This window comes from Sus scrofa, chromosome 1, assembly GCF_000003025.6.
Source record: "Sus scrofa isolate TJ Tabasco breed Duroc chromosome 1, Sscrofa11.1, whole genome shotgun sequence".
NCBI classification, from domain to species: Eukaryota; Metazoa; Chordata; class Mammalia; order Artiodactyla; family Suidae; genus Sus; species Sus scrofa.
The window spans coordinates 31,059,696-31,131,784 of record NC_010443.5 but is presented as its reverse complement, the minus strand read 5'-3'; the positions used below and the strand labels follow the sequence as shown (position 1 = coordinate 31,131,784).

At 39.5% G+C, this 72,089-nt stretch overlaps 6 protein-coding genes and 1 pseudogene across 6 annotated transcripts; 1 reads left to right on the top strand and 6 right to left on the bottom strand.

Moving 5' to 3' along the window:
- On the bottom strand, positions 6,092 to 7,124 carry LOC100154422 (trace amine-associated receptor 6). The gene is given in 3 exon segments (XM_021074856.1): positions 6,092 to 6,444; positions 6,447 to 6,563; positions 6,566 to 7,124. Coding segments are annotated over 3 exon segments (1,029 nt in total).
- LOC100156866 (trace amine-associated receptor 8a-like) lies at positions 15,215 to 16,249 on the bottom strand. The gene is given in 2 exon segments (XM_001926037.2): positions 15,215 to 15,580; positions 15,583 to 16,249. Coding segments are annotated over 2 exon segments (1,026 nt in total). The 3' UTR covers positions 15,215 to 15,221.
- On the top strand, positions 17,933 to 23,643 carry LOC100158044 (annotated as a pseudogene).
- On the bottom strand, positions 26,632 to 27,643 carry TAAR5 (trace amine associated receptor 5). Its single transcript, XM_001924918.3, is given in 3 exon segments — positions 26,632 to 26,918; positions 26,921 to 27,526; positions 27,529 to 27,643. Coding segments are annotated over 3 exon segments (1,008 nt in total).
- TAAR4 (trace amine-associated receptor 4) lies at positions 34,811 to 35,713 on the bottom strand. Its single transcript, XM_001924894.4, has one exon. It carries the CDS (start codon positions 35,711 to 35,713, stop codon positions 34,811 to 34,813), a length of 903 nt encoding a protein of 300 aa, XP_001924929.4.
- Positions 47,444 to 48,471, bottom strand: TAAR3 (trace amine-associated receptor 3). The gene is given in 2 exon segments (XM_001926102.2): positions 47,444 to 47,499; positions 47,502 to 48,471. Coding segments are annotated over 2 exon segments (1,026 nt in total).
- TAAR2 (trace amine-associated receptor 2) lies at positions 57,211 to 64,072 on the bottom strand. Its single transcript, XM_005652676.2, has 2 exons — positions 64,034 to 64,072; positions 57,211 to 58,206 (listed from the first exon to the last, which is right to left on the bottom strand). Exon 2 carries the CDS (start codon positions 58,129 to 58,131, stop codon positions 57,211 to 57,213), a length of 921 nt encoding a protein of 306 aa, XP_005652733.2. The 5' UTR covers positions 58,132 to 58,206; positions 64,034 to 64,072.

The following is a 72,089-nucleotide window of genomic DNA, read 5'->3' as shown; positions in this document are numbered from 1 at the left end:
TTGTAGGTGCAGACCACAGCTTAAGTATCCTGAGCAAGGTCAGATAGCCAGTCTCATGAATTCATGTGGGGGGTGGTCACAAGTTCCAAGTCCATTTCAAGGAGATTAAACCCAAAAGCTCTGGCCATGTCTCATTGTAATGCTCCTTCCCCCATCTTGACCAGCTTGGGCTGCTCACTCCCAGCTAGAGAGGGAATGTCACCCACTCCTCACCTGCCATTCTATAATCTGTTCCCCACGCAAATAAGGGATCCTTGCCCAGAACCAATCAGAGGATCAAAAGGTGCCCCCATACAGAGATCAAAACAACACTCAGCCCTTACTCACATGCACGGCACAGGGGGGTTGGGACAGTAAATTAGCAGGCATGGGGACAAGAGAATGGGGGTCCTCAAACATGTCTGCAATGTAGAGATATAAGGAAGGACCCAGTTGCAGCCAGCACCAGTCACTACCCCAGAGCAGCTTGCTCTCTCTGAGGGTGTAAATAAAACTTGTTGTACACTGCTACCTGACTCTTGATTGCCTCTTTAGATCTGCTTATTCAGTTGTGCTGCTGATCTGCCCTGTGCTCATGTTGAGCAAGGAAACTAGAGAGAGATGGATGGGAGGAGAAAAGAACCAGCAGGGAGACATGCCCATACTGTCACTGATTAAGGTGTCAGTGATGCATGGGTTTCCTGAGGACTGGAGGCCACGTGAGAGCCCATCAGATTTGGCCCTTCCACAGGTGTCCCATTTCCCTGTGGATCAAGCATCTGACACACACCCCACAGGACTTGAGGAGGAGTTGGAAAAGGTCAAAGGAGCACTGACCGAAGGCATGAGGGACCTGGAGAAGAAAATGCCTCCTGCAGGGATGCTTGAGGACCCCAGATAGGCACTGCATGAGAGGGACAGTGTTAGAAGGCTCACCACACAGAGGTCAGGACCACCAGCAAAGTTAAAGCAGACCAAACTTGGTACAAAACAACTGTTCTCTCTTCCTTCTACTCTCTCTTTCACCTCTCTCTATGGAATAGGGCAGCAAAGGAGCATGGAAAAATAAAAGATCAGAAATGCTCCTTGCCTAAAAATCATACCTTTCGAGTGTCAGCCTGGCCATCAATGGACCTGGGAAGGAGAGGGATCCTTGATTAGACATAGATCATGGCAGTAAACCAGAATAGATCAAAATGGAAATTTGTAACACTCAGAGTGACTGGACAGCTCTGGGGACTGCCTGAAATCTAATGACAGGATGAAGAGGCGAAGATAGGCTAGAGCCCATTGGGGTTGTGATGGGAAGAATATAGTTTTGCATGGTTTCTCCCCCGAAAGTATTCCATCAGCAGTTACACATTTCTAAGAAATACTTGTGAAATGCAAATGAATTGTATGATGAATCAAGATAAGAACTGATTCTGTTACACAATAACTTGAAGAATGGCTTAGACTGTTAATTAGATATATCAATTGCATGTAACGAAGCCAAGTGCTGTTCATTAACTGCGTAACACTTTGATCCTGTTTTGTGTTTGGTTACCTCTAGCCTCTAATCCAAAGAGACAAGAATACAAAACATTTCTGTCCCCTTCTTCTCATTAACAAACTTCCAAGTGTGGGCACTTGAAAGACCACAGGGCATCATTAACGCATTTTCTCCCACTTTCATCATAATAAGGAATGCCTCACACTCTTTCTCATTTGGGGAATTTATTGATTTCACAGACTTTAATGTTAAGAATGCCTTAGAGAAGTTAAAAGCTTGAAAACTAAAGATCCAGTGTAGATCTGGGACTGAAAACTTGAGATGATGCAAGGCAACCAAAGTTGACTCCATATCCTGCCCTAGGTGTTAGTATTATAACCCCGAGAGAAATGTGACTGCTGCCTAATTTTGATCTTTATCTGATGCAAATATGTTTACTCAAGATGATCTCATGAGTAAGATAGGAAGAGTCACATATTTACAAACATTTTAGAGGCCTTGGGAAGGGTCTCCAATTTACCTTTCATCTTAACATGAGACTAGTTCCTATTTAGAGACTAACCCCAAATGTGGACACAGTATAAAATACCTAGCTTCTCCTCTAATACACTTCAGAAGTGTAGTCCCCCCAAAAAATAAAATAAAATAAAAAGGTGGGAAAATGCAGGACAATTCTTCTCTTTTGATAGGAGACATTCCATGTTGCTTTTTCTATGTGGTTGATTTCTTTCTTTTTTTTTTTTAAGCTTTTTATTAATTTATTTTTTTCCCACTGTATAGCAAGGGGATCAAGTTATCCTTACATGTATACATTTTCTTTTCCCCCACCTTTGTTCTGTTGCAATATGAGTATCTAGACATAGTTCTCAATGCTACTCAGTAGGATCTCCTTGTAAATCTATTCTAAGTTGTGTCTGATAACTCCAAGCTCCTGATCCCTCCCACTCCTCCCTCTCCCATCCTGGCAGCCACAGTCTATTTTCCAAGTCCATGATTTTCTTTTCTGAGGAGATGTTCATTTGTGCTGGATATTAGATTCCAGTTATAAGTGATATCATATGGTATTTGTCTTTGTCTTTCTGGCTCATTTCACTCAGTATGAGATTCTCTAGTTCCATCCATGTTGCTGCAAATGGCATTATGTCATTTTTTATGGCTGAGTAGTATTCCATTGTGTATATATACCACATCTTCCTAATCCAATCATCTGTTGATGGACATTTGGGTTGTTTCCATGTCCTGGCTATTGTGAATAGTGCTGCAATGAACATGCGGGTGCATGTGTCTCTTAAGTAGAATTTTGTCCGGATATATGCCCAAGAGTGGGATTGTGGGGTCATATGGAGTTCTATGTATAGATTTCTAAGGTATCTCCAAACTGTTCTCCATAGTGGCTGTACCAGTTTACATTCTATGTGGTTGATTTCTTGATCTTCTCTTTCCATTGTGCATGTCAGTTTTATTATCACTCATTTTTATTTCAACTGTTCTAAGGTTTGGAGTTGAACGGTGTTGCCCTGGATTATCTGGGGGACATTATGGAAACCTTATCTGCTGAAAATACCAGGTTTCCTATTTAAAATATTAATTGCTCAGGAAAGTGGTTCCTAGAAATTTGGGTTTTAGAAATTTTAAAATCGATGAAATTTTGAGAACCAACAGATAACAATTGCCAAATTTTAACTTGCCAACTAAGGACATGCTAAACAGCACCAATAAGAGCAGCAAAAATTTCCATGTACCTTGTCATAATTTTATAAAATAAAAGTGTTTTAATGACAAAATCAGGAAAAACACAGTCTAAGAAAAAATAAATCTTATAAATTAAACTTTCCAATGTGTCCTCTGGATTGAACTTTAAGGCCAACTGGCTCAGGAGTCTGTGTTTTGACCATGGGCTAAGTTGCCTTTCAGTTCCTAGAAATCTCTCTTTCAAGAATACCTCAGTGGTAACTTAGGACTTGTCATTTTCAGGTTATAGTCTTGTATCTGAAACAGTTGGGACTTCTAGAAATCAGATTTTATAGAACTCCTTAATGCTTTTCATTGACTTCATAACATTCTATTGCATGGCTGACCATGTTTATTTAATTTGTCCCATATTGATCAAAGTTTTTTCCAGTTAGTAGTTGAGATATACAAAGAATGCCTTTGTTATATTTGCTCCCTTACCTGGCTCTTTCCTTAAGAATATTTGCCAGAAATAGAATTACAAGAGTCAAATGACATGCATGATTAAAAACTTTACATAAATTTAACTCTCCTCAAAAAGAAGATACTAATTGCTATTTTTCCTAGGGGTATATGAGCATATTCTAGTCTCACAAGAGCACTTAATTTCCCACATGCTAATTAATATCAACTATTATCGATCCTCCTAAAATTTTCCAATTTGAGATATGAAACACTGTTATATTTTTATTAATGCTTTTGATTATTTGTGCATTTGACATTTTAATGAATTTATTAGCCATATCTCTGTAAAATTGCCTATTTATTTGTTAGTGGGATATTTGTCTCCATTTCAGTTTTGTAAAATGCTTTTACATTTTTAAATCTACTAGCCCTTTCTTCTCCATGTATGCTGCCAATAATTTCCAAGTGTGCCTTTTGTTCCTTAACATGGCTTTGTTTTCCCTTGAAGTGTAAAAATCTAAATTTAGTGCAAGAATCTCTTCCAATTATACCAATAAAAACTATAAAAGCTATGTTAACTTCTACTTGTTTACATCTGGAAGAAATCAGATTTGATATTGTGAAATACATGAAACAAGATGCTGAAGAATTTTTCAAAAAGTTATATACCATCTCAACATTTCTAAATTATCCACTTTTTTCTAATAACTTAAATAATGGTATCATTTTATCCTGGACAATGCATAAATTCAAAATAGTGTTTATGGGAGAAAATAACAAAAAAAAAATGGCCTTTATCTAGACTGGTAGGTAAAGCAAAAAAACCTTGTGGACTGAGAAACTATAACTACTATTGCAGAAATTGTACCATTTGCTCATGGTTATTCCCACATTTAAAAAATATCCCTCAAAATGTAAAATATGAGTCTCACCTTGAGTTTCAAATGGCTAATGTGTATGGTTAGAGACCTTTAGGAGCTCCAGAAATGCCAGAACCCAAGAAACAATCTGCTCAAAATGAAAGTATACTGAGTCCAAAGAAAAACCTTTTTTTTTTTTTTTTTTTTTTTTTTTGTCTTTTCTAGGGCCGCACCTGCGGCTTATGGAGGTTCCCAGGCTAGGGGTCTAACGGAGCTGCAGCTGCCAGCCTAGCCAAACCACAGCAACGCAGGATCCGAGCCGCGTCTGCAAACTACAGCAGAGCTCATGCAATGCCGGATCCTTAACCCACTGAGCAAGGCTAGGGATCGAACCCGCAACCTCATGGTTCTTAGTTGGATTGTTAACCACTGAGCCACGACGGGAACTCCCCAAGAAAGACTTTAACACACATTAACACATTAATATACATTAGCAGGCAACATGATGCAAAGAAACATTTGAAAGTGGAGTTCCCGTCGTGGCTCAGCAGAAACGAACCCCACTAGGAACCATGAGGTTGCGGGTTCCTTCCCTGGCCTCGTGGGTTAAGGATCCGGCATTGCCATGAGCTGTGGTGTAGACTGCAGATTCAGCTCGGATCCACGTTGCTTAGCTGTGGCATAGGCCGGTGGCTACGCTCCGGTTCAACCCCTAGCCTGGGAACTTCCATAAGCTGTGGTGCAGACCTAAAAACAAATCCCCAAAACCTCCCCCAAAACAAAAAACCCTTTGAAAGTGAAAAAAGCATTAAGTTTGGTAGGAAAGCTGAGACAGGTATGGTATGAGAGGTCTGACAGAAACAATTGACAGAGCAGGAAAGTGTGCAGATTTGAGGAAACTAGAAAATAGGACCACTTTCTCAACTGTTAGTAAATAAGTTCTATCAAATGCTCAAGGATGTTCACCTCACCAAAAAAGGTAAGAATATAAAGGTGAGATTGAGGTACCATTTCTCCTCCCCAGTTTTATGGATCATCTTCAAGTGCTGTATTTCTGCCATAATTACTGGAAAATTTCCAATATATCACCATGCCAATGTCAAAATTTTCAAATCATCAATGTGAAATTTAGGCTTATTTATAAACTGATTTTATGGCTGATGAACCTTTCTTCACTCTTGACCAGTTTGGTAAGTTTTATTGAAAAAAAAAAAAGCAACAGCCTGGTGAAAGCAAATCATAGAAAAACTTGGATAAATTGAAAGTAAGGAGAACAATTTGTAAGGAAAAAGGAAAGAAATCCAGACAACAAAGATATTTTCAGGTTACAAATGGAAGAGACCACGGATTGAAAGAGGAAAGAGAAGGAGGATAGTGTCAGCAGGGAGTGGGGAATGACGATGACACCTGCAGCAGTTAACAAACAGGCATCTAACAGTTATTAGTCAAATATTTCTGGAGATACAACAGGGACATGCATATCCTAACAAGACGGGCAAACATTGATTTACTCTAGAAATCAAATTTGAAAAGTGATTTTTTTCTATTTGTTAGTCATTTTACTTGATTTTTAAAATTTGTTTCATTTGAAATTGTAAAGCTATCTTCAACTTAATCCAATGGCTTACATTTGTCCAGAGAATAAATTCATGCTTGCAGAATCATTCTTAAAAATTTGACCACTCAGAACAATTTTTATGGCTTTCCTAAACCATGGGTAAAATAAAGCATAAATCAAGGGATTTATGGCTGAGTTATAATAAGCACACCAACAGCAAATCTCATAAATATAGGCAGGGGTTATGAAGCCCATAAAGGCATCGATTAATGAGTCAATACTATAGGGTATCCATGAAATCATAAATGTTATGACTGTGATACTCAGGGTTTTAGCTGCTTTTCTCTCTCGCTTGGCCACTCTGGATTTGTAACTGTCTGAAGATGATTCTGTTTTGCCACCAGTATTTTCAATCTTTTAGCCTGTTGTCTAGCCACAAGAAAAATATTACTATAGAGAATGATCATAACAAGAGTAGGTATAAAGAAGGATAGAAAATCTATCAACACCCAGTTTTGATTTACAACTGTCTGACACCTCCTAGACAGTTAACAGCACTAGATAATTCTTCCAGCCCATCATCATAGGCACCTGTGAAGAACACAGCACCGCTGTACACAAGGGGCAGGACCCAGGAGATGCTGATGCATAGCCCTGACACAGACACCGTGAACTTGGTGGGATAGACCAGAGGGTCGGTGACAGCCATGTACCTGTCGATGGAGATGAAGCACAGGTGGAAGAGAGACGAGTAACAAAAGGCCACATCACAGCACGTGTGGAAAGTACAGAAGCTTCGCCCAAAGTACCAGCAGCTCTCCACGGACCTGACCATGCTGAAGGGCATCACAGTCACTCCCACCAGAAAGTCAGCGCAGGCCAGAGAGGCGATGAGGAAGTTGGTGGGCGAGTGCAGCTGCTTGAAGTGAAGGATGGCAATCATCACCAGGAGGTTGCCCAGCATGGCCAGCAGAGCCCCACAGCCAAACACTGTGTACAGAACCAGCCGGGAGCCAGGCGAGTAGGGGGCTTTCACGCAGGATCCGTTCACGTTCTCGTAGCAGAGCTGCACAGCTGCAGAAGGTGAGAGGCTGTTCATGCTGCTGCTGTAAAGAGGGCGTAAACCCGTGGACAACACCTGCCCCTTTGTCAATCACACCAGATAGAGCAGTTTGCTATTGCCTGAAGGGAGAGAAAAGATTTCTTTGAACTCATTACCTTTGTCAGAGTTCCCAAATATTATCTCCATGACCTGTTACAAACCATATTCGTTTTAATTTCTGAACGTGTGAAATAACAATAGCTTCAGTTTAAATACCCAGGAGATCTTAGCTATGATTACCGTTATTTTTCTTACACTTTGGAATATAATTGCACATGGTTTTTGAAGTCAGCTAAGAACTTCACTTCAAATAAATCGCTTGCACATTTGCTTTAGCCACAAAATACGTCTTGCCTTACAATTTATCCATACTCTGTTGTTTCTTGGCTTATATATGGATATGGGGGAGAGTCCTCTTTGTCCAAGTTAGTGAGACGTGTGTTATTTGCTATTCATTGGTTACCTTTACTACCCACCCTCGCATACTCCCCACCCCCAAGACTGTCTGAAAAGGTCAGGATACAACTATCCCCAGGAGGCACAGCCAAATCCCATGTCCAAAATCATCTACAGCGGAGTCCCTATAGGACAGGGTGTGAACAGGGAGAAGACAATCTCTAGTTAAAAGTTCTTCTTTGAGGGAGAATAGCATGGAACGCAAGGAAAATGAAAGAACACTCTCACTCATAAACAAAGATGCAAAAACAGTAAACTTTTGCAAAGGAACACCCACAGCATATACAAACACATACATTTTGATTAGAGTCTATGCCAGAAAGACATTTTCTTTAACCATGGACAGCGTATTACTATAATGCACCATTTTAACAGATTAAACTTCTATGACCGTCTGATGAAATGCCAAAATGTATTTGACAAATTTCAAATTTGAATCATTACTGAAAGCAAAAGCTCTTAACTAACTAAAAAGGTAAGTGATTGTTTATACCTCTACTCACAAAGGGCCTACCTCATATGATATCCTCAACAGTGAAAGTGGAGAGAATTCTCCTTAAGACGAGGAAAAAGGCAGAGATGCTTCAAAGCATTAGAAGATTTATGGGGTGTAAGTCATCTTAAGACATCCGTAAATTCAGCTGTATACCAGTCAATCATGTATACAATACTGATATTCGCTTATTCATTAAGCATCTATTTCTGTCAGGGTCTTTAAGATATGGGTAAACAAGAAACATTGCCTGCCCCTAAGGGGGTCTTCATGTTATATGAGAGACAGACATAAGACAGCAATAGCAACAATGGGCTTCAAGCTAAAATTAACACACATGAAAAGTATAAAGTAATAAGAATAAAGAAAAATTATGCTCCCTGGCTTTAAACCATACTACAAAGCTATAGTGATCAAAACAGTACAGTATGACCCAAAAACAGAGAGCCCAGAAATAAACCCCCACACTTATGGTCAATCCATCTGTGACAAAAGCAGCAATCTATGACCCAAATGTGGGAGAAACAGTCTCTGCAATAAGTGGTGTTGGGAACACTGCTTCTCAGCTGTGCTGGTGCCACACAGGACCTTGGAAGGTTGGGTGGACCTATCATGACTCAATGCTGCCCTCAGAGACTCAGGAATCTTTTCCTGTCCCTGCACTGTGGCAGAGCTGTGAGATGCGCTGTGAGGCTGTCCCAGGCTACATGCTGAGACATCCTATGTGTCCATTTCTGCACTGTGGCCTTCATATCAGTGCGATGTGCGTTCTGCCCAGGAAAGGGAGAATGACTTCCCTCTACACCTGGGCCTTCTCCCTTCAAACATACTTGACTAAATTCATTTTGTCACTGCTACCACAAATGGCCATGAGCTTGGTGGCTTGAAATAACTGAAGGGTATTATTCCCTTATAGTTCTGGAGGCCAAAGTATGGAATCCAAAATCAAAGTCTTACTAGGGTCTTTGGAGGGTGTAGGGGGAACCCCAGCCTCTTTGACCTTCTCCTGGCTGTCGGTGTTCTTTGGCTTGTGGTCGCATCACTCCAATCTCTGCTTCTGGGGCCACATTGCCTTTTTTCTCTGTGTGTAGTTGCCTTGTGCCTCTTTCTTGTAAGAACATGCACAGTGCTGGCATTTAGTACCCACCTGGATAATCCAGGATAGTTTCTTCATTTTAAGAGTCTTAATCACATCCGCCAATATTTTCGTTTTTCAACTAAGATTAGCATTTATAGGTTCTAGGGTTTAGGATGTAGATCTCTTTGGAGAGCCCCTGTCCAACCCATACCATATGCAGGGAGAGATGGATACCTTTCCTAGAGACCTTCGCTATTTTCTCACTTATTTTCTCACTTATTTTTATTCTCCAATTATTTGTCCTACTCTTACTCTGGGATGCAGGGAAGTTTTCCTATTGCCCAGAACTCCCCCAAAGCTATTGAATATCAGCTCTTCCTGTCCTAACAAGGCCTGGCCTTTTGAGTCTCAAGCATTAGAAAAATAATCCTAATTCTTCCTCATTTCAACTTAAGTAATTAGAATAGATGTTCTAAAGTGTTTTTTCAAGTTCATCTGATCTGCAACTTCATTTTTGTTATGTAGAAATTTTAAATTTGTAGTTAATCTGTCGATCTTTCCATGAGAATCTATGAAAATAGTCTCCAGTATTTTCTTCTAAATTGTTATGGTTTTGTATTTTACAACCTACCCTGAAGCAATGTGTGTCTGTGTGTGTGTGTGTGTATGCGTAGAGAAAGAGGAGGGAGCAGGAATCTAACAATTTCTTTTTCCAAATAGACAGCTAAATATCCAAATACAATTTCTTGAACATATCATCTTCTGCTATAAGCTCGTGACATCATAAGTTGCATTATGATCAGCAGTGTCTGCGACATATCATGACAGTCAAGTAACTATTTCCCCATTGTGTGTTTGAGTGGTGAAGTGACATGCCCCATGGAAGTAATCATGCTGGAAAGAAAATTATTGTGGTTAATATACTATTTTGTCATGGTCATTACTACACCAGGAGAATGTCCCCTAAATGCCAATTTTCGGCTTATGCAAGATCTGAAAATAAGGCCTGATTCCTTATTGTTGAAGGACTATTGGTGACCAAGAAGGACTAAACTCCTTGCTATGGAATAGAAGCAGTGGAAGCCGAGGAGATTTAAGAAAACAGAGCCCCAGCCAAAGACACGGAAATGAAAGTTGAGAAAACAAGAGTCTAGGGAACGACCCAAAGCACATGACATTAACAGAAAGTGGGAAGAAGAAACGGTGCATCGAAAATAACAGGGAGGTGAGTGTGAACCTTGAAAATACCAAAAAAAAAAAAAAAAAAAAATTACCCACAGAAGGCTGGGAAATAGAAAACTGAAAAATCCTAACAGTAAGGACATAGAACCTTGTTTCACTGCTTTTGTAAACATGTTTGTAGCTGATGCTTGAGGAAGCTCACTGTAAACAATGTTTGTACTATTGAACCTGGGGAACACCTGTCTCCAAATTGGATATCATACTCCATGCTGTATTCCACGCCATAAGAAACAGAAACTGCCCCACACAGCACAATTTCTTCATTTAAATGTAGGTCTTGTCCTGAAAACAAATTTCTGCTGAGAAACTGTCCTTTAATTCTTGGCCAGTTATATGAAGTTATAATTCTGTCCTAACCAAGGGTAAACTAAAACAGAGAATTTAGAGCTGAGTTTTTAAACCCAGTCCAACAAGTTTGTTGTCAATTTGAATAATTAGTGTGTTTATATTTAATATGATTGTTGATCTACTTAGGTTTAAATTGACCGTATTACTGTTTTTTCTATTTATCATGTTTTTTCTTTGTTCGTTTTAGCCTTCTTGACTGATTGTAATTAGATTTTTTAAATGATTCAATTATTCCCTTCTATACAATTACAAATTGATCACTTTTAGTATTCTGTTGGCAGGTCCCCTAGAATTTTACTTTGTATCCCTGATTAATTAAATTCTTCAATAAATTAATGATTTTACCAATTCTATGCAATGCAAAAAATTGCTAGGGGTCACAATTAAATGCTTAAATTCCCTTATCTCTCTCTTTTTTTTTTTTTATTTTCCCACTGTACAGCAAGGGGGTCAGGTTATCTTTACATGTATACATTACAATTACATTTTTCCCCCACCCTTTCTTCTGTTGCAACATGAGTATCTAGACAAAATTCTCAATGCTATTCAGCAGGATCTCCTTATCTCTCTTTTGATACTGTTGTCATTTTTTTAAATCTTGCATTTATAAGCTTCAAGAGACATTTATTTTTATTTTGGCATTCATTTATTTTTTTCTCGTATTTATACTTTGTGATATCCTTCCTTACCTCCTACATTACAGTGTTCAGTCTGGAAGTGGTTTGCTTCTCCACAGAGTACTCGCTTTCCTTCCTTTGTATGCTCATGTGCTGGCAGTGAAGACTCTCAAAAATATTTTTAGTTTATTTTGCCTTTAATTTTGAGTGGTATATTTGCTGACTCCAGAAGGTTGTCAGTTATTTTATATGAACACATTAGCGGTATTCTTCCAATGTATTTAAGCTCCCCTCATGTCTGTTGAAAATTCGGATCAGCATCTTATTTTTGCTCCTTTGCAGATCATGTGTTTTCTTTCTATGACTGCTTTTAAATGTTTTACTTGTCTTTTGTTTTCCGCATGTACGCTGAGTGTGTGTTTCTTTGTGCACTTGAAAGGAACTCTCCTTTGTTTTAGTAGAATTTCTTAAAACCGACTTGATATCTTAAATAAATTTTGGAAAATTGTCAGCCGAAGTATCTTTAAATATTGTTGCTGATTTTATTCACTCTACCCTATATTTTTGGAATTTACATTGTACTAATTTTAGATCTTTACATCCCATATGACTCATGCTCTTTATGTATTTTCCAAACTATGTATTCTTAGATCGTTACTCTGTATATGTTCTACTTACCTACTTTTTACTTACCTGCTTTTTTCAAGAATCCTTTCTTTTGCAGCCTTTAGCAACTGTTAATATGCTGTTAGATGTAATTAAGTGCTTGATTATTTTAATATTATATATTTCAATCCCAGAATTTTCATTTTATTTAAATAATTCCAGTTTCTGATGAGATTTTTAACTTCATCTTATTTTGTTTAAAATAGTAGAAATAAATTTTTTAAAAAAAAATCCACATGCATTATTTCCAGTATCTATATTACCTGTGCATTATTTGGGGAAATTTTTATTGAGTTATTTTGATCCTATCACATGAAATGCATGGTAAGTTTTATGTTTTATTGGATATTAGTACTCAGTTCTATGTCATAGGACATAAAATTATAGATGATGTTTTCTTCCAAACAGGATTTAGTTTTCTTCTGCCAAGCAGAGTAAAAGCAGATCAGGAAATGTGATAGGTCCAGTTCAGATTTCAGACTTGGGAAGCCTGGTCCCATTTCTGATTTTCCTTCCTCTATGGGGTTTCAACCGTAATCCTGAGCTGTATATCTCAATCTTTCCTCCTTGGAAAACCACGACCTCTAATATTTGCCTTGCCAGGTCTGCCAGGCTGTCAAAGCTCTGGTTAGTTTCTTAGCAATTACTTTCTTCTTTGCTTCTCACACTCTAGCCACAGAGAAGTCTAGAACTCAGAAAAAAATCTCGAGTACAAACACAACACGGTGTGCTGGGCCCACTTTCCTGCTAGTCTCATTTCTTCTGGCTCTTGACCCCTCACACACTGGCTTCCTTGGTCCCTAAATTGCCGTTTTTCCCCAACATCAACCTGAGGCTATTGATGCCTTTAGGCCACCACTTTCTGCTAGCTTCTATGTCTCACAGCAGAACTGATGTTGCAAATACAAAGATCTCTGGAAAGGACCCATCTCACCTCAATGTCTTTTCCTCTTAACCTCATATCTGGTCATCAATGTCTCCTTCTCTCTGTAACTCATTCTAGCCATTCCAAAGTGTCTTGCCTGCTCTCCAATGCTGCAGTTGTTCTATGTGTTCCTCTGAGGTTTTGTAATTGTTCTGGTTGGGAGAAATGGTTTGATGTAAGCTGTTTCATCATGGTCAACATCCAAAGATGTCCCCCTTGCCTCTCACAATATTTTAAAATTTGTTTTAATTGTATTGTTTTGTCATGTTTTGACATTATTTAGTTCATAATATTCTCTGTTTTTCACTTTAATTCCTTTCTTGTCCATGGGATGTTGTGTTGAGGCATATTGTGTGCAGCCTCAGATTCAGTCTCACCCTTGACCACTTATTCTGCCTAAGCCACCACTAAGGCCACCAGATGCCTTAGTGCCCTGGGGTCCTACTGCCTGAGGTCGATGCCAAGCGTCTCTAGCATCTCCCATCATTTCCAAACTCAAGGTGGGAACTCACTCTCTCAAAGCCTACTGAAGTGGACAAATGAAGATAATTTGAGGGTTTTAGGAGTAGACATTCTGTGGCTTGGATTTTGACCTGGGGAGACAGTAGCCAAGGGCAGCCAGCCCATAGGTCCTATTTTTGTGTAGCTCAGTAGACTCCCATGTAACCAAGGTCTGGATTCCTTGTGACTTGGGAACCAGAGACCAGTATTTTGGGGATCTAGAACGTCCTTTTTTAGGGCCTGATCTGCAGCATGTGGAAGTTCCCAGGCTTGGGTCTAATCCGAGCTATAGCTGCTGGCCTACATCACAGCCTCAGCAACACCAGATCCAAGCCATGTCTGTGACCTACACCACAGCTCATGGCAATGCTGGATCCTTAACCCACTGAGTGAGGCCAAGGACCAGACCCACATCCTCATGGGCACTAGTCAGGTACGTACCCTGATGAGCCACAACGGGAACTCCAATCTACACTTTTTAATACGAGGATTTTTGCAGTAAAAGCATCGCATTTTTTTTTACCGTAAAACATGCTGGGGAAGTAAACACACCCTACAGTTGGGTTTATTTAAGTCAGAAAACTTCTGAGAAAAAATGGGGATGTGAGTTACACATTCTTTTCAAGTGAGAAAAACTGGTGCAGAAATGACCACTGCTAGTGATAACTGATCATTCTTTCCTATGCAGGTTTCCTGCCAACTAACGGGGCATTATGCCAGTCTTTTTATGGTAAAATTTCTCCACAATTTTCTACCTCTGTGTAATGTCTGTAGCAAATTCTTGATCCAAGGCACACTTACTGGTCCCACAATATTACCTGTGAACATTTAAAGATCCTGCCCAGCCACTAAGCAGGAGAGGCTTACCTGCTAATCCAGAAGCTCCAGGAAGGTACAGGGAGATATAGTCCCAGGAGAACAGCAAATAAACAGACTTTTAGGTAATGTCATCAAGCCTGGACTGTCTGTTAGGGACTGAATCATGCCCCCCCCAAAAAAAATTCATATTTTAAAATTCTATCTCCTAGCAGTTGGTAGTACAGCTGTATTTGGACACAAGATCTTAAAAAAAAAAAAAGCTACCTAAGTTAAAGTGAACTTTGAAGGGTGAGCCCTAATGCAATATGACTGCTCTTCCTAGAAGAGGCGATTAGGACATAGATTCCCATATAGCAAAGACCATGTAGTGACACAGAGAGGAGACAGCCATCTGGAATCCAAGGAGAAAGGTCCTCAGAAGAAACCAACCCTGCTGATGCCTTGACCTTGCAATTCTAACCTCTAAAATTAGGAGAAAATAATTTCTGTTGATTAAGCCACCCACTCTGTGACACTTTGTTATGACAGTCCTAGTGAAATACTGTAGGGTCACAAAAGGCTGAGAAAGAACAGCCATTCAAAGACAAATGAGAGTCGAGTGTAAATAAGAAAATGATTACAGATTTCACAGCCAAAAGCAAGATTCGGAATTCAATGAAACTGGAGGAAACAAGGGCATGTGGTCAGGATGTGTACAGAGCATTGAGACAGGTGACAAAGGTAAACCACTTTATTATTTGTTTATTTAGTGCAGTAAATGTCTTTACAATGTATATGTCTTTCCACTATCTTATGATGAAAGGACTTTTACGTGACATTGTTCCTGGATAATTTGAAAAAATAATATGTTCCCCCAATTTGAAAGGCTTTCTTCATTTCTTATATCTCATTTCATTATAAATTTATAATGTTGAACATATCCTCGAATCTCTCAACTTAGTGCTCATATTTATTCTGAAAATAAACTCATGGTTGATGAACTATTCTGAAAAAGACCCCCACTGAAAATAACTTTTATGGCTTTCCTAAACCATGGGTAAAATGAAGCATAGATCAAGGGGTTTATGGCTGAGTTATAATACGCACACCAACAGCAAATCTCATAAATATAGGCAGGCGTTATGAAGCCCATGTAAGCATCAATTAATGTATCAATTGTATACGGCAACCATGAAATCATAAATGCCATGACTGTAAAACCCAGGGTTTTGGCTGCTTTTCTCTCTCGCTTGGCCACTCTGTCTTTGTAACTCTCAGATTCTGCTCTGCGGCCAGTATGTTCAATTTTTATAGCTTGTTGTTTAGCTACAAGAAGATCTTACTGTAAAGAGTTATCATGACGAGGGTAGGTATGAAGAATAACAGAAAATCTATCAAAACCCAGTCTTGATTTACAACAATCTGACAACCACCTACACAGTTGAGAGCACTTACGAATTCCTCCACCCCATCGTCACTGACTCCTGTGTAGAACACAGCACCGCTGTAGACAAGCGGCAGGACCCAGGAGATGCTGATGCATAGCCCTGACACAGACGCCGTGAACTTGGTGGGATAGACCAGAGGGTCGGTGACAGCCACGTACCTGTCGATGGAGATGAAGCACAGGTGGAAGAGGGAAGAGTAGCAAAACGCTGCATCACAGCAGCTGTGAAGGGCACAAAAAGTGGCTCCAAAGTACCAGCAGCTCTCCACGGACCTGACCATGCTGAAGGGCATCACAGTCACTCCCACCAGAAAGTCAGTGCAGGCCAGAGAGGCGATGAGGAAATTGGCTGGAGAATGCAGCTGCTTGAAGTGAAGAACTGAAGTCATGACCAAGACGTTTCCAAATACGGCCAATAAAGACCCAAAGCCAAGCACTAGGTACAGGATCACGCGCGATCCAGATGAGTAGGGAGTTTTAAGACAAGATCTAGTCACATTCTCGAAGCAAAGCTGCACAACATCAGCTTGGGAAAGATTGCTGCTGGTCATGGTGCTGCACTTTGATGCTTGCTGTGTTGCTGCCCTTCAGAAAAATGGGTTTCCATTCTGAAACTTCAAAAAGTCAAGCAAAATGGCATACTTGAGTCCTACTTTTAAAAATTGCCTCCCAGTACATCCATTTCCCCTTTTATCATGAGGAGAGATGAAAAGAGTTTTTAAAACTCAGAAATGTATTCTTTCTGGGTTTATACAATTATTTCCATAGCCATGACTGAATTTGATAGATCGTTAACTCTAAGCAAATCTGCTATGACTTTGCATCAGCCCAGAAATCACCTTATCTGATAATTCAAGAAATTTAATTTAAATACCTGGCCCCTTACACCTCTGGATTTCTTCTTTCCAAAGGATAATCACAAATCATAATTATGAACTTGAGAAGGCACTTCTTCAAAGACTTCTACCTTCACTTTATCTCAGAAGCTAACACCTAGATGCTTTAGGAAGCCAGCCAATAAATGGTGCCCATTATAAATTCCTCACAAGCATTCCCTATAGTGTAAGGTGTGACTCCTGAAAGGGACTTACTTCTGATAATGATAATTCAGAAGTTCTTCTACAAAATATATTTCTCTGAGCTCTGCTACTTTGTAGAAACACTTAGAATTTTCACAACCAAGAGATTGCTTAAGTTCCACTGTCCTGAACTAGTCTCATTCAGTATTTGACGGTAATATTACCTCTTCCCCACTTACAAGACTGGCTGCCTAATTTTCAGGGTCCAGGGAAAAATAAAGTTGTGGAGATCTTGGTTCAAAAATGGAAAAAATGGCCCTTGAGTATCAAGCTTTGTCCTTTCTCTGTAGTCTCTCTCCATCTGCAGTGGTGTTTGTGTTTGCTATGCGATGCCTCACTCTCTTGGGCATTGAGTTATTACAGGAGATATTAGCAGGACACATGCAGACCCTCACAGGTCACTGGAGACCTTGCCCTGTGACTCAGTGGCCCACGCACTGCCAGCCTCTCCCTCCCTCCAATCACTGAAACAATATTCCATGTTGAGATGGGCTGAGGAAGCTAAGCCACGCTCTGCCCATCTCCTCGGCCTCCCCCTCACACAAAGGCAGATAGGCAATCCCCTGGGATCACAGCCTCCACATTGGGACCCACTCAGACCTGAACTGGAGGTGAGTGAGAGGCTTGGACCTGCTGAGTCCATGGCTTATGCTGTAGCCCTACAGCTGTGGGATGATGGCTGCCAGGCTTGTGCCAAGACTGCTGAGTGTGCACCTGACTTCAACCCTCCCTGACTCACATCCAGTGCTTGGACAGAGTGGGAAGGATGGCAGTGTAGCAGGTCAGGGTGAGGAAGGGGATGTTGGACTGAACCCAAAGTGCCATGGGTGGGGGGTAGGCCAGCTGAGAATGTGGAGTCATGTAGGACAGTCATGTAATCACAGATCATGTGATTCCAGGTTCTAAGGCCCATGTGCATGCTCCATTGTCCCTTTTCAATTCTCATATAAAACACACATTCAAAGGTGAAATTAGAATTCCACAACTACAACTACAGGCATCAAGGCCCAATAGCAGGATTCTTTGCCTCTGGACTAGTCCCAAGCCCATGGGAGGCCCTGCTTAATTCACTTCAGAGGTTAGGTTATCTCTTTGCAACAGCCAGAAAATGATGAAGCAAAGAAATTCAAGTGGAGGCAACTGTAACACTGCCTGATGGGTGAGTGTGGGAACTGAGGGCCAGCAATTCCGACAGTACCAGCTTTTCCTGAAGCACAGTTTTGCCCTTGCAATAGTAACAGAAATTCAGAGAATTAGAGAGGCAGATTACACACTGAAAGCTCCATAAAAAGGATTTCAGGCCTGAGGGAAATAGCTCCCTTTTATCCCTTGAACCATATAGTTTGTAGGATGTGATGAAGACGTTTTTCTTCCACAGAAATATATTCAGGACATAAAAATAAAAATGTGATCTGCCATTTAGAATACCGAAATATTAGATATTGAAAATACATTATGAAACTCTATTGTGGTAAAGTAGAACAAATAGTAAAATTGTGACATGAAAATAATTATTTAGTGGATCATCTGCCAAATTCTTCTTGGTAATGCTATTTGATCTTCCCTTTGAATTCTCAAGCCTAAGTTAATTTCTCTCCCCTATTTTGCATTCGCCTTGCCTTCCTATTTTCTGAATATATGAGACACAATTTAAAGACTGAAAAAGTGGTAGAGATTTAGGTCTGCATGATGGAGGCAAGAATCAAGGATAGTTCCCAGGTTTTTAGCTTGTCACAAAAAAGATACATTATATAGGAGAATGAGTACATTTGGGAAGAAAAGATTTTGGGTTAGGTTTTGATTTGTTAGAGGGCCATAAAACTAGAGTTTGCTTAAAATATTAGAAATATTTAAAATCTTTATCTATCAGTTCTAGTATCTGGATTACCTTGGATAATTCTTCCCAATTACAAGGGAAAAATGATCATTCAGTCATGTTATCTTGTCTCCTCAAATGTCTAGTAATTTTTTTTAATAAATACTGGTCTTTGGAGTTCCCATCGTGGTGCAATGGTTAACGAATCTGACTAGGAACCATGCGGTTTCGGGTTTGATCCCTGGCCTTGCTCAGTGGGCTAAGGATCTGGTGTTGCCTTGAGCTGTGGTGTGGGTCACAGACGTGGCTCAGATCCTGAGTTGCAGTGGCTGTGGTTCAGGCCGGTGGCTACAGCTCTGATTTGACCCCTAGCCTGGGATCCTCCATATGCTGAGGGAGCGGCCCTAGAATTGGCAATAAAATAAAATAAAATAAAATAAAATAAATAAATAAATAAATACTGGTCTTTGGGTATGATAATATATATTTAAGCCCCCCAAAATACTGTCTTGTCTGAAATTTTATAGTAAATCTTAAAGCTATGTTGTGTAAGCCTTCTGTTTTGCTGTTCTTTCCAAACTTACCTTGGTCAGTCTATATATTTTGATTTTTATTAGAAGTTTTAGAATATGACATATCTGCGAAAAAGGAATAAAAAAACTGTGGAATTGTCATTGGCATACAATTGAATCTATAAATCAGTTCTGGAGAGAGAGGTACTGAAATATGTGAAAGGACAACAAATTTGTCCACTTCGTTTTTTTGTTATGGTTTATGAATTTAGTTGTTCTGCATTTTGCTGTATACATATTTAGTATTGCTATATTTTCCTAGTAACATTGAAGGACTGAATATCTTAAAAGCGTTGTGTCTACTAAGCCATAAACATGTTGCATCCACTTTTCTATAGTATAGAACAAAGATGGAAAATGGAAGTGTTCAATGAGCCAAAAATTAGGAAGTAATGCAAGAGTAGAGAAATAAAATTGAAAGGTAACAAACAAAAAATAAATATCGAGATAATATAATTAGGAGTTCCCGTCATGGCGCAGTGGTTAACAAATCCGACTAGGAACCATGAGGTTGCGGGTTTGGTCCCTGCCCTTGCTCAGTGGGTTAACGATCCGGCGTTGCCGTGAGCTGTGGTGTAGGTTGCAGATGTGGCTCGGATCCCGCATTGCTGTGGCTCTGGCATAGGCTGGCGGCTACAGCTCCAATTATACCCTTAGCCTGGGAACCTCCATATACCGCGGGAGCAGCCCAAGAAATGGCAAAAAGACAACAACAACAACAACAACAAAGATAATATAATTAAACCCAAATATATAAAAATTATATCAGATGTAAATAATTACATCAGATGTAAATAGATTAAACTCTCCAATTAATAGGCAGAAATTACCATACCGCATAAAAAAGCAAAACTGAATTATATGCTGTCTGAAACTGTTACATTTAAAATATATAAAATATAGATAGTACTAAAAAAAAGGAATGGAAAAAACATACTGTTTAAATAATAAGCATAATAAAGATGTTGTATGGATAATATCAGGCAATATAGAAATCATGACAAATATTACTTAAATAAAGAGAGACAACATACAATGATAAATGAATTATATTCCAGAGGATCTGAATTTTAAGATGTGTTCTTTGACTTAGTTGATAGATTCCTGGAATTGGTGCTAGGACATAAATACATTTGATGCATTAATGACCTTCTTTGCAGTGGTAGAGAAGTGCTGGCAGCTCATTATTTGAGCCCAAATAAAGATGGCTTATTGTGAGTCCAAAAGATGTGGATTCAATGTTTTAGTTCCAAGGGCTAGAAATAGCTCTAAAAGATTGCTTTGTGTGGACCCAAATGGAGCCTATAATAAAGGAAGCTGAAATGTTAGAACTTCCTTGGTCTACTGTGAAGAAACACGTGCAAAAACTTAGGGAGAATGCTTGAGTGAACTTATAAGATTTGTTTATACAACCTAGGAGGATTCAGAGGGCATGCCCTTCACCATAGTGGCAAGAAAGAAATTCATGAAGGGATCCCAGCATCTGTGAAGATGTCTGTGTAGCTACTATATTTAGGTTAGAAATTATGGTGGGAACATGCAACTGGGATACAACATACAACATACAACTGGGATCCCTAAAGGCAATGAGGAGAGTGGGATCTCAAGATGGCAGAGACAACATCGTAGCACAGTGTACCCTTGAACATCATGGGAGTTAATCCAGGTTTAATTTATAGTTGGTCCACAGCATCCCTGGTTCCTCAGCATTTGTGAATTAGACCAACCAAGGACCGTGTAGTATTGCAATATTTACTACTGACAAATCTTCACCCATAAGTGGACCCATGAAGTCCAAATCTGCATTGTTTAAGAGTCAACTGCACATGTTCTTTTATCTCCAAAAACCAGGTGGATATAGTTATCAAAACAGATGGCAGAGTCAAAGCAGTAGTGAGAATACACGACTTGCAGTAACCTGTTGACTAGTTGATCATGGTCACCCTAGAAGTGAAATTGATTGGGAGCCAATAAGGGTGTTATTCAGTTCCTATAAGCAGAAAATCTCTAGTTCTCACGAACAGAAGACTGATGAACTGCCAACACAGTGTCTTTGCTGCTCAATTTCCAGATTAAGGCAGTTTCCAGATTTAGAGCACCTTGAGTAAAAGGAGACTGAGTCCCCTTGAGGAAGGACCCTGTTACAGAGCCAAGAATTGATATTGTTACTCTTCTTTCTAATCCTTCCCAAAATGGCATGCAGTTTCCTACCACAAGAACTATGCACTGAGGTAAGAGAAATATTTTGGTTTAGGGGATTAATGGACACATGCTCTAAACTGGCATTAGTTCAGATATACTCCAAATGTCACTATGATGCACTGGTCATGTGGTCCATCAATTAGGGTAGATTATGGAGGTCAGGAGATCGATGGAGTTATGTCTTAGATCTTTTTCACTGTGGACCTACTGTGTGTCCTAAACTGCTCCTTGTTTTCCCTTCAGTTCTGGAGTGCATGTTTGAAATAAACATACTCAGAAGCTGACAGATGGCTACAGTGGTTCCCTGACCAGTGGGGTGAGAGCTACTATGATAGAAAGGCCCAAGTAGAAGCCACTAAAACTACCTCTACTATCAAAATAGTAAACCAAAATCTGTATTACATTTCTGGAGGAATTTTATCAATTAGTGTCACCTTCAAGACTGAAGAAATTCATAGGAGCTGATTTTTACTACGTTCACATTCAACTAGGTGATTCGATTAGAGCATTACAGTGGAATATCACAAACTTAATCAGGTGGTAACACCAACTGCAGCTGCTATTCCAGATGTAGTTTTGTTGCTTGAGCAAATTCACACATTTCCTGGTATGTGATATGTAGCTATTGATCTGGCAAGTGCATTGTTCTCTATAACTAACAGTATGGTTAGACAATAAATTGGTTAATAATATTTACTATAAATTATTCTGTGCTCCACCATTAAGATTATTTGCAGCTTATTTCCTTAGATTGTGTTAGAATTGCTAGATGTGTCTTTTGACAACTCATTCTGCTATACGATAGATGCCTGACCAAGAATGGCTTAAACAATTGAGGAATTATTTTTCTTAGATACTGTAAAATACAGAGTAAGTCATTGTTGGTATTGGTGAAACAGCATCTTTGGGATTCTCTTGGCTGCTCCATAACCCTTTGGAGAAGGCAATGTTTGGAAGAATGGGACAGGCAGGGGTGGTGAAAGAGCTAATACTATTTCATAATCTTGCCACAGACTTCTACTAAGATATAGTTACCTTTTTAGCGAAAGAGCTGATACTATTTCATAATCTTGCCACAGACTTCTACTAAGATATAGTTACCTTTTTAGCGAAAGAGCTGATACTATTTCATAATCTTGCCACAGACTTCTACTAAGATTTAGATAGGATTCTGTCACATCATGATCTTTGGCTGCAAGTATAGATGAAATAGTGAATATTTTTCATTTCCAGGTAGTGGAGGAAAAGGAGATTTGAAAATGTCAGATCAGCTGGCTAGATCTTTCTTGAGTAAAGCGTATGCATTTTAAATGTATACTAGAAAATATAAAACAATTTTTCTTTCATCAACACATATGAACATGCTCGTTCCTCTTCGTTTAGCTAACACAGCATATTAGTATTTTTCATCACTTGCCAATTCTATAGAAAAAAATAGCATGTTTAAATTATATTCATAGGAACACAAAGAGAATGAACACCTTTTCATATTCATATCAGGAACTTGTGCATTTTCTTTTTACTTTTTTTGTGAATTCTCCACATTGCATTGCTTCTATTCTTTCCACACATGCTGTGTTGTCGCCTTTTGTTATGCTCTCATCCGCTTGTGCTTCATCTCCATCGACAGGTTCATTGCTGTCACTGACTCTCTGGTCCATCCTACCAAGTTCAAGGTGTCTGTGTCAGGGATACGCCTCAGCATCTCCTGGATCCTGCCCCTTGTGTATAGCGGTGCTGTGTTCTATGCAGGTGCCTGTGATGAATAGCTGGGGGAATTATTTACTGTCCATAACTGACTAGGAGGTTGTCAGACAGTTGGAAATCAAAACTGGGTGTTGATATGTTTTCTATGATTCTTTATAACTACTCCCTATGATAATTCCACACAATGATATTTTTCTTGTGGTCAAAAAACAGGCTAAAAAGATCAAAAATACTGGTAGAAAAACAGAATCATACTCAGATAGTTATAAATCCAGAATGGCCAAGTCAGAGAGAAAAACAGCTAAACCCCTGGGTATCACAGCCATAGCATTTATGATTTCATGGATACCCTATAGAATTGACTCATTAATTGATAACTTTATGGGCTTTCTAACCCCTGTCTATATTTATGAGATTTGCTGTTTGGTGTGCTTATTACAACAACCATGAACCCCTTGATTTATGCTTTATTTTACCCATGGTTTAGGAAAGCCATAAAGGTTATTGTGAGTGGTTGAGTTTTCAAAAATGGTTCTGCAAGCATGAATTTATTCTCTGAACAAATGTAAGCCATTGGATTGAGGAAGTTGAAGACAGCTTTACAATTTCCAAGTGAAATGGGTTTTAAAAATTCAAGTAAAATTATTAATGAAAACCAATTGACTGCATATTGAAATGATCAATTTTTGGATATATTAGGTTAAATAAAATATATTAATAAATTAATTTCTCTTTTCTTTTTCACTTTGGCTGCTAGAAACTTTTGAATTTCATGTACAGTTCAAATTACATTGCTGTGGATGGAGTTACTATTGTGGCTCAGCAGAAACTAATCTGATTAGTATCCATGAGGACACAGGTTTGATCCCTGGCCTTGATCAGTGGGTTAAGGATCTGGTGTTGCCATGAGCTGTGGTGTAGATCGCAGATGCAGCTCGGATCTGGCATTGATTGCTGTGGATGTGGTGTAGGCCAGTGGCTACAGCTCTGATTTGACTCCTAGCCTGGGGACCTCCATATACCGCGAGTGCGGCCCTTAAAAAAAAAAGAAAAAAAAAAAAGACTGAAAAAAAATTACATTGCTATGGGCAAAACTGCTCTATAGAAATATAAAGGAAACATAAGACTCAATTCTAGCCCTCTGGGGTTAAAATCAAAATAGGTAGGTGATATATAAACATTAAGTAATGTTATGAAAAATGTTAAATAATATTTATTTAGCAACTTATTTGTAAAAACACATGTAGAGAACTCATATTAATCCTATAATCTGTCCATTTTACATGTAACAAAACGGGGTCTCAGAAAAGTAAAATAATTGCATGAAATTATACAGCTATTAAAAAAACAAAAAACAAAACTCTTTGCCACACTTTGAATCCAAAGCATCTGGATTTTAAGCTCAAATTTATTCCTCTACAAGGAAATGAGAGTTTAGGACAAACAAGAAGGAAGGTCACAATGGAGTTTAACTAAATAAATACTACCCATAAAAAATATTTAGCATTTACAATGTATCCTGTAAATTGATGGCTCTTAATGATTTTTAGATCACAGTTACATTGAAAATATGCTGAAATCTACCTTCCTTCACCCTAGGAAAAAAGTTCACACAATCAAATATACGTAATTGTTAACACACTATTCTGGCTATTCCCAAAGTTTTGAGGCCAACTATATATAGCTCATGCATGTACTGTATCTGTCAGTATAGACTAGACTTTGCTTCTATGAAAGTAATCTCAACTACCTCCGTTGCTTGCCATGACAAAAGTTTATTTTCTGCTGCAACCAAGTTCAGTGTGGATCTGGGGGGGGTCTATCCAGGGCACCTATTCTCAGCACAGTGACTGTGTGATGCAGGCTGCTTTGATTTCATGGCTCCATTTTTTTCAAGAGACTTCTATTCTTCAGCCTGAAAGGATCTGACAGCCTATTAGCCAGAACCAAGCAGACAGCCCCACCTAACGGCTGGGAAATTTAGGGGAGCAAGCAGAATGTTCTGAATGTTCCTGGCACACTGTTGCTTCTGCCGCACAAAGCTGTTGTGAATGAAATGTCAGCCTGTGTGTTAAGGTACATCTCTCAGGGTTTGAATTTGGTCGTGAGGATGTTTAGCCACTAGGATTTATTTTGCTTAAGTAATACAAAATCTAAAGGGGGACAGTTGCTGGCTTTGGCGTCTCGACTCAGATATGACAGAGTCAAAGGTGCTGTGATTTTCCTGATACTGCTTTAATGGTTCCCAAATGGCTGCTGGAGTTCCAGCCAAATCACACAAGTTCCTGGAACAGAGAGAAGGAAGAACCAGTAAAAGAGCATTTCCTTTAAGACTTATTCAACAACTTCAGCTCCTTGGAGGGAAGGAAAATTTGATACTATGAAGGAAGGAAAAAAATAGTTATCAGGTGAGAAATAAAGCATTTCTGCCACATGAAATAATCTAGAAAATAGAATTAGTTGAAATAAAACTTATTGACAAATCCTCCCAAGGGATTTGCTTTGTAAATTCGTTAAGAATGGGGGACGTTCCCATTGCGATTCAGTGGAAGTGAACACTGACTAGTTGACAGAGAGATGCAGGTTGGATCCCTGGCCTTGCTCAGTCAATTACGGATCTGGCGTTGCTGTGGCTGTGGTGTAGGCCAGCAGCTGTAGCTCTGATTCGACCCCTAGCCTGGGAACTTCCATATCCCATGGGTGCAGCCCTAAAAAAGATGGAAAAAAAAAAAGAATTTAATATAGTTACTCAGAGAGCACTGAAACAGATAAACCTGATTTACCAAACTGTTTAGCAGCTGGCTTCCAACTAGGCAGGGTTTTTAGAAGGAATGTTTTGAAAAACAGACAGTCCAGACACTTAACCGTGATCATGAAAAGTGATATGAAATTAGGATTCAAACAATGTTTCTGAAAGTTCAACTATATCATATTTGAGCTTAAGGACATCTTAGAGAGCAAACAGTACAAACATTTAATTTGTTTTGATGAGGAAACTGTGATGGGGGAAGGAGTCAAAGACTGTTGAAGTAGCCTGACCCTGTGCTGCCAGGGGGCAGGACCAGGACAAGAACTCAGAAATCTGATCCCAGAGCCCTTTTCCTTCCACCTCTGCATCTTAATTGTCTGGGGGAAGTAATAAATGGGGAGCCTAATATTTGCAAAGAGTTTTGACTTATCCAATAAATATTTAAGTGCCTTCCTGCTCTCCTTTTCCTACATTTTATAGAAACACTGAAGGAGAGGAGCGCTGTATCTCTTTCCACCTTAAGAAGCAAACTGTCATATGTGGAATAGATGGGCCATGGGGTCCTACGGTACAGCACAGGGAGCTGTGTGATTGGGTCCCTTTGCTGTACAACAGAAATTGAAGAAACATTGTAAAGTATCAACTCCACTTTAATAAAAAAATTTTTTTTAAAGAAGCATTTTTTTGCCCCTCCTCTTAAACCATGTTGCCCTGGAAGCCTGTCCACAAACTTCTGACACCACAACCCGCTGTCATAGCTCCACTAATTCTTCCTGCAAAACTCTACCCCTTGGCTGCATTCATTCAGTCATTCTTGGTACAAATCAGTCGTGGGCGTCTGCAGTGAGAAGATGCTCCTGCTCAGGATGAGTTTCAGTGCCTTCCTGAACCACCGGTAGGAAAAGACATAGATGATGGGGTTGCAGGCTGAGTTGAAGTAAGCAAGCCAGATAAAGATGTCAAAGAGCAGAGGTGGTGTGATGAAGTTAAGGAGGCTGTCAGCCATCGTGTCCATGGTGAAGGGGAGCCAGCACAAGAGGTACACACCCATTGCTATGCCCAGGGTCTTGGCAGCTTTTCTTTCACGCTTGGCAGCCCAGCCAGGCTCTTGCTTAAGTTATGGATCTGCTGAGCCTGCTTGGTAGCAACCACGAAGATCTTCACATACAAGCTGATCATGATGAGGCAGGGGAGAAAGAACACAGGGAAGTTTAACCAGCCCCAAAACTTGTTGAACAGCAGCTGGCAACGGCCCACACAAGGCATTTCTTCCAGCCACTGGCGGAGACCGCTCTCCACCACGTCTGTGTAGAGTAAGAAGGCAGTGTAAGCTGCTGGCACCCCCCATCCTGCCAGGATGTACCCGAGGGCCACCCTGACCGTGAACTTGGATGGATAGAGCAGGGGCTCACAGATGGCACAGTAGCGGTCAATGGAAATGAAACAGAGGTGGAAGATGGAGGTGAGGCAGAAGAGGGTGTCCAGGTAGGTATGCAGGCGGCAGAGGAAGTCTCCGAAGAACCAGCAGCTCTCCACTGAGCGAATGGTGCTGAGGGGCAGCACCAGCAGACCCAGAAACATGTCAGCCACAGCCAGGGAAAGCAGCAAGAAGTTGGTGGGGGTGTGAAGCGCTTTGAAGTAGGACACAGCGAACACCACAAATAAATTTCCTAGGACCGTGATCAGCACACCTGCCGCACAGCCAGGTAGATGGCCAGCTGGATGCCCAGGGGATGGACTGTCCTGGGACAAGACCCATTCACCTGGTAGCAGAACATCGTGGGATGCTTCTCAGCATCTTGGTTGAGGACCAGGCTCATTTATGGTTTCTCTTCCTCCTCTCCTTCTGGGAACTGCTCACTTATCCCCAGCAGCAACAACAACAATAATATATATATTATTGAGAGGTGAGACCTAGAGGAAGAAATAAAAGGTAATTTGAATCAAGTGTGTCCTGAAAATCAAAGAAAGCGTGGGACTCAGTTTTCCATAACAGTTACCTCTGTTTGCCCTGGTGTGTCTGACTAAGCCCTTTGGAAACTGGTGGAGACAATATCCTTAAGGAAAGAGAAGAAGGATGTTTAAGTAAAAGTTCCCTCAAAGAAAGAAACCAGCTGTGTCACAGTAGGCAGTATAACATTATTGGCAGGTGTCTCTTGCATTTTGATAAAGTACCTGTTGTCATATGTAAAGTTATGAGGGGGAATTGGATACAAGTAGTCAAAAAGCACAAACTTCTAGTTATAAGATAAATAAGTACTAAGAAAGTACTGTACAACACGATAAATATACTTAACATTGCTGTATGTCACACGCGGAGGTTTTTAAGAGAGTAAATCCTAAGAATTCTTATCAAAAAGAAAAAATTTTTAAATTTCTTTCATTCTGTATTTATGTGAGTTAATGCATATTTACCAAACTTTTGAGGTTATCAAATCATGATCTATTAAGTCAAATCATTATGCAAACAGCTTAACATACAGTGCTGTAGGTCAATTACATCTCAATAAAACTGGAAGAAAAAAGTAAAATTGTGTTTTGAATCTGAACCAGGGAAGAATTAATTCTGGTTGACAAATCATTACTTGGGGAAGAAATAACTTCTGGCCCCTCCCTTTAAGAATTAAATACATTGACAATAAAAACCACAGATTAAGCGTTTTAATTACATGTCGACTCTTCCCAAGAAGAGAATTCAGGATGCAAAACCTAAATGAAGAGAATGGCCCTATTGCCATTTTGCATGCTGCACAGTTTCTAAAGAGGACAGGCAGCGTGTGCACATCCTGGAAGAACTATCAGCTACGAAAAAGTATTTTATCTATTCGTCCAGTCTCTAGTCTGCGAAATTTGAAACAGAAAGTCTAACAAATTGAATCCAGCGTTTTTAAGCTACTTACAGAAGAATCAGAATCACTTCCTGGAGGAGTTTCCGTCGTGGCTCAGTGCTTAACGAATCTGACTAGGAACCATGAGGTTGCGGGTTCAATCCCTGGCCTTGCTCAGTGGGTTAAGGATCTGGCATTGCCATGAGCTGTGGTGTAGGTTGCAGATGTGGCTCGGATCCCACGTTGCTGTGGCTCTGGCGTAGGCTGGTGGCTACAGCTCCGATTCGACCCCTAGCCTGGGAACTCCATATGCCACGGGAGCGGCTCTAGAAATGGCAAAAAGACAAAAAAAAAAAAAAAAGGAATCACTTCCTGGAAAGGAGTCCTTCTTGTAGTAAGTGGACATAAGGTATGTAGACTCCTCTTCCATCAGCAAAGATAACAAATGCACAAGCAGTTAATGATTTTATGCTCCAAGGAGAAACTACTCCCCCATGTGGCATGTAAAACAAATTAGCACTGAAGGAGTACCGAGGGACCTACTTTGCACTATTTACAAGTCTCAGTAGTTTAAGGCTCCTTCTCCATACAGCATCATTTATTTGGCAGATTAATTAGAGATAAATTTAAAGACACTGGATTTACCAATTTTTTTGTTTAATTTTATTTTTAGTGAGTTCCACATGTCCTTTCTACTTTAGGATTATTTTTGTATATTTCTCTCTGCATGAGAAGTAATTGAAAGTAACTGATCCTCAGCCCAGGCCCTGAGTTCATCATGATTTTTTTAAGCTCTCCATTTTATGCTAGTTAAAGACATCACAGTAGATGATGAAACAATTCACCTGAACACAGAAAAGTTAGATTCTTGTTCTGCCACTTCTTATGTCACCACTTACCGTCTTCCTCCCTCTGTTCCCCCACTGGTAAGAATACCTACAATCAGACTCATATATGTGTGCCACACAGGGATAATATTAAGGAAAAATACTATGTTCAATCATATTCTGCTCTGTTCCTTGGTATCAAACCTCCAGAGGACGGAACTTCTCTTTACGGCCTTAGAAAAATCATTCCACCATGCAAGTCAAACTGATGTTGCAAAAATGACAGAATTCTAAAGGAAACAATAGATTACATCTGCCAGGGGGGCCTGCTGGAGAAGGTGGGCAGGTCAAACAGAACGAAGGAAGTTGGCATGTCCCTCCCTCTTTTCTGCAAAACCAGGGCTAAGCTCAGTGGTGACCACTGGAAACTAGCCTTGAATCAAGTCCGTGTGTGTGGATTTAGATTTGTGACTCCAGAATTTAATCAGGCAAGGAAGGCACCTGATATGTACCACAATATCCTTTGGCTTACACATCATAATCCGAACATACTCAGCTGAGGCATCCTATGGCTTTTAGTCTAATTTGACCAAGAATCTGTGAAAAATAAGGACAAATGTCTTACAACTAAAATAAGGCCTGGAGAAGAAAACTCCCCAAAAGCTTCTTGGTTCTGGAATATGTAACATCAAAACTGAAAAGCAATATGCAATCTAAATATATGTGGAGATGGAGAATTTTAAAATGACTGTTTCTAGTTCCGTAATTCTTATGTTGGAGTTAATCTAGCCGTTCTGCCCAATTTTCTCATCTATTAATTGAATATAGTACAAAACCTACATCCTGATTTTGTTGTTACATTTAGTAAGCAAAATTCATAAGGTGCTAAGAGCAGTTCCTGGCACATCATAAGCTGTAAGCTGACCAGAGTGTGAAGGGATGGCTGGTCCAGACCCTCTGTTAGCCTCTCTTCCATCAGCTTTCAAGCATACATTCCAGTTATGTAACAATCAGGAGCAACAGTAATTGGATTATTTTTATTTTTTAATTTTTTTGGTCTTTTCTAGGGCCGCACCTGCAGCATATGGAGGGTCCCAGGCTAAAGGTCTAATCAGAGCTGTAGCTGCAGGCCTACACCACAGCCACAGCAATGCAGGATCCTAGCCATGTCTGTGACCTACACCACAGCTCATGGTAACGCTGGATCCTTAACCCGCTGAGCAAGGCCAGGGATCGAACCTGAAGCCTCATGGTTCCTAGTCAGATTCGTTAACCACTGAGCCACAACAGGAACTCCCAATAATTGGATTTTGGATCTTTTAAGTTTTCCTCCTTAACTCAGCAGTCACTGATGCTCCATTTCCATAACTTTCTTCAAAGTGGTTGTGTATTTTACTGATGGAAAATAAGGGTAACTGAAATATTTATAAAACAGTCAAAAGTGTTGCTTAGATTTAGAATTTTATTTTATCAGTCGGTCTTGCTATATTTTTTTTCTTTTTTATGGCCATGCCTGCCGTTTGACCTAGGGGTCAAATCAGAGCTGCAGCTACTGGCCTACACCGCAGCCACAGCAGTGCCAGATCCTTAACCCGCTGAGCGGGGCAGGGATGGAACACACTTCCTCATGGACATTTGTCAGGTTTGTTACCACTGAGCCACAACGGGAACACCAGTCTTGCTATTTAATACTATAAAATTCCTAGACTAGGCTTCAGGACAAGAATATTCATGTTTTCTCAATGAAAAGTAGTGTCAGGCTCCCTTGAAAGAGGTGTAGGTGTTGGTCAGAAGGAAAAGCTACTGGGAGATAGTCTGGAAAAAAATGTAACTTAAGAGCCTCAAGAACCCATATTTCCTTAGCAGTACCTGAGGTAAGGATTTAGAAAGTTCTTAAGAATTGCCTCTGTCTGGTCTTGTGATCTGAAACATCAACCACAGTCACTATTGCTGACAAAGGGCTGAGGATATGGTGGTGGTTGTTGTTTTCTTAAAGGAAGAAAGAATAGTGAAAGCAATTATCTTCAACAAATTTTTAAAAAGCAATTCTAGAACTTATTTAGAGAGCACAAGACTTCCTGCTCTTAGCAGCCCTTCTGCGATCCAATTAAAATAAGTTCAATGTTTATGAAGAAGAAAACCTTGGCTAGCCGTAGGCAAGGAGAGAGGATGGGCTTTCTTGGTTTTGAATTGACTTGGTTTTGAATCTTGAGATCTTGGAAAATAATGCCTAATATTTTGGGGAAACAAAGGTTCAATTCTAGGAGATACAGGGAGTGCTAAGAAGATTAAATGAAATTAATCATATTACTCCTCTGGAACAGCATAAGCACATCATATTCTTTTTTTTTTTTTTTTTTTGTCTTTTAGAGCCACACCCAGGGCATATAGAATTTCCCAAGCTAGGTGTCCAATCGGAGTTGCAGCTGCTGGCCTACACCACAGCCACAGCCACAGCAATGCTGGATCCAAGCCACATCTGCCACCTATACCACAGCTCACGGCAACACCAGATCCTTAACCCACTGAGTGAGGCCAGGGCTTGAACCTGCGTCCTCATGGATGCTAGTCAGGTTCATTATCCACTGAGCCATGAGGGGAACTCCACGAAACTTATCAATTACTTCGGGTTATTGTTATGAAAAATAAGGTTGATGAATAAATTGCTGCAGTCCCATGTAAACAGGTTCTAATTAGGGATGAAAGAGTCCTTCTATTCATGATTTACATTAAAAAATTTCCAATCTGTTAATATATAGAACAGTGAATAATATTTCTACACAACAGAACTTTTCTCTAAAGCGCTTACACTATTGAGGCATTACCTAACCTCTCTCCTCAGGGAGTTCGCTACATCAGCCGAAAGCTGTAATCTGAAAGTTGCAAATGTTTCTAAGTTGGTGAGTCATTTTCCCCCATATGCCTCTGTTGGTTTTGTCCCCAAGTTTCCCAACACAACCTTGTGCACATACAACTAAAGCCCATTAGAATGGGAATTAAATTCAGTTAAATTCTTCTTCACAGATAGGCATCTTCCCTCCCAAGAGTAGGAGCCCTCACTGTCCAATAGCCTTTGTTTCATTGTTATGTGAGTTTAAGTAACTCCCATTTTCCTCAAAGTTTCCATGGTTTAGTTATCCAGGGGATGTGTCCAGAGATCTTTATGGGAAGGAAGCATTCCAAACACTGTGGGATACAGAGAGGAATGATATAAAGACATAGGAGTTCCCATCGTGGTTCAGCTTAGAGAACCCGACTAGCATCCATGAGGACGTGGGTTCAATCCCTGGCCTTGCTCAGTAGGTTAAGGATCTGGCATTGCTGTGAGCTGTGGTGTAGGTCACAGATGCAGCTTGGATCCAGTATTGCTGTGGCTTGGTGTAGGCTGGCGGCTTCAACTCCAATTAGACCTCCTGGGTCTAATTGCTCTGGGAACCTCCTATGCCTCAGGTGTGGCCCTAAAAAGACAAAAAAGACAAAAAAAAAAAGACATAATCTTGCACACAAGAACCTTTTAGTCTAGAGGGGAAACCAATGTTTCTGTGCACACCCAACCCCAGTACAAAGCAGTAGGCAGTGGAGACAGGTTTGGGGCGGTGGAGTGGGCACAGAAGGAAGATGCTGGATAAGCTGAGTTTGAGATCTTGTTAGAGCATCCAAAAAGATACTCCATTGGTAGTAAGAAATGAGGGACTCAAATTTGGGAGAAATGATAGGGCCAAGAATAAATATATTTGAGGGAAATCTATCTAGAGATAGTAATTGAAGCTGTGAAGTTAGATAAAATTAGAGCAGGGCTTCCCATTCATGGCACTATTGAAGTTTGGGGCCAGATAATTCTTTTTTTGTGGGGATCATTCTGTGCACTGTAGGATGTTTAGCAGCATCCTTGGCCTCTACTGTTTAAGTGTCAGTAGAACTCCCTCTTGGTTTAAGAACCAAAAAAGTTTCCAGACATTGCCAAGTGCATTCAAGGGCAAAACTGTCCCACTTGAGGACCACTGGCTTTGAGAGACAGAGCAGTGGTGTGAAGGATGAAGATTGTAAAGGACAAAATTTGAGGGCAAAAGTTCGTGGGCTAGGAGAAGGAAGAGAAAGGGAAAAAAAGACACAGAGAAGAGACACTAATCAAGGCAATGAATATTATCCAAAATGCTGCAGGAGGGAAAGAACTTCAGTTGTGCCTGAAGTTAAACTTGGTGATAATTAGTATGGGCACACACACAACAAAAGAGATGGACATGGCACCCGTGTGTATACATGCAAGCCACATGGATACATAGATCGAGAATATATATAGAAGAACGAAAGAATACATTCCTAAAATCTTCCTTTACCCTTCTCATTTAATAAGACAGTCCAATTTTATCAAACTATTCAAACTTCACATCAATTCTTTTTTTTTTTTTTTTTGTTTTAGGGCCACACCCATGGTGTATGGAGGTTCTCAGTCCAGGGGTCCAGTCGGAGCTATGACTGCTGACCCATGCCACAGCCACAGCAACATCAGATCTGAGCTGAGTCTTCAAACTACATCACAGCCATGGCAACACCAGATCCTTAACCCACTGATCGAGGCCAGGGATTGAACCTGCAACCTTGTGGTTCCAGTCGGATTTGTTTCTGCTGCGCCACAATGGGAACTCCAATTCTTTTGGAAAAGAGATTTAAGTTAGAATCAATAAAATTGGGAGTAACTACAACTGTGTTCTTCCTTCTCCCTTTCCATGTCACTCATGTCCTCCCTACCTCAGCCTCCCAGTGTTCTCAAGCTCTCCCAACTCTGCTAAAACGTAACAACAATCTCAGGAAAGATTTAGAGAAACTCTACATGGCTATCATGAATGTGATGATCAAGTGTGTCTCTTCTTCTGAGGTTTATAAGAAAAAAAAGGAGATCCCTATCTGAGTTATGCTGACAAGTGGAATTCTAAACCTCTAATTTTAGAAATACAGCTATCAGCCAGTTTTGGGAGAGAGTTTCTTTTAATTGGAGCCCCTTCCCCAGAACCCCAGAAATTGACCACTTTGGTAACTCTCGTTTATCCAGGCCATGTCTATTGATTCTTCTTAGTATCTATTACACCAACTGGAAGAATATCCTTATCTAGTCAATCCGTGCTCCCACCTCTAAGGGGAAAGAACATCCAAGATTTCTAGCAGGAAAGGATTTTAGAGAATGAAGATCATTGCCTAAGTATGCACAGGAAATAGCTTAGGGTGGAAGAGTCAGGGCAGAAGATCATGCCTGAGACAATCATCCTTAATGCCTTGCGAAACCAAGGATAAAACATGCCATATATAATGGGGTTGAAAGTGGAATTGAAATAACCTACCAGAGGAAGACATTGTACAAATCTTCAGGAGTTGTAAAACTGATAAAAGGGTCTATGACCGTCAAGATAAAAAAGGGGAGCCAGCACAACACAAATACCCCCATGACTATACTTAAAGTCTTGGTGGCCTTGCTTCCTTTTATGGTTGATGCCTTCCTTTTGCTTGTTGACACAATCTGGTTCATCATAGAACCTGTGCCAATTTGTTTAGCATGCTTCCTGGCTACAGTGAAAATGTGTGCGTAAATCCCCACCATTACTGTCCCAGGGAGAAAGAAGGCTATAAAGGAGGCCAGCACCCCCCAGAGCTTATTAAATATCAACACACACAAGCCTGTGCAGTCAGTGGCTGCAACAAAGTCTTCTGCACCAATTATGTTTAATTCTGAGAATACCAGGCCAAAGGCAAAGAGGATGGGAACAGACCAACTGATGAGTAGAAAGACCCCTATGACAGGGATGGTAATTTTGGTGACATAACATAAAGGGTCACAAACAGCATAGTAGCGGTCCACCGAGATGAAGCAGAGGTGAAAAATGGAGGTGGTACAGAGCATGATGTCACAGCAGCTGTGGACTTTGCAAAAGAGATCACCAAAGTACCAGCAGGACTCAATGGACCTGATCATGCTAAAGGGCATGACCACACAGCTCAGCAAGAAGTCAGTGATGGCCATGGAGAGGATCAGGAAGTTGGTGGGGGAGTGAAGCTGCTTGAAGTAGGCAATGGAAAGAATCACAGCCAGGTTGCCCAGCATGGTCATCACTATGGCACCAATCATGACAATGTACATGGCACCAACACTCAGTCCAGACCTCACATTTCTAGCACACGAATTGTTGGCCAGAGCAAAGCAAAGCTGTATTTCTGGGGCGTTCCAAAGATCCGGTGAATTCATCCTATTTGTCTCCTGGGTAATATGAATCTTTGGCAAAAGTAGTGTGTTCCTTTCTTTCTGTGAAAGAAAGAGGAAAAACAATAAAAATCAGGGGCTGTGCAACTTTTCATAGAGGCCCTGCTAGCTACATTTTCAATTCCAGGTTGAACTCTCTTACGACTGCCAGCACTGCTTCCCAACTTTTATGTATACATCAATCACCTAGAGGTCTTTTCAAAACATACATTCCATTTCTGGGGTGGGAACTGAGAGTTTGCATTTCTCACCAGCTTTTGGAAGATACCAATGATGTTATTCTAAGGACCATCCCTTGACTAAGAAGAGACTAAAGACAACTGAATAAATATTATCACCCAACGTCTAAGTAACCCAGTTAAACCACCCGAGTAATCCAGGTAAGTGCAGGTTCTGATTGTACTAATGCGTAGTCCTTACTCAGGATACTGAAACCCTAGTCAGATCATGATTTTCCCCTGTCCCACCTGTATTAATGAATTTGCTGGATGAAAGCCCCTCAAAATTACCAGGACCTGGGGAACAGTTATGCAATGTTCAGCTTACCTGATACTTAGTATCTAAAGACTGTGCTTCTTTTTTTTAATTGCACTTGTGGATATTTTAAAATGTTTTGGGTCCTGCCACTTAATACTTACTCTTTAGGGAAATAGTTTTCTCTCATTGTGACAGTAGAGATTTTAGGATTTAGAGCAATATACATAAACTAAAATATGATAAAGCCTACACCATTATACAGGAATTATCTAAAAAAAGGGGGAGAAATATCTCAAATGATAGCTTGGATAATTCTCCTGGATTATCCCCTTTCATTTGGCAGCTGCATTTATTTATGAACCCAAATTCAGGGTGAAGACATCTTGTCCACAGGTTCCAAATCTCACACTGGTAACAAATTGGACATATGGAGTGCTCGTTGTTTAGGCTATCACTTTATATAACTTATGCTGTTGTCCTTAAAATGTGAAAATAATGGACTGACTCACCCAGAGTATGACATGGGTGTGATTTGTTTTTCCAGGGCCAGGACTGGAAAAACAATCTGATGACCAATGGCAAGCATTAGTGAGATCTAAGGCCAGGTTGGAGAGTGGACTTTGGCCTGAGAATAGATTAAATCTCCCTGGTCTGTTGAGAAAATGCTCCCACAAGCATGTCCTTGCCAGATTTACTTGGGAAAGATATTAATGAGAGTACACGTACCTTAAAAATAATACTTAACAGTATTTGCTACTAGACTCAGCAATTTTTCCCGATGAGTATAATTTGAAATCTTAATGTTATGTCACATTTTATTTGCTCTGGGTGTAGTGATTTAAGTTCTCATATCAGCATAGTTTTTTCCCATTTTTAAAAATGTTATTGAAATATAGTTGATTTGTAATGTTGTGATAATTTATGCTGTACAATAAAGTGATACAGTTATAAATATACACACATCCATTCTTTTTCAGATTCTTTTCCCATATAGATTATCACAGAATATTGGGTAGAGTTCCCTGTGCTGTACAGCAGGTCCCTGTTGGCCAATCATTCCATATGCCACAGTGTAGCATTGTTCTTAAGATATATTTTAACTATACCAATCAAGTATTATACAATTGACTTGAACTTGAGAAACTACAACAGAGAGCAAAATGTAAGAGCGGCAACGACTTCTTCAACTGCTTTATACACTGCAGACTATCTTTTTTGGAAAACATAGCACGAATTATTTCATTACTTTTCACTTTGGTTCCTAGGCTCTAACATGCTGAATAGAATGAAATCTTAAACACTTAACTACCTTCTTTAATAAATTAACTTTATTCTGCTTTTTAACTTCTTTTACTTTTTTAGTTACATTTTTCTTTCATTTTATTTATTTATTTATTTATTTATTTATTGTCTTTTTAGGGCCACACCTGTGGCATAAGGTGGTTCCCTGGCTAGGTGTCAAATCGGAGCTGTAGCCACTGGCCTACACCACAGCCACAGCAATGCCGGTCTTAATCCACTGAGAGAGGCCAGGGATCAAACTCACATCCTCATGGTTACTAGTTGGGTTCGTTACTGCTGAGCCACAACAGGAACTCCCTCATTCACTATTTTAAAAATTATCTTGAAAGATAGCTAATTACCACAAAATAGCTTAAGTATTTCTCACTTATCTGAAGATGAAACATTCCTAATAAAAATAGTATCGTCTTCAATATTTCTTGGTAAAATTTTTGGAGTTTTAAGTTTCATTTTTGAAAACTTTATCCCTGAAAGCATTGATTATAATTTAATCTCTTAGGTTTGTAAAGTGAGATTTATTTATTTTTATTTTATTTTTTTGGAAGACATGATATGAAATGGCTGCTAGAGATTAATAATATTATTGTATGTTTATGATGAATGGTTATATATATAATGTTTTAGTGAATAATGTTTAGGTGTTAGATTAAAACAAAAGGATAGAGTAAGACACATTTATTTTAAAAGTTATTAATGGGTGATTTGTTAAGGGAATGTTAAGAATAATGGTACTTTAATGCCTTTATCTTAAACTCTTAGCCAAAAGTTATAAAAACAAGTGGGCAAATGCAAACGTCACTACAGGTTTATTGCTTTGTTAAAAGAGGAGATTGTCATGAAATTAAATGCACTTGGAATTTTGTTTGTTTAACTTTAAAAACTTAATAGAATAGATTCCTTTCCTTTGAAGATTCATCTCCCAAAATGATACAGTAATTTTTTAATAAAATAAACTTAAAACCTCTGTGAAATCTCACTTTTCTCACGGGATGTTCTGGTTATGCCTTTTTTCTTTTTAGCAATAACATTTCAACAAAGGACCAAATTAATGACAACACTGCAAACAATGATCTAATGAAAGCATAGAAAAATTGTAAATTTTGCCGGGAGGTAAAAAGTAACATTTGCTAGCAGTTCTAGAGAGCAGCAAAAAATGCATTATTTTTAAGTTCAAGTTTAGTTCTTTCAGGGAAAAAAATTACAGAGTAGGTCAACAGACACAAGGACTCCGAAATAATGATTTTGGAAATGTAAAAGTTCCTCAGAATTTCAAGAAAAAATGGAAAAGAAATTACTTGATAGTTTTTCCTCAAGTATTAAATCTCTAAAATTCTATGAATATGTATGCATTTTCCTCAAATAAGAAGGAACACATCCAATAAGGTCAATAATATATTGCAAACAAAGTGGAAAAAATGAGGAGAGAACTCATTCCACTTGCTTTTCTGGGCGTGATATTTCTCTGCTTACTGGTTACAAAGCTCAAACACTTCGCCTCTGAGACTGTCTCTCTGAAAGCAATGATATTTATCTTGCTCTGACACATCTCACTGAACAATAATTTCCCTGATAAAAGAAATTACTTGTGGGAGTTCCCACTGTGGCTCAGCAGAAAAGAACCTGACTAGTATCCATGAGGATGCGGGTTAGAGCCCCGGCCCCACTTAGTAGGTTGGGGATCCGGTGTTACCATGAGCTGTGGTGTAGGTCGTAGGTTGCAGACATGGCTTGGATCTGGCATTGCTGTGCTGTGGTGCCCGCAGCTGGGATTTAACCCCTAGGCTGGGAACTTCCATGTGCCGCAGGTGTGACCTCCTAAAAAGCACACACACACGCACACTCACACACACACAAAAGAACTGACTTGTGAATTAGATGTAAGAAAGATCTGCTGCGGGTCTTTCTATAGTTGCCTCTTTAGAATTTCAGTGATTTTTAAAAAATGATCCAGGTTTATTTTTGTAGATCACTCTATTAAGTTTGGTTCCGTTCAATATGAAATCAATCACTCAATCAACCTGATCTTTTCCCTCTTAATATATTCTCCTTTGGTTTACCAGAATTTGGTGATTTGGAGCTAAAATCATTGAGAAGTGACTTACCTGTTGTGCAAAGGTTTTTTACCCCGAGAGTGAGGATGACCCTTCACCACTCTCTTCCCTGCTGATGTCCCCCCAGAAAAGGCACTTAGGCTCCAGCTCTTAGGGGTAGGCTCCTAGCAGGCTGTGTTCTCATCAGTATTTAAACACAAAATATGCCTCCTGAGGCTGCATTATCTGTGTCCTGCTTTGGGCAGATTCTTTAATAACTTCAATGTGCTGTCAGCCCAAAGGGTCTATCAAGTCACCAGAGAATTAGCTCCAAGAGAATCAGTCAGTTTTGTGCCATCGTCCCCATGACTTCATAGGGACAGCATGGACTAGCCTCACACAGGGGCAAAGTGGAGAATAAAAAAATGACATGGAGAAGGCAAAGGTGGGAGGGAAGGGGAGAATGTAGTTAAAAGCCAAAGAAGGCTCGCTGTACTCATTACCAAATGCTAGATGTTTTCAAACAGGGAGTTCTTTAATGCCTGTGAAAATTTGTATCTGCTCGTGTTGCCACCGTGCACAAGTCAGTGATGGGCAGTCGCATCGTGGTGCTTTCCGTCTATAATTCTCTTCGCCCAAACAGAAAGCCGTAAGAATCATGTTTCAAAAGAACCAAGTGAAAACTGAAAACGTCCATCCCACCTGGGTATTTTCATGATCCCTAGAGGATGTATCCAATAGTGCCCCGTAGTTCCAAACACTCAGTTTCAAGTAATTTATGTTGATAATTTTATCATCCATTAAGCCATAAAATTGTGATGTTTAAATACCTAATGCTTGAAAAGGATCAATGCTTGGGTATTCATAAAAATAGAATTAAGCTATCCATCTTTAAGCGGCAAAAATTATCTTTAGAGCCTCTGAGGATTTTCTTCATAAAATGAAAAAGCCTTGGTGAATGGGGGTGATTGGAAAATATGGTTTTTCTCTGCATACTCATCTGGGTTCAAAAATCTTCTCTTTCCAAACTTCCTCTCAGTGAACAAACAACTTTGAAGTATATATTCATAAATTTTGATAGCAACAGTCGGGGTTCAGTGGGGAAAATAGAAATGAAAATTATTTTGATGGAAAGGAATTAATTTTGGAAACTGTTTGAAGAGATATTGGAGGACTTAAGATCTATTAACGGCTTTAGGAGTTTGCCCAGGCTCAGGCCCAGGAAAGAGCTCAAATGCTTCCATAGTGTTTGGCTAAACAAAATTATTTAGCATGAGAATAACTCTTCCTCAGTGAGCTTCTGATCTGCCAAAGTGAAAGCACAGACTCTGGGTCGCCCCAGTTGAACCCTGAGCTCTTCAGTCAATCACCACAGCTCTTCTAGGGGTCCATGGAGGACAAAATGACATTCAGAGTCCAAGGACTTAATTATTGCTAGTAGTAGGAACTTAATTTGCAAAAGGAAAAACAATCACATGCTTTCAACATTCAAAAGATATGTTCTTTCCTTGGCATTAATGTACCAGTGAACCATCCTCAGCAGCTTGTCCCTCGGGATGAATAAAGTAATACAGGATGAAGTGTAAATAAGAATAAAAGAAAAAAAAAATAAGAATAAGGAATATAAGATAAAGATAAAAGAATAAAGTAAATATTGAATAAAGTTAAAAAAGAAAAAGAAGGGAGTTCCTGCTGTGAGTCAGCAGGTTAAGGAACCCACATAGTGTCTGTAAGGATGCGGGTTAGAACACTGGTCTCGCTCAGTGGCTTAAGGAATCGATAAGCTGTGGTGTAGGTTGCAGATGCAGCTCAGATCCAGTTGCTGTGGCTGTGGGGTAGGCTTGCAGCTGCAGCTCCAATTTAACCCCTAGCCTGGGAACTTCCATATGCCCAGGTGTGACCATAAAAGAAACACAAAGAAAAGCAAAAGCAAAAGAAAACACATACCAGATAAACAGGTACTATAAACCAAACACGTGACATTTTATTTTTGGTAATCCTTGAAGATTTTTTTTTCTTTGCTTTTTTTTTAGAGCAAAGAATGTTCCCAAACTAGGATTCAAAATGGAGCTGTAGCTACTGGCCTATACCACAGCGACAGCAACATGGGATCCAAGCCATGTCTGTGACCTACACTACTGCTCATGGCAACACCAGTTTCTTAACCCAGTGATCGAGGCCAGGGATCAAATCTGCATCCTTGTAAATCCTAGTCAGGTTCATTAACCCCTGAGCCACAATGGGAACTCTAATCCTTGGAGATTTTAGTGGATATATCCCACAGATATAAATCTGACAGAAAAAAAATTTAATTATTTTCAAAATAGACCATTCAGCACTAAATATTTCAGATTTATGTAATTTTAGTACAATTTGCCAAAGTCTAAGATGACATTAAGAAGTCTCAATATAGTTGACTTAGAAAATTATGTTGATTTCAGGTGTACAACAAAGTAAGTTAGTTATACATATACATATATCTGTTTCTTGTCAGATACTTTTCCCATGTGGGTTATTACACAGTATTGAGTAGATTACCATATGCTATACAGTAGGTCCTTGTTACCTATCGATTTTATGCATAAAAGTGCCTATATGTCGACTCCAACCCCCTAATTTATCCCTCCCACAACATGTTCCCCTTTGGTAACCATACATTTGGCTTCAAGATTGTTGCGTCTGCTTCTGTTTTGTAAGTTCTTTTGTATCTTTTTAAATTAGTTTCCATGTATTAGTGATCTCATATGATATTTGCCTTTCTCTGACTTACTTCACTTAGTATGATAATTTCAAGTCCATCCATGTTGCTCCAAGTGGCATTATTTCATTCTTTTTTATGGCTGTATAATAGTCCACTGCATATATGTACCACATCTTCTTTATCCAACCCTCTGTCAATGGACATTTATGTTGCTTCCATGTCTTAGCTACTGTAAATAGTGATGCAGTGAACATCATAGTGCATGTATCTGTTCAAATTATGATTCTCTCTGGACATAGTCCCAGGAGTGGGATTGCTGAATCATATAGTAGTTCTATATTTAGTTTTTCTAAGGCATCTCCATACTGTTCTCCATGATGATTCCACCAGGTTACTTTCCCACCAACAGTGTGGGAGGGTTCCCTTTTCTCCACACCTACTCCAGCACTTATTGTTTGTAGATTTTTTTGACATGGCCATTCAGACAGATGTAGGGGATATCTCATTGTAGTCTTAATTTGCATTTCTCTAATAATTACTGCTGTTCAGCATCTTTTCATGTGTTTTTGGGCTATCCGACTATTTTCTTTGGAGAAATGTCTATTTACATCTTCTAATCATTTTTTAATTGTGTTCATTTGTTTTTGTTTTTTTGGTATAAAGCTGTATGAGATGTTTGTATATTTGGGGGATTAATCCCTTGTCAGCTGCTTCATTTGCAAAGATTTTCTCCCACTCTGTGGGTTATCTTTTCATTTTGTTTATGGTTTCCTTTGCCATGCAAAACCTTTAAAGTTTAATTAGGTCCCTCTTGTTTATTTTTGTTTTATTTTCATTACTCTAAGAAGTAGATCAAGAAAGATATTGATGCAATTTATATCAAAGAGTGTTCTGCCTATGTTTTCCTCTAAGAGTCAGGTCTTATGTTTAGGTCTTTAATTCATTTTGAGTTTATTTTTGTGCATGGTGTTAGAAAGTGTTCCAATTTCATTCTTTTACATGCAGCTGTCCAGTTTTCCCAACACAATTTATTGAAGAGTCTGTTTCTTCTCATTGTATATTCTAGCCTCCTTTGTCATAGATTAATTGACCATAGGTGTATGGGTCTATTTCTGGGTTTTCTATGCTGTACCATGAACACTTGATTTTTTGCTTTTTGCCTTTTTGTCTCTTTAGGGCTGCACCTGCGGCATATGGAAGTTCCCAGGCTAGGGGTCCAAACGGAGCTGTAGCCACCATCCTACACCAGAGCCACAGCAACGCAGGATCCGAGCCGTGTCTGCGACCCACACAACAGCTCACGGCAACGCTGGATCGTTAACCCACTGAGCAAGGCCGGGGATTGAACCCTCATCGTCTTGGATGCTAGTGGGGTTCATTAACCCCTGAACGACGACGGGAACCCCACACTTGATTTTTTTAGTAAGCTTTTCTCATATACAAATAGATCTAAATTAAATACAAAATTCTAAAGCTTCAGGTTGGGTATATTATACTTCACTAATAAAAGCCTTACGGAGTTCCCGTGGTGGCTCAGTGGTTAACGAATCCGACTAGGAACCATGAGGTTGTGGGTTCAATCCCTGGCCTCACTCAGTGGGTTAAGGATCTGGCATTGCCATGAGCTATGGTGTAGGTTGCGGACGTGGCTCGGATCCCTCGTTGCTGTGGCCCTGGCGTAGGCCAGTGGCTACAGCTCCGATTTGACCCTTAGCCTGGAACCTCCATATGCTGCGAGAGTGGCCCAAGAAATGGCAAAAACAAACAAACAAAAAAAAGCCTTGCAAAATACGTGTTCATCTGCCACATATTTTATTTTCCTCCACTAGCATCCAACTTTCTAGAGAACAGGGTTTAATTCCCCTTTAACACTGTCTTCGTGCTGTGTCCCTCTGGGAAGGCATCCGTACCATGTACAGTATTCAATCACAGTAGGAGGCATGGTGTAGTCGTTGAAATGCAGAATGATAAATTTCATTCGAAAATCAAACAACAAAGGAGTTTACTGATAGAGTCCCAGGAATAAATACGTACTTACCTGGAATTTTTTTGCAACATAATTTGTTATAGCAAAAAAAAAAAAAAAAAGGAGTAGCGATATACTTAAATAAATTATGGTACTTCCAAGTAATAGACTATTCTGAAGACTTTTTGAAAACTTAATTTTGAAAAATTATATTTCCTGATATGGAATGAATCTCTAAGTGAAAGAGCCAAGTTACAGAACAGCATGTATATTATTTTGCCATTATGTAAGTGTGAGAGAACAGTATACACAAGTATAATTATTTATGGATATGCCTATGTATCTTTGAAAGAAAGCAATTGCCTCTGGGAAAGGTGTCTGGAAGACCAAAGGACAAAGATTACAGGGAGACTTACTTACTTTTTAATGTAAAGGCTTAATTCCTTTTGAATTTTTAATACACGTGTGTTCCTTTTTTGCTAAAATAAGTTTAAACTAGTTTATAATGTTTTTATTTATTTTTTATTTGTCTTTATATATTCACATTTAATTTAATTAAAACTGTCTTTTAGCTATAGAGTGAAGATTTAAACTATTCTTATTTTCATGTTTTGAAAGTTCTGAATTAGGTACACAAATGATGAAGCAAAGAAAATCCACAATATTCTGATAGTTTCTATTCAGTTTAAAAGTAATTTTTGTATATCTGTCATTTTCCATATTTGTAATGGTTAAGCGAATTTAGCATTTACCACAATAGCCTTGTGGTTCCCACTTAAAATACATTATTAACTTATTGGTATTGCCTTGATTTTTAAAGTTGAGAGGAACAGGTAAATTTACTATTTAAAAATGGTATTACGATTGTTAAGAATTTTAAATTTACCATATTTGTAAGGATGGCATTAAATTTACAAAAGTTATTTAAGCACTTGGGAAGGTTTTATGTATTAGTCTGACAAATTCGCAAAAAGAGAAATTGAACATTTTAATTTGATAAATGCAAATAAAAAATTAGTGAATTAAAGTACCTAGGCTCTAACTGTCCTTTGAACAACGTTGTTAAAAGTCACTACATGTAGAATAACTTACATTCTATTTGTAAGTTAAATAAAGTTTATAAATTATGAGTTCAATAAGTCATGTTAAGTTTTTAAAAGAAGAGCTAGGTTTTTCAAATTTTTTACAAATTAAATATCAATTCTAAAAGCTGAAATTACCTCAAATAATCTTTTTTGGGGGTGGAAGGGGCACTGCACATGTGGCATGTGGAAATTCCGAGGCCAGGGACTGAATCTGAGCCACAGATGGGACCCGAGCTTCTGCAGAGAAAATGCCAGGTCCTTAACCTGCTGTGCCACAGTGGGAACTCCTCAATCTTTTTTTCTTTAATCTCTTTTATACATAAATGTAAATCAGAAATCTTGCTCTGATGACTGACCTTTAAAATGAAAAGTAGTTTGCTAAGTGAAGGGGGAAGTTGAGTAGCCCCCGGTAGGGCAAATGTGGAGGTGACTTACTGGGGGGACCAATGGTTCCTTCAGAGGAGGATAGACCCCAAAGTGGTGACTAAAGGTAAAAAGAAAAAGAAAGGCTAAGTCAGACTGGTATAGACATGATGCCTTTGGGGAGAATTTCGAAACTTTATCTCAAAGCAATGAAAAGCTACATTCATCATGTTTCCAGCAGGAAACAGACTGAGGAGGAGAGTTTAATAAAAGGACTATTTACAAAGATGTGGGCAGCTTTTAAAGAAACCAGCGGGAAAATCTAGTACCCAGGGGCAGCAATAGCAGGAAAGCACCACCCTGGCTGGCCCTAAGGGACAGGGAGTAGAGTGGTTACAAGGGTTCCAGATGATGGCTGTCTGGAGAGGGACTCTGCCTGGCCTTTCCTGGAGGGCACAGCCAGTCCCAGGGCAACTTGGTAGGGAGGTTGCCTGGGTTAAGTGCCCTGATTTCTCCTCCTCTGTCTCGGATCTCCTGCAAGTGCTTCCCATTTGGAAATGCAATCCATCAGACCCCCCAGGGCAAGAGAGCACCTTAACCCTAATCCTGATCTGTGCTTCCTACACAGGGGGGCATGGAGAAGCCTAGGGGAAGCAGAAAGGATCTAGCACAGAACCATGTAAGATATTTAAGAGGAAAGTGTTAGCTTGGGATACTGTGCAGGGTAGACTGGAAAGCTGTGAAACAAGGGGCGAGAACAGTAGCTAACATGGGTGGAAAGGGGCATGTGTTAAGGATGAATTCCAAATAAATATTTATATCTTTCATTGGGTACTCAATATCCATCTCAGTGAATAGAGATAGTTTTCCTACAAACGTATATCCGCATATTTCATGCAGCCAGCCAGCTAAGTCTATTCTGATAGATTATCCCATTTATATTTAGATAGACTTATATCCAATCTAATAACCACATGCCAATGTCCTGCATACTAAAGCTGGGCCTCCCTAGACTACTCCCTCCCCACTTTGAAAACCCCTCATGCTGCTTTTATGAAACACACACACGCATACACACACACACACACACACACACACACACACACACAGAAGACAAAGATCTATCCTTCGACCAAACTTTCAACAGGCTCCTATGATTCCTCTTCTTGGCTAGACCAAACTTGGGCTTCCCTCTTCGCCCTGGTAGACTATAGATTGAACAAGAATCCTGCAAAGTCAGTTTAGCAAATCCCCCACCATTGGTGTCAGACAAGCCTCAATATCTTATCACTCTGGCTTGCCTTCAGCAAGAATTCTGATGAGTCAGTCCAGCAAGAATCCTCCTTCACCCTGATGTTTCCTCTTAGTAATTTTCCATCCACTACCCACAACCCAGTTCCTTGAGTACAAATCCCTACTTGACCTTGTTGGAGTTGAGTGCAGTCTCTCTCCCCTACTGCAAAAACCCTATTGTGGTAGCTTCCCTTGAATAAAGTCTGCTTTCCAGTCTTTAACAAATGTCATGAATAATTTTTTTTCTCTAGCATATACACATACACAGAAACACACCATGAAGTTTTAGAGTCAAGAAATAGAAGCAGAGAAGCAAAGACACTCTTCAAAGATGTTGAATATAGCTCTTGTGCAGGTTACAAAACATTACTGTGGATGACTGAAATTTAATACAATGATCTTGGGAGTGACATGGGGAAGTAAGATATATAGTTGAGGTTAAAATAATATCAGTCTCATTTTCAACACTCTATTCACTTTTGTAAAGGCTCTTTTACATCAATGTGCTTCAGGAAATAGATTTGCACTTTCTGAGTGGGAGCTAAAGATTTTTCTGACACTATGTATTGAAGAGCTTTTTGAAACCATGGGTAAAAGAAGCCATGGATGAGGGGATTACAAGTGGAGTTGAAGTACCCAAGCCACACTAAAAAATCAAGTACTATTATGGGAGTTGAGTTGTCTAGATATGGGTCAATCAAAACAGCAAGAAAACAAGGCAACCAGCAAGCTAGAAAGACACCCATTACTATACCCAGAGTCTTAGCTGCTTTCCGGTCCTTTTTCTTAGATAAGTTTTTTACTTCCCCCTTTGTGTTTGCAGGCAGGTTGCTGATAACTTGAGCATGTCGTTTGGAAACAATAAAGATTTTTCCATAAAGACCAATCATGATGGATCCAGGAGTAAAAAAACATGTCGTGAACAATATTGTCCCCCAAAATTTGTTGAAAGTCAGTGCACAGAAGTTGAAGCAAGCAACAAGAATCTCATAGCTCCTCAGACCAGAAACATTAGCTTCAGAGAGAACTAAACTGAAAGAAAAAAGAGCAGGGGCTAACCAGCAAAATGCCAGCAGCTGCTTGATCAGGGAGGTGGTCATTGTGGTTGTGTAGTGTAAAGGGTAACACACAGCATAAAATCGATCAATAGCAATGGAACAGAGGTGGAAAATGGAGGTCAGGCTTAGCATCATGTCAAAGCTTGCATGGAATTTACAAAAGCCATCCCCAAAATACCAGCAACTCTCCACTGACCGTACCATGCTGTATGGCATGATGACCAAACCCAGCAGAAAGTCTGTGGTTGCCATGGAGAGGATCAGAAAGTTCGTGGGAGAATGAAGCTGTTTGAAATGGGATATGGAAATTATTATTACCAAGTTTCCAAAGATAGTGATAAACATGGCCCCAGTCATAACTGAGTACATTATTACTCGGACGTGAAAATGGCGGTTGGTGGGAGGACAGGATTTATTTCCAAATTTGGGACAACTGGATAGGTCTTCAGGAATGTAGGTTAGATCCATGGTGCTTTATTGCTTCAAATTCCTTTCTAGGAAGGTATCCGTGTGTCTTCTCTTCTTAAAATGATTCCAGTAAATTTCAGCTCCTGATAGAACCAACAAGTTAAAGTCGTGTTACTAATTCATTTCAGTTATAAATTATTTAAATATGCAAAATGGTATCAGTTGTGTTTACTAGCTGAGTTACTTGCTGAATTTGTAAATGAAAAATCTCAACTGCTAGTTCTTTCCTGTTCTAGTTCATTTTATTCTATGTCATCCATCTTTTTATTCATTCACCATGTGTTTATCCTTGGCAGTTCTATTTCTAATAATGTATTGGAAGATTTTCAAGAGCTTACTCCTCTTATATGAGGCATCGAAAATAGTCAAACTCACAGAGGAGAGAAGACAATAATGATTACTATGGGCTGGGGGTGGGAGATTTGGGGAGTTTCTGTTCAATGAGTTTTGTTTCCGTTATGCTAGATGAATAAATTCTAGAAATCTGCTGTGCAGCATAATACTTATAATTGATAATGTGGTATTGTGCACTTCAAATTGTGTTAATGTGGTGGATCGACAGGTCACTGATTCTTCCATTATGCACACTTACTGTTTGTAAAAAGGGAAATTCCTATACTTTGAGAACTGAGAGTTCCATCTTGGCTCAGCAGTTAACCCACCGACTAGTACCCATGAGGACATGGGTTCCATCCCTGACCTCGCTCAGTGGGTTAAGGATCTGGTGTTGCCGTGAACTGTGGTGTGTCGCAGACGTGGCTGGGATCTGGCATTGCTGTGGCTGTGGTATAGGCAGGCAGCTGCAGCTCCAATTTGACCCCTAGCCTAGGAACTTCCATATGCTGTGGGTATGGCCCTAAAAAGACAAAAAAAAAAAAAAAAAAAAAAAAAAGAAGAAGAAGAAGAACTGGAGAAGTCCTCCAATAAAAAGTTTACAAAGATGAATTATGTGACTCAGTTTCGTGCTGCAATGTGAGTGTGAAATCAGCCAGATCTGTATCCGATTATTGGTTGCACCACTTATTACCATGTTATTTTGGACAAGTTTCTCAGTGTCCTGAACCTCAGTTTCCTCCTTTCGAGAACAAGGATACGGCGCCCAGCTTTACCCTTTTGACTGAAACATCATGGAAAGGCAGCATCTATCTGGGAAGCACTCAGCGAAGTCCTTGTTAACCAGCTTCAACAATAATCCTTTGGAAAACCATATTCTGACTTCCTAATGAGTGATTTTCAAGTCAACTTTTGTTTCAGAACTTGCTTATATGTTTAAAAGTTGTCTATGAAGATATTTAAGGTCATTAACATTATTCCTACCATCCTCCCTGCTTTTCCTCATAAGAATTATGGCATTTCCTTCAATTTTGTACTTTTTTTTTTTTTTTTTTACTTTTTAGGGCCACGCCCACAACATATGGAAGTTCCCAGGCTAGGGGTTGAATCGGAACTGCAGCTGCTGGCCTACACTAGAGCCACAAAAACGCAGGATCCAAGCCTTGTCTGTGACCTACACCACAGCTCATGGCAATGTGGGATCCTTAACCCATTAAATGGGGCCAGGAATTGAACCTGCATCCTCATGGACACTAGTCAGGTTTGTTACCATAAGCCACAATGGGAACTCCCAATTTTATACTTTTTTTAAGTCTTCCAGGGAGCCGCACAACCTCTATGAAATTGCCACTTTTATATGTTAAAAATGTTCAAATATGAATAATTTCCCGTAGGGACCTTTGCCTTCCCCCTGCCCCAGACACACTTAAGGTTCAAGCACTGATAGATAATGGGCTGGCATATTTCCAGTCATGTAAATTTACAAGGAATCAGATTTTCAATCTAGATCATGCCATGGATCTGAAGCTTATGGAAGAGAATCTTCAGTGGTCTAGACACAGCCATTTCGGTTGGACTAAAAGTTAAGTTCATAATTTTCATAGCCTTAAAGTATGAATGTTGTAGAAGACAGAGTAGAAAAAGGAAGCCTCTAATGCGTGGTTCCAACAGAAAGAGGAAAGTATTTGCACGTGCTGTCTACAAGGTACCAGGTAACACAAGTGTCACCCTTGCTGTGAAACGTTCCCCTCTTTTAGAAGCTAACTTTTCAGGTAAGTAATTTAAAATTGCCGTTACCATGTATGCATGTGTGTATACATGTACATATATACAGACATATGAACTTACCCGAACAGTGATTTTTCGCATTCTTCTTTGTTGAAAAAAAAATACCAGAAGGATTAGTAAAGGAAAATATGAATTAGTGTTGCTATTCTTGAATACACTGACTCAAATTAAAGGTAATAAGAAAAATTTTACATTTTTTTATTTGAACTAAATTTAGATAATAGTGGGAAATAATGTACTTTCTTTTTCTCCTATAAATTTTGATTGCCCCATGATTCCTGGAACTTAAGGCTGAAGTCTAAAGTATTTCAGCTATTCGATAATACTCAAGAGAGCCACATAAAATTTCAAACTACATCTCATATCCCAGGCTCTTCTGAACATGTGCTCATAGTGGGTGTGCCAGTTAGGATGAAAAGACTCATCAAAACCAGCACAAATTTAAAGACCTGGAACTAACACCAACAATGATGTGTTTCATCATTTCTTTTGCCACAGGTCAGAAAATAATGTCAGTTTTTACATAATCTATTAAAAAATTGATCTTAAACTTCGAGGTCTCAAATATAATTCTATTTTATATTTCTCCAAAATTATTCTTAACCTAAAAGCAAATACCATCCAAAGATATTTGTGTGATATTTTCTTTCCTTTCTTTTTTAAAACTCCTTTTAGGGCCTCAACTGCAGCATATGGAAGTTCCCAGACTAGGAGTCTAATCGAAGCTGTGGCTGCCAGCCTACACCACAGCCACAGCAATACTAGATCCTTAACCCAATGAGCGAGGCCAGGGATCAAACCCACATCCTCATGGATACTAGTTGGGTTCGTAACCACTAGGCCATAATGGGAACTCCCTAAATTTTCAATTTAGCTTGTTAATGATAACAGAACAATTTCATGAGTAGTTTCAAAATTTGATCTAGTATCATATTACTAGAGTATAAATGGTGTATGTAGTATAATAAGAAAGACAAGGAAATGTATGAAATTTATAAAAATTCTTGATGTTAGATCTCTGGTTGATTGTCTGATGTTTAATGTAGGCCACAGTGAATATTTAAAGACTACAATGCAAAGCATACTTGGAAACCATTCCACAAAGGACGATAAAGAGACAGTATTCAAATGTGGCACTGAAAACTAAGAAAAACAGAAGAAAAAGATTTTTTCTATTTGAGGAGTTCCCATTGCGGCTCCGTATTTAAAGAACCTGACTAGTATCCATGAGGATGTGGGTTTGATCCGTGGACTTCTCAGTGGGTTAAGGATCCAGCATTGCCATGAGCTGTGGTGTAGGTCACAGACTGGGCTTGGATCTGGCATGGCTGTGGCTGTGGCATAGACTGGCAACCACAGCTCCCATTAGCCTGGGAACTTCCATATGCCATAGGTGCCATCCTAAAAAGCAAAAAAAAAAAAAAAAAGATTTTTTTTTTCTATGAATCTACTTTCCTTTTTTGTTTGCCTGTTTGTTTTGTTTCTTTTTAATTTAGGGCCATATCCATAGTATATGGATGTTCCCAGGCTAGGGGTCAAATTGGTACTGCACCTGCTGGCCTAAGCCACAGCCACAGCAATGCCAGATTGAGCCTCATCTGTGACCTATGCCACAGCTCACTGCCCAGCTGGATCCTTGACCCACTGAGTGAGGCCAGGTACCAAACCTGTGTTCTCACGGATACAAGTCAGATTTGTTTCTGCTGAGCCACGATGGGAACTATTCTATGAATCTACAATTATCTACAGTAGTTTACTTATTATGACATCTAAAAGTGAAAATAGTATCTGGCATGTAAATGACTAATTTATTACAAATAAATGGAATCACGGTTCACAAGTAAACTTCATAAAATCACATGGCAGCTGACAATGGGCAGAGACAGCATCTTGAAAACACTGTCTTCTTAAAAACAGCTGGGAGCAGGAAAAACACTTTAAGTGACAGTCAATACACACCCAGAACAGGCCGAGAAACTTCCATTTCAGAGAGCAAGAGCAGAAAGGAGAGCGAAAAAAACCATACCAAAGTACCTGTGTTATAATTAGCTATAAACTATAGCTTTCTTTGAAAACAAATGGAAGAGAAAAATCTTTATTAAAACTCTCAGAGAAATAGAAGGCCCTAAAGAATTGATCTAAAGAAATCTTGTATCAAGACTACATAGACTTTCGGCAGTTCCCTGTCGTGGCTCAGTGGTTAACAAATCATGAGGTTTCGGGTTTGATCCCTGGCCTTGCTCAGTGGGTTAAGGATCCGGCATTGCTGTGAGCTGTGGTGTAGGTCACAGATGCGGCTCAGATCTGGCATTGCAGTGGTTCTGGTGTATGCCGATAGCTACAGCTCTAATTAGACCCCTAGCCTGGGAACCTCCATATTCCTCAGGAGTGGCCCTAGAAAAGGCAAAAAGACAAAAAAAAAAAAAAAAAAAAAGACTGCATAGACTGTGTGTGTGTGTGTGTGTGTGTGTGTGTGTGTGTGTGTGTATACAAGGGAGAGGGTTTAGAAAAACATGTCTTGGCTAGAACATGGGAGCCCGGCTGGCCTCTGATAAATGTGTCTTTTCAGCATCTGTTGTCATGGAAACCCTGGTTGCAATCTTTCTTCCCTTCAGTCTATAATACTCCAGCCACCTTTGGCCAGGACACTTCCTATGTTAGCCTTCAAATGCCACTCTGTGGTTTGGCCAACTCCATTTCCTCCACCTGACTGCCAGTCCCTTCATCTCTGACAACTTGAAGGCTCAGTTCAAATAGTGTTTCCCTTCAGAAACCTTTTTTTTGTTTCTCCCAGTTGGAATTAATCTCATAAAATTATAGACTCTTAGGGTGGCCAGAGACCTTAGAGATAGGTTGTTTCACTTCCTCACTTTATAGTTGACTTCGATTTCAAATGCTTTTATTCTTTTTAAAAATAACTTATCTTCTTTTATAGTTCTATTTCTTGAGAAATTTACAGTTAATGAGATAAAATGTCATTAGCCATCTAACCTTTGCAACACTTAATACAGATCTGTGTACTTGGCAGGTAAGCAGTAATGATTATGAATTAAATGGAAAGAAATTAATTCCACTACATCATGAAATATATTTAATAGGCATCTTGCCTTATGGTAGTAAAGACATTTGGTTTGGAAAAGATGAAAATATTAGAGAAACAGTAAATCCTGTTTAGAAGGTAGCCAATAAACTCTCTCCAAAACATACAATATTCCAAAAGAAACGCAGTCAACAAAAATTCTGGGTGTTTTCAAGTTTATAAATCACTTGAAAGGCACCTTTCCATTGCATCTTCCCAACTCCTCCATGTGTATAAAATAACTAGTCTTGAGAGAGACTGCTCTAAATGCTCTCACTGACATTACGACATAGATCTTTTAGTTCCTGTTACAATAAACGTCCTGTCATCTCTTAGCATCTAATAACTGGCAATAATGATAATGATAATAATAATAATGGCAACAATTTATTTGTAATCTATTTAGGCACATGAAAATCTATGGCTTCACTTGTTCACAGTTTCTCTCACAAAATCCTTGCTAATTAAAACAGGATCCATAGACCAGCCATATCATCAACTCCTGAGAACTTTTTCAGATCCGAAAAATGTCAGAGCCATCCCCAAATGCACATCTTAGCAAGATATCTGTGTTATTTGCATGATCATTGAATTCCAGGAGAACAGTTCTAGACAACAGAGAAAATGCATTTTTAGTTTGGATATTCTTTGCATCTGAGATGAGTGAATAATTTTGAGAAACAAAGAGCAACAGAATATCTTCAGTAAATATCAAAAATGAAATATGTAGGCTCTGGCAGTGAATTAAGCAGTATGTAACAAAATTTGTATTTGGATATACTATCAAAAAGACAGTGCATTTTAGCATTATTAAAATACATAAGTACATTTATTAAGTCATGTCTTACATGGTCCTTGTACTTTGCAAAAACATTTTAAAAATGCCACTGCATAAGGATTTACAAAGAACTTTTGATGGAAAACCTAAGACACGTTTCCCACAGTAATTATTTTCCAGTTAGAAAAGGATCCTACCTTCTCTTTTGCATCCTATTTGTAACAATTTCTGGTTCTTTAAACAGTTTCATTACACTATTGAGTTATTTTGGAGAAGAGACTAGATCAGAATTAAAAAAAAAAAGATAATATATTCCTGATTCTTTTTATTGACTCGGTAACTTCCCTCTCCTGAAAAGTTAATTGGGAATCATTCAGTCTTTCCTGGTGGCTCTGCAGGCATGAAGGCAGGATTATAGAAAGTGGAGAGTTAAGGATGAAGATATCTGACTCATATAAGTTTGCCTCTGGCTCTCAAGAGAACGGAGCAAAGAACTCAGATCCAGGAACACTAAGAGAGAAACTGCCTGCCCAGCCCCAGAGGAATTGCTCTCTTAACTCTCTTTCCTGGGGGATATTGAACTATTCTGTCTATTTTTGATGTCCTGGTGAGACTTCAGTTCTTTTTTTCCCCTAATGAAGGATGACAATTCCTTATCAATTTCATGGTCATTTGGTCTTCATTCTGGTAAGATAAGGTGGTGAAACTTCTGTATATTAAAATATAGAGAGCATGTATAGGCTAAATTAAATGTTGGCTGAACTCTAAAGGAAGAACAAGTGTCTGAATCATAAAATGTTTTGGTTTGCTATGTGATTCTCAGATATAATGAGAAGAAATTGGGGTGGGAGAAAAGTATTTACTTTTATTTCAGTGATTTATGCCAGTTTGACTAAAAGCCTTGGTTAAAAAAGAAGAAATTCCCATTAAAGTGTCACAAATCTTGATTAAGAACTAGTGCCTTAAACAAAACACTGAATAAGAAGTCCAGAAAGCTGGATTCTAACGATGCTCCTACAGTAAATGGCATAATCCAGGCCAAATCATTCAATTGCTCTGGGTTCAGTTTTCTCATTGGTTACTGTCTATAAAATGTGGAGTGGTGGTTCCTGCTATGGCACAGGGAGTTAAGAATTGAACTGCAGCATCTTGGGTCACTGTGGAGGCTTGGGTTCAATCCCTGGCCCAGCAAAGTGGGTTAAAAGGCTCCAGAGTTGTCAAAGCTGGGATGTAGGTCATAGCTACAGCTTGGTTTCAGTCCTTGGCCTGGGAACGTCCATATGCTGTGAGGGTGCCATAAAATAAAAAATAAATAAAAATAAAACTGTGTGTGAGGGGAGATGTTACTAACTGTGGAATGAACATAGAGTGAGTGGTGGAAGGCAGAAAGTACAGGAGACTTGGTCCGTCTCTCTCTTTCTCTAGCACACAAGCCAGAATGACCACATTCCGAAACTAAAGAGTGCCATGAAAAGTACAACTGTTAGAGACATGCACATCAAAACTACAGTCTTTCCTGGATTCGTTAACCACTGAGCCAGGACAGGAACTCCCATCTACTCATTTTAAAAGCTTCCTTTTGGAGTTTCTGTCTTGGTGCAGTGGAAACAAATCTGACTAGTAACCATGAGGTTGTGGGTTTGATCCCTGGCCTCACTCAGTGGGCTAAGGATCCAGCAGTGTTGCTGTGAGCTGTGGTGTAGTCACAGACGCAGCTTGGATCTGGCGTTGCTGTGGCGGTGGCGTAGGCCGATTTGACCCCTAGCCTGGGAACCTCCATATGCTGTGGGTGTGGCCCTAAAAAGCCAAAAAAAAAAAAGTTTCTTGTAAACAGAGGCATCCCTATAAATATCACTTTTCTTCTTTGCTTCTTGCTGCCAGTACCCCATTATTTTAAAGTGTATGTATATTTTTAAAAGTATATGGAGACATTAAATTAAAAGGAGCGATTGATTCAAAATACAACATTTTTGGTATATACTTCACATTTATTAAAAATCAGAACACCAATGAGCAAATTAAAGTGTGAAAAGAATTCTCCTGTTAGTAAAATAGAAAATTGTCAACTGTGGTATTTAAGATGATACAAGGATGAAAACATGAGTAGAATCTATCTGCAAACTCAGTTACACAGTTTCCATTGCTTCTTTAATCTGAAAAATATTTCATCTCACACCAATAAAATCTAGCAAAGGCTTAACTTTCAGCTCAGAAATGACTGACTCCTGAGAGAATATGCCTTTTTGAAATTGTTTTTTAATATTTACTTGCCTCTAATTTTTAGCGATTGATGTTTCAAAAGACATCTGGTCAGACGCTGAGGAAGAAAAGTAAATGGAAATACCACACAAAGTGTGTGTGTGGCAGTGAAGGGGGGTGGGGACCAAGCCTCAAACTCAGCTTCTATTTTGATCCCTTCCAAAGAGCATAGAGGTTTTTGTGTGTCTTCATCCCATTCCTGGCTGTTCTTACCTTCCTGTGCCCTTCTCATTTCCTTCTTTCTTTTCTACCTAGAAGTAGAGGTTAGAAGAAGCGGGGAGGAAGTATTCTGAAAAGGAGGAGATTCTGATTCAAAGAAAAGGTTCCTTTTTTCCCTTAAGCCTTAGAAACTTAAAAGCTTTCCATGGTAGACAAAATCCCACATGTGAGTGTGTGTGATCGTACACACACACACACACACACACACACACTCGCAAACTTTAAGCAACTTCATTCCTCTAAGTTCCAGGCTTTTGCTTCCATCCACTCACACAGAATAAGTCTATTCAGTTTCTTTGTCAATAAACAAATTAGTAGTATGGAAATGTGAGCTGAAAACTTTACCGAGCAAAATGTACTTCAGCGCTCTGCGAAACCAGGGATAGAAGAAACCGTATATTAAGGGATTGCATGTGGAGTTAAAATAGCCAAACCATGTCAAAGCATCAAACAAAACTACGGGAGTAGAGAAATTCAAAAAGGGATCCAATAAAATTGTGACAAAACAGGGAAACCAACATACTAAAAAAACACCCATCACGATTCCTAATGTTTTGGCTGCTTTCTTGTCTTTCCTCATCTGATTATTTTGACTTTCTGGCAAGTTATTGATTGCATGAGCATGTTTTCTGGATACTGCAAAAATTTTGCCATAAATCCCAACCATCACAGCCCCAGGAGTGAAGAAACCTGCCGTGAACAAGGTGGTGCCCCACAGCTTGTTGAACATCACTGGGCAAGAACTGGAGCAGGCCACCAAGATATCATAGCCTTCTATTCCATCAGCATAGGCCTCCGAGAAGACCACTCCAAATGCAAATGCTCCAGGGACCGACCAGCAGAGAACTAGCAACTGTCTAATGACTGGAATTGTCATCTTGGTGGCATACTGTAAGGGGTAACAGATAGCATAAAATCTGTCAATGGCCACCGAACAGAGATGGAAAATGGACGTTATGCTAAGCATCAGGTCAAAACTGTAATGAATCTTGCAAAATGTAAGCCCAAAATACCAGCAGTTCTCTACCGATCTGATCATACTATATGGCATGATGGTGAATCCCAAGAGGAAATCAGTGACCGCCATGGAGAGGATGAGGAAGTTGGTTGGTGTGTGAAGCTGCTGGAAGTAGGAAATGGAAATTATCATGGCAAGATTGCCAAAGACCGTGATGAAGATGGCTCCAGCCATCAGTGAATACATGGCAGCTCGGACACTCAGTGGCCTTTCACTGTCTGGGCAGGATTCACTTCCATGTTCAGAGCAATTCAGTATTTTCTTTAGAAAAGCAAGAACACATGGAATTTTGTCAGTTAACAGATAAAATATTCTGTGTTTCATATATACTTTCGCAGAAAATTCAAGAAAGTCACAGGAGACTTGAAGATAATTTGCGCTAAAATATTACTCATGGTCTTTCTGATTTATTTATTTAACCGGTATTTGCAATTTCATAGACTTCTAACCTAATAAGTTTCAGTGATCATTATTTACTTTATTCTTGCCTTCATTCAAATGACACCACCAATACTTCATAAGCACTTAATTTATCTTATACCAGAGCCTAAAATTAGAAGGAGGTGGGGTGGGGAGAAGCAAGGGGAGAGGAAGGAAAGAGGAAGGGGATGAAGGAAAAGAAGAGGCCTGTTAATCATTGAACCGAATATAATGGATCCTCCCCATGTACAGAGGAAGAATAGATCTGTATTAGACAATACATTCATTTCTTCCTCAAATAAGCTGGTAACATATAATCAGATTTTGTTTGGGGTCTATAGCATTTGGGATCCAGAGGTTATTATCTGAAAATAGTTTCATTCATGAATTCTATTATTTTTTTACTGTACTTCTATTTTTTTTTTCATGATAAGGTTGTTGGAAAGAAGAAGCATCATTCAGGATGTCAAATATCTGAGAAAATCATCCTCTTCAGCCAGTCATGGAAGTTCGATCAGCATCTTACCAGCCAGAACAGCTAAATCAGAAGTGGCCAGCGGCCAACACTGGACCACCCTCACTTCTTTGTGAAGAGCAAGGCACTTCTCCAGGGACTCTCCTCAAGCCCCATGACAGACAATAATGACATCGTGGCAGGTTTCAGAGTGTGGATCCCATAGAGAGCTAGGAGCAGGTGGTTAGTGAGCTTTAGACAACCAAGTCACCTCCACGAAGCCCTCCTTGTGTTGGGCCAGGGAAAAGGCACCATCTAAATACCAAGCAGAACCATTAATATTGCAGAAAGCTTGGCCATCAATGACTTCATACATACCAGACCTGACCTGACCAGTTACTAATAGATAAACCAATAATCCTCAGCCTCTGGGAGCCCTGTCACACTCTGAGCTACAATTGTTTATTGAATGCCTACGATACAGGAGACACAGGGAAAGGGACAAGAAAGCACAAATTGATCCCTGGCTGCCAAGAGTCTACAAAACACTGGAGGAGACAAAACATATCAACACTTGAAACCCGAATGATTCTGCCCCACAGAATGAAAGCAACTGTGGCAATGAATTGACCAAAGCAAGGTCTAGGCAAAATGCACATTCAAAGCTCAAAAATGGACTAGAGAAGGCAGGCTGGGGTCGACCAGAAGCCCCAGTGAGGATGTGCCTTTTGACCCGGCTCTCAGTGGGTAAGATGTGAACAGAAAAGAAAAAAACCTACTCCAAGAAGGGAGGGTGAAGAAAAGACAGGAGGATGTCTGGAGACCTTTGAAAGTCATTTTCAAGGCCTCTGAAACACAGCAGAAAACATGGAGGGTTGAGGAGAAGACGGAGTGGGAAAAGGGAGGGTTTCTATTTCCATAATCCGCGCCCCCGCCCCATCCCCCCAGCCAGTGTCCTTAGCCAGTATATAGTCAAAGGAGCTTTCCCACTTTTTTTTCTCAAATTTAAGCAGTGACATTTTTAAAGAAAAAAATTAGGAGTTCCTGTAGTGACTCAGTGGTTAACAAACCCGACTAGTAACCATCAGGTTACAGGTTCAATCTCTGGCCTCACTCAGTGGGTGAGGGATCCAGCATTACTGTGAGCTGTGGTGTAGGTCACAGATGTGGCTCAGATCCCATGTTGCTGTGGCTGTGGTATAGGCCGGCAGCAACAGCTCCGATTGGACCCCTAGCCTGGGAACCTCCATATGTCGAGGATTCGGCCCTAAAAAGACAAAAAAAGAAAAAAGAAAAAAATTAAAGTAATAAATAAGCTATAGGAAAATGAGTGCAGATTTTAAATTAGCAGCTTTCTCCAACAGATTCTAAGTATTGAGGCCAGGCCAATTTTATGCTCCTTACACATTCTGCTCTGGGGCCCCATCCCATGTGTGAAGAAGTAAAGCCTAGGAGAGTCAATCATGAGTCACATTGTAACAATGGATTGGAGGATGGGGGGGGGGATGTGGCTGATCATAGCCACACAATAGGAAAACCAGGAAAGTGAATTGAGGGGCTATTTACAGAAATGACAGACTTATTCCTGAAAGATAGTTCTGCCAAAATATTTTTATACAAAAATTTCTAAGATATGTACAACTGATTCCCAAACTACATTTATTTGTTTTCAGCAGCTACCTTAGGGTCTATATATATATATATATAATGCATTCACCTTCTATTCCTCCTAACTTCCTCACAGGAAAAAGGTAGGAGAAAAAAACGAGAGGCAAGGAATTTTTCTCCCTGTCGGTACAAAGTTTTTCAACTAATTACCATTCCTCATTAGCCTCCTGCTGGCCAGTTAAGCACATCTGCACAGTTAAGAAAGTACTGGAGGGAGTTCCCGTCGTGGTGCAGTGGAAACAAATCTGACTAGGAACCATGAAATTTAGGGTTCGATCCCTGGCCTTGCTCAGTGGGTTAAGGATCCGATGTTGCCATGAGCTGTCGTGTAGGTCACAGACGCAGCTAAGATCTGGCATTGCTATGGCAGGAACCTCCATATGCCTCAGCTATGGCCCTAAAAAGAAAAAAAAAAAAAAAAAAAAAAGTACTGGAAAAAAAATGCAATAGTAGGAAATGGAAAGGAAGGTTAATCACTTTCAGCATGAACATGAAAAAGCCTAGGAGAGTCAAATAAAATTTTTTGGGTTTTTTTGTCTGTTTGTTTCTTTGGCCACACCTGAGACATGTAGAAGTTCCCAGGCAAGGGATCAAATCCTCGATAGAGCAGCAAGCCAAGCAGCTGCAGTGACAATCTGGATCCTTAACTGGTTGCACCACCTCTTGGTTTATCTTTAGTCACTTTCTTCTTTTTTCTTTTTTTTTTTTTTTTTGTTGTTGTCTTTTTGCCATTTCTAGGGCCGCTCCCAAGCTAGGGGTCTAATTGGAGCTGGAGCCGCCAGCCTATACCAGAGCCACAGCAACACCGGATCCGAGCCACTTCTTCGACCTACACCACAGCTCACGGCAACGCCAGATCCATAACCCACTGAGCAAGGCCAGGGATTGAACCCACAACCTCATGGCTCCTAGTTGGATTCATTAACCACTGAGCCACGACCGGAACTCCAGTATTACACTTCTTCTTAAAAAGGAAAGCTAAGAGAAATAATTTCATTGTAATGAAAATTATGTGCACATGGGTGCACGCACGCACACATGGACACACGCACACAATTCTTGTGCTAAAGACAACTCCATGACAACACATTTTAAGATTGAATTGCAAAATTCTTGGTGTTTGGGGTTTAGGTGATTTTGATATTATTAACCATCCTACTGTCCCACTTTTGGAAAAGCCATGCTCCACTCCTTCTAAGCTTCAAGTCATAGGGTGTGGAGTCTGACTCACTTCCCTTTTAGTATTCAGGAACTTTCATCTACTAATCAACTCTAAGAACTGTAATAAAGTTCTTTGAAACACAGACTAGGATGCCTGAGTTTGATTTTGTGTTTCTGGTACACCTGCCACAGAGCATTAGATGACATTTGGTGAGCTTATCAAATAGCCCTTTTAAATACACTTAAGCATCATTGTTCCCATAGTGTATTGGCATGTTTCTTGCATGGAACACCCATCATCAGTTGAAAACTTTCAATAGCCGTATTTTTCTGATCAACTATCTGTGGAAAGCTAGGTGCAAAAACTGATATTTTCAAGGTTATAGTCTTCAAGTGTCATTTTTCATATTGTTTTAAACCTATCAATGTAAGCACAGATAGATATAAAGACTGCAACAGAATTAAAGAGGAAGCCTAGCTCTGTCTCCATAACTGTTATGTTTCCCCATGCTTGTTCCTCAGGCACAAAACTCAGAGATTTGTAGCACAATGAATTTCTTGCCCAGTTGCTCATGTCTGAACTGTCTTTTACCAAACTGTTAAATAAAATTGATTTATACATTCTCCAAGAAAGTGATTAAACTGTAGGAGAAACCATAATAATAAAGAATTTTCTGATTTTCTAATATGATTTCATTTATTTTTACTCTGTCAAATTTATTTAGGGCTTCCATATTAAATATTCCACTTTAAGCATTCATTTTTAAGGCTTCTTCCTGATAATCATTCTTTTTTTTCCCATTGAATTATTTTGCCCTTGCCCAAGTAACTGACTTCTTTCAGTTCAACTTTTACCAAAAATTCAACATTAATGAATCTTAACATATTAAATAATACATGTAAACAGCCATAGCACATGCCTGATGTATAAAGATCACTATCAAAGGTGATTTTCCTCTTGTCAATCTGCCTTCCTCCCTCCCTTCCTTCCTTTCTTCCTTCCTTCCTGGTTGGAATGAATATCATATTGAACATTCAAGAATGTGTTTGACCAGAAAGCATTCCCCCTAAGAAAGTCAAGGAATGGGATTGTTTGTAAAAACCCAGGTAACTGCCTTAACCCTTTGCTTCACATAGGTGAACACTTGTGTTAAATAATTTACTCAGCTGCTTATGAAGAAATAACACTTTCCACGATTCTAAATCTTCTTCCCAAGAGACACGTTGCATGTCAAAAGGCCACACGTTATCTGTTCACATACTTTATCACAAATGTGCCTTTTTCCTGTTATATAGCAAAGAGAACTATATCTAGTCACTTATGATGGAACATTATGGAAGATAATATAAGAAAAAGAATGTATGTGTGTGTGTGTGTGTGTGTGTGTGTGTGTGTGTGTGACTGGGCCACTTTGCTGTACAGTAGAAATTGATAGAACACTGTAAACCAACTATAATGGAAAGAGTAAAAATCATTTAAAAAAATAACGATGATTCCAGTAGAATTTTTTAAGTGCCTTTGTCACAAATTCATAAGTCCTGCACATGCACTCTTCTGCCTTCCTACACGTCTCTTTGTACATGACTGACATGCAAGAAAAACAATCAATCCACCAGCAATGCTACTGCATAATTCAGGTCACAATTTGTTTCTTAAGAAAAGCTTAAGGAAGAGAAAGCCCAGAGCTGTCCTTAACCTCCCCTCCACATACCTGCTGCACACTAGAAGATGGCATTGTTAATTAAACTCCTTGCGGATGGAAATTTCTGTTTCTTTTCTAACTAGTGTGAATGCTTTTATGGACCTAGAAGACCTGAACTACATGCCTTGTGCTATTCTGTAACTTAACAATTAGTCTCAGGGGAATTGGGTCTGAAAAAAAATTTTTTTTAAGAGAAAACAAAACCTTGCCTTTCTAAAGTTAAGAGCTAAATAAGCCTAAACTACCCCTCCATCCTTTCAGGCATCTCTGCTTGCCTGTTTTCATCACCTACAGCACTAAAAGCTCTAAGTCCACAATTATGTAATGACTGTAAAGGCAAATCTAAACTGTTGAGTTACAGGTGACCCTAAGGAATCTGATCCAGTTACAATGGGTGAGGCCAGCAGTTCAAGTAGAAGAATGGGCGTGTGCCCCATCTCCTGGAAAATCTGACTGTCACAGTCCATACATCACCTCCCACACCAGTCACTGAGAAGACGCCTTATCACCCGTCATTTTTTGGTTTTGCCTTTATTTAAATGTGACTAAAAGAGCGCATCTCATCAACCCTCTTAGAGCTGGAGGAATGGAGCATAATTATTACCTCTTTAAGGAACTCACATAATGATGCCAAAATCTTCCCAGATGCTACTGGCATAAGTCTACTCATATGCTGAAGGACCTACTTTTTTGTTTGGGTTCTTTTAAAATGTGAAAGTTTGTTTTGCACTGATGGGGCAGCTTTGGGAGGCAACCTACACCAGTATAGCAGATATACTACTGGCCACTAAGAACCACTGAGTTCTGCTTGAATTAAAATTGAAGCTACTCTGCGATTTCAGTTAGTGCGGCTTAGGGCTTAGGGCTGTCGCTTGGGTCTGTGATTTGGGCAGTCACATAGAGCTACATGGGGCCCTGAGTGTCGAAGGACCCAGGCTTGTTCAGCGGCTCTGCTGTTGCCCTCTTAAAGTGCTTGGTACTTTTGGGGAGTTCCCATTGTGACTCATTGGGTCAAGGACCTGATGTAGTATCCTTGAGGATGCAGATTCCATCCCTGTCCTCACTCAGTGGTTAAGGATCCAGGATTGCAGCAAGCTGTGGTGTAGGTCACAGATGCAGCTCAGATACTGCATTGCTATGGCTATGGTACAGGCTAGCAGCTGCAGCTCTGATCCTCCTTCTAGTCTGGGAACTTCCATATGCTGCAGCTATGGCCCTAAAAAGACCAAAAAAAAAATGCTTAATACTTTAAAAGAAAGAATTCCGCATTTTCATTTTGCGATGGGCCCCACAAATTTATACAGCTGGTCCTGCTCCATTCTGCAGAGTACTTCTTGAAGAAGAGAATGAACAAAAAAATGTCTTTTAACTTCAGAGCATATTCATGTTTATATTATAATATGATGAGAAAATGTATATGAAAGTTTTTTTTTTTTTGGTCTTCTCCAGGGCTGCTCCTGTGGCATATGGAGGTTCCCAGGCCCGGGGTCAAATTGGAACTACAGCCACCGGCCTATGCCAGAGTCACAACAATAAGGGATCCAAGCCGTGTCTGCAACCTACACCACAGCTCATGGCAACGGCGGATCCTTAACCCACTGAGCAAGGCCAGGGATCCAACCCGCAACCTCATGGTTCCTAGTCGGATTCGTTAACCACTGAGCCACAACGGGAACTCCTATGAAAGCATTTTTAAAGATAACTTTACAACTTTTTGCTGGGAAGGCAGAACTTAAATGTTTAATAGCAGAAGGCATTACTACTCCAAAGTTTATAGTAACTTCTCTGTCTTCTTGGGTGACGGTAAGTCATTTGTATAAACTTCCTTGTTTCTGTAAAGCATTATTTAAGCATTCTCTTTTAATTTTGTACATGGGAGACAAGTAGCAGAGAAAAGTTAGACCATCAATTATCTTTTGGTTTTGTTTTGTTATTTTCTTTTTAAAGCCATACCTGCAGCATGTGGATGTTCCTGGGCTAGGGGCTGCATTGGAGCTGCAGCTGCTGGCCTACACCACAGGCATTGCAATGCCTGATCCTTGTCACATCTGCCACCTATGCCGTTTGCGGCCACACTGGATCCTCAACCCACTAAGTGAAGCCAAAGATGGAACCCGCATCCTCATGGACACTATGCCAGGTTCTTAACCCTCTGAGCTACAATGGAATCTCCTCTAAAAGGAGTTATTTTTAAAGAGCTAAGGAGCCTGTGTGGAACAAAAGGAATGAGACTTGTTCTCTTCCCTTCTGAGGTTCACTGAGATTAGATATATTTAATGACTGTAGGGAGTTCCCGGCATGGTGCAGTGGAAACAAATCCAACGAGGAACCATGAGGTTCGAGTTCGATCCCTGGCTTTGCTCAGTGGGTTAAGGATCCGGATTTACCCTGAACTGTGATGTAGGTCACAAATGCGGCTAGGATCTGGCATTGCTGTGGCTGTGGTGTAGGCTGGCAGCTGTAGCTCCAATTAGACCTCTAGCCTGGGAACCTCTGTATGCCATGGGTGCAGCCCTAAAAAAAAAAAAAAAAAAAAAAAAAAAAAAAAGGCAAAAAAAATACAATTAGTGACTGTAATATGCCATCTTAATATATGCCAGGTTAATAAACTAGCTTAATATACCAGCTAGCAAAAAAGGACATTAGGGCCTTCTCAGCAGGACTGACCATGAGGGAAGACAGGTGGGAACTGACCCTTGAAAACCTATTCTGAACCAGCCTCCTTAATCCCAAGGGAAAGATTTGAAAGTAAGGGCTCTTTGGTGAATGTAAGTGTAATGAGTCCCAGCTCACTTCTCTTCCTTCTAAGCCCTTGGAAACTGTAGCCTCCTTTGCTAGCTGCATATTGCCTCATCATCCCAGATGGAATGGTGTCCTCGAACTGGGTTGGCACCTATTTTCAACAGTGACACCTTGTGGCAATTTGGAAGAACTGAATCTTCAGAGTCAGTCTCCAGAGTATATCAAAAGCTCTGAAGGGAAATGGGAAAGATGGCTGATTAATTTAAATAAAACAAAGTGATATGATTTGTTTTGTACCTCAAGCTGGATAAAAGAGATATATCACTAACATAACTGCTCACATTTTTTAATGAAATGCAGGCATTTCATTAAAAACAGAATTTGAATTAATCACAATCATGCCACACGTCTTATTTGCCTTAATTATTTGTTTGTAACTTAATGAATATCCACGACTGTTAACTAGCTTGACAATAGTTTACATACTCCTATATTTTTCTTTCTACCTATCACCTAACGTAGCTACTACACTGAATTTTGTGTTTATCAGTTTTTGTATTCTTTTATTAGCTTTATTGTGTATGTATAATTAAATCAAAATATTGTTGGCGCTAATTGTTTTTCAGATTGTTTATTAAAATGGATATCATGCAATTTGTTGTCTTTTAGAATATGTTTTGCTCTTATTTTTTATACTATATAGCTTTAGTTCATTCATTTTCACTGCTATAAAATAATCTTTTCTCCTACTATCAATAGATATTTCTAGGTCTTTTGCTGTTATGAACAGTGCTTTTTGATTATTCTTGTCCAAGTGTCCTGATCCTTGTATTCAAGAGGTTTTTGGAGTTACCATCTTGGCGCAGCAGAAGCAAATCTGATTAGGAACCATGAGGTTGCAAATTCAATCCCTAGCCTTGCTCAGTAGGTTAAGAATCTAGCGTTGTCATGAGCTGTGGTGTAGATTGCAGATGTGGCTCAGATCTGGCATTGCTGTGGCTCCGTTGTAGGCTGGCAGCAACAGCTCTGATTCGACCCCTGGCCTGGGACCCTCCATATGCTGTGGGTGCGGGCCTAAAAAGACAGAAGACCAAAAAAAAAAAGAGAGATTTTCTTATGCATATACATGAGAAAATGATTGAGGAATATGAATCCCTTAAAAGCAAGACAATTTAAAAAAAAGAATATGAGTATTCACATAACATAAAACAAATTTTACTTCAAAACAGCTGTACTAATTTGCATTCACACAATCAATATGTAGAAATTTTTTTGATGACATAAAACACATGGCATTAACAGGGTCAAACAATTTAATGAGTGAAAAGTAGTATTTTATTCTTGTCTTGATTTGCATTTTCCTGATTGCTAATGAGGCAGAACACTTAATCATGTATTTATTATTCTCACTTGTTTCTCTTCTGTGAAATCCTGTCATTTTTTTCCTTTTTGATTTGCATTTTCCTTTTCCTGTGGATTTAAAAGTTATTTTTATATCCTTAATAATAACCTTTTATTAGTTATTATATATGTAGCAAATATATTGTCCCAAGGGATAGCTTGCTTTTTCTTTCCCTATTATGTCATTTTTTGATAAACGCAACTTCTTTCATATAGCTAAACTTATCAATCCTTTATGTTTTACAACTTTATTTTAAAATTCTTCCCTGCTTCAAAGTCAGAAAAGTTGCCATCTATGTTTTCTACTAAAAATTTTGATTTTGATTTTAATATTTAATATTTCACTTCATCTGTAATTGTATATGATGTAAGAATATCATTTCATTTTTTCATATAAACTATCTTTTTCCAGCTCCATTTATTGAGTAGAGCTTCCTTTCCCTAGGCAGATTCATACATCAAAGTCCACACGTATCTCTGAGCTCTGCGTGTAATCCATCCACTAACTCGTTTAATGCTGCACAAATACCTTATTGGCTTAGTTACCATAGCTTCGTATGACTCTCGATATTTAATAGAACAAGACTTTTCCCCCTCCTCTTCCCTCTCCTCCTCCTCCTCTTCCTTCTTCTTTTCTTGAGAGATGTTAATTACCTTTCCAAGTTCCATAAAAATTGTGTTGGATTTTGAGTGGATACAGTTAATAACTCTTCAATATTAAGTCTAATTCATGAGCATGGGTCAGCTCCACATTTATATTGTCATTAGTGCTTTTCTACAAATTTTCTGTTTTGTTCCTTCTTTTTCTTTTTTTTTTTTATTGAAGTACAGTTTATTTACCAGTTAGTTTCAAGTGTACAGCAAAGTGATTCAGTTATACATATTCATATATTCTTTTTTCAGATTCTTTTCTATTATAGGTTAACTACAAAATATTGAGTATAGTTCCCTGTGGTTTAGAGCGAGTCCTTGTTGGTTATCTATTTCATATATAGCAGTGTGTATATGTTAATCTCATTCTCCTAATTTCTCTCCCCTTGCCCCCGCTATCTCCTTTGGTAGCCATAAACTTGTTTTCTATGTTTGTGAGTCTGCTTTCTTTTTTGTAAATAAGTTCATTTTCACCTTATTTCTAGTTTTTACATATAAGTTGATATAATATGGTTTTTTTGTTTGACTTATTTCACTCAATATGATAATCTCTAGGTCCATCTTTCATCTATGTTGCTGCAAATGGATTATTCATTCTTTTTTTACTTTTTGGGGGGCCACACCTGTGGCATATGGAAGTTCCCAGGCTAGGAGCTGAATCAGAGCTGCAGCTGCCAGCCTATGCCATAGCCGCAGCAACTCCAGACCCGAGCTGCATCTGCAACCTGTGATGCAACTTGAGGCAAATCTGGATCCTTAACCCACTGAGCAAGGGCAGGAATCAAATCTGCATCTTCATGAATAGTAGTCAGGTTCTTAACCCGTTAAGTCACAATGGGAGCTCTTCTTTTTTTAATGACAGCACCCAAGGCATGTGGAAGTTTCTGGGCCAGGGACTGAATTTGAGCCACAGCTGTGGCAATCCCAGATCTTTTACTCACTTCTCCAGGCCAGGTATTGAACCCACACCTCTACAGTGACAAAAACCACTGCAGTAGAATTCTTAACCCACCGTGCCATGGCAGGAACTCCTATTTCATTATTTTTTATGACTGAGTAATATTCCATTGTGTGTGTGTGTGTGTGTGTGTGTGTGTGTGTGTGTGAGTGTGTGTGTGTTACACCTTATTTATCCATTCATCTGTCCATGGACATTTTGCTTGCTTTCATGGCTTGGCTGCTGTAAATAGTGCTGCTATGAACATTGGGGTGCAGGCATCTTTTCAAATTAGGGTTTTCTTTGGATGTACACCAGCAGTGGTATTGCAGGATTTCCGGAGTCCAGCTCCATAACCAGGTCCAGCAGCCAGGGAGTGCACGTCCTGAAAGGAGAGGGGTGGTGTCGGCATATGCAATGGAGACAGTCTCTTTGTCCCTTCTTTCAGGACACTGAACTGCTCAAATTTTATTGGCATAAGTGGTTAATTATATAGACAGTTTCTAACTACAGATTACATCATAGTGTTAAAAGTACATTGGTTAACTTTGAGATTTTGTTTTTTAATCATATGTTACAGCAGCAATACGTCATGTTCTAAAATCTTCAACTTAACTAAATTTAGTGAGTACAATTCAAGGACAAACAGGCACAACATATCATGTGGGAAAGAGGAGACCCAGCACAAACCATCTCACGGCCAGCCAATCTTTACAAACTGAAGAGGCCACAGACATAACAATTCTTGCCTTCAGACTAGTGTCTATCTTTAAAGGTCCTTGGCAGAGAGACAATATGAGAAAATACAAATCAACTTAGCCAGCTATCACTAAAAGCTTCTAAAGTCAAGGACAAAACTCACAGCTAGGTTTCTTTTGATCATGAATAATATATGTCTAACTTATATAAACTTTATTAAAATCCTAACTCTAAAGTTTACTGTATAACTAGTTAGTAGATAAACACTATGTTTTTAATTAAGTTGGATTTGAATAGGGGAAAGTCCTTTAGAATGAAATTTTTATTGTATTATTATTGTAATTTTGTTAAATCACAAATCACCACAGGAAAAGAAGAATGAGAAATAAGAATAATAAGCAAATAATCAGGAAAGACTGAGGAAAACTGAATAGCAAATGAGTAACAGAAAAGACTAAGTCATCTATGGAACAGACCCCACTCAGCAATGCAAAATGGAAATTGTTTCCTGGAAAATTCAGTTTCCCACCAAGCTCAGTGGGTGAGCCTTATTGTCTTCTGGGGCCTGCCCTCGGAATTGTGCCGTTCAGACAGGCCCCTTTTCCTGATTAGAAGCTTGCCCTCGGAACTGCTCCGTTCAGGCAAGCTCCCTTCCTCGGCTCCTTGTATCTTCTCGGTTCCCTGCACAGGATAATATTTTAGCTTAGTTTAAACTCTATTTTTAGTTTTTTAAGGACCCTCCAAACTGTTCTCCATAGCAGTTGCACCAATTTACATTCCCAACAGTGTAGAGGGTACCCTTTTCTCCACACTTTCTCCAGCATTTATTATTTGTGGACTTTTTAATGATGGCCATTTTGGCTGGTGTGAGGTGTTACCTCCTTATAGTTATGATTTGCATGTCTCTAATAATTAGCAATATTGAGTATATTTTCGTATGCCTATTGGTCATCTGTATGTCTTCTTTGGAGAAACGTCTATTTAGGTCTTCTGCTTTTTTATTGGGTTTTGTTTTTTTGATATGAAGCTGTATAAGCCATTTGTATATTTTGGAAGTTAATTCCTTGAAGATAGCATTATTTACAAATATTTTCTCTCAGAGTTCCCGTAGTGGCTCAGCAATTAAGAACCCAACTATGGAGTGTCCGTCGTGGCGCAGTGGTTAACGAATCGACTAGGAACATGAGGTTGTGGTTCGGTCCTGCCTTGCTCAGTGGTTACGATCTGGCGTTGGTGAGCTGTGGTGTAGGTTGCAGAGCGGCTCGGATCCGCGTTGCTGTGGCTCTGGCGTAGCGGTGGCTACAGCTCTGATTCAACCCTGCCTGGAACTCCATATGCACGAGCGCCAAGAAATAGCAACAACAACAACAAAAAAAGACAAAAAAAAAAAAAAAAAAAAAAAAAAAAAAAACCAACTATTATTCATGAGGAAGCAGGTTTGATCCCTGGCTTGGCTCAGTGGGTTAAGGATCCAGTGTTGCCATGAGCTGTGGCATAGTTTGCTGTTGTGGCTTGGAACTGATATTGCTATCGCTGTAATGCAGGCCAGTACTGCAGCTCTAATTAGACCCATAGCTGGGAACTTCAATATGTGGCCCTAAAAAGAATAAAAGAAAAAAAAAATTTCTCCCAATCCATAAGTTGTCTTTCCACATTGTTTTTTTTTTTTTTTTTTTTTCTGTCTTTGTGCCTTTTCTAGGGCCGCTCCCACGGCATATGGAAGTTCCCAGGCTAGGGGTCTAATCAGAGCTGTAGCCACAGGCCTACACCACAGCCACAGCAACGCCAGATCCTCAACCCACCGAGCAAGGCCAGGGATTGAACCCGCAACCTCATGGTTCCTAGTCAGATTTGTTAACCACTGCGCCACGACGGGAACTCCCACTTTCCACATTGTTTATGGTTTGCTGTGCTGTGCAAAAGCTTTTAAGTTTAATAAGATCCCATTTGTTTATTTTTATTTTTATTTCCATTACTCTAGGAGACCAATACAAAAAAATATTGCTGCAGTTTATGTCAGAGTGTTCTGCCTGTGTTTTTCTCTAGGAGTTTTATAGCATATGGTCTTACATTTAGATCTTTAATCCTTATTGAATTTATTTTTGTATATAGTGTTAGCGAATGTTCTTATTTCATTCCTTTTCGCATGTAGCCATCCAGCTTTCCCAGCACCGCTTATTGCAGAGACAGTCTTTTCTCCATTGTACATTCTTGTCTCTTTTGTCCTAGATTAACTGACCATAAGCGCATGGGTTTATTTACAGACTTTAAGTAAACTTTCTTAATACTCTGAAATGACTTTTGCACA

What these genes read in the sequence shown, in the direction of transcription:
- TAAR4 (XM_001924894.4), bottom strand. Translation starts at nt 35,713, where the DNA reads ATGAATTCACCGGATCTTTGGAACGCCCCAGAAATACAGCTTTGCTTT.
- TAAR2 (XM_005652676.2), bottom strand. Translation starts at nt 58,131, where the DNA reads ATGTATTCACTGATGGCTGGAGCCATCTTCATCACGGTCTTTGGCAAT.